General features: G+C 37.1%; 1 protein-coding gene and 1 long non-coding RNA gene across 3 annotated transcripts in view; both read left to right on the forward strand.

The window, feature by feature from the left end:
* Nucleotides 1-14,082: 14,082 nt before the first annotated feature.
* Nucleotides 14,083-28,104, forward strand: LOC131166138 (uncharacterized). The gene is made up of 2 exons (XR_009139740.1): nucleotides 14,083-14,297; nucleotides 27,689-28,104. It is a non-coding gene; the product is annotated as an uncharacterized LOC131166138 (long non-coding RNA).
* A 41,951-nt stretch (nucleotides 28,105-70,055) lies between these two features.
* Nucleotides 70,056-72,089, forward strand: part of LOC131166139 (ent-kaurenoic acid oxidase 1-like) — a 10,363-nt gene continuing 8,329 nt past the window's right edge. The window contains exon 1 of one of the 2 annotated variants that reach the window (XM_058124446.1): nucleotides 70,056-70,470. In XM_058124446.1, the coding sequence (XP_057980429.1) occupies nucleotides 70,238-70,470 (233 nt within the window). In that variant the 5' untranslated portion in view covers nucleotides 70,056-70,237. The remainder of the gene's footprint in view (nucleotides 70,471-72,089) is intronic. The other variant, XR_009139741.1, reaches the window with a different exon arrangement.

Below are 72,089 nucleotides of genomic sequence, written 5' to 3' on the forward strand. Positions count from 1 at the left end.
AGATTTACATTTTTCAAATTCCTCTTTAAATATTAAACAAAATTTAAAAATAAGGTAACATTTATCGTTACTTAAAAATAAAAAATTAAAAAATAATTCCCTTCTACATTAACATTAACAAACCCCTATAAACATACCACAAATTTTCTTTAATTTATTCATTTAAACCCCAATAAAATTGGGCCAAAGTCTCACAATTTTATTCCTCAAAAATATTTCACAATGTTTGGATCCATCTAAAAGTGATCGATCATGCGTTCCAAAAAATCAAATACATCAAGCCACAAACATACTATTCCGGTTGTGCAATCGGTTAGTTTGGCCAATTCGACAAATTAGCCGAATTTTTTGGGTTAACTCTCCATTATAACTGAATCGACCGAATTACACTCCTTAACCGAACTGTAGCCGACCGAACCGAATTTTCAATTAACCGAATTTAACTGAATCAAATTATAATTAATTATGAAAAAAATATGATTGTATAATTTGTATGCTTTCAAATTCAAACTAATAATTTATATTTAATTACATAATTAATTACATAATTCAAAAATTTTATGGATTTAGGGAATTGTGGGAACCCTAAATTATATAATTTATATTTAATTATTAATTAATTACATAATTTGGTTAAATTGGTTAACCGAAATTCACTTTCTCTATAACCAAATCGAAAATTGAATTTACCAAATTATAAAACCAAACCGAATCGATCAAATTTGGTCAATTAATTCGGTTAAAATTCACACATATGCAGCTGTCATTATCATTATATTAGATGTGTTAAATTTGACATCATGCACCTTTTGGTAAGTCAAGAATTTGTGTCCAATTGTCAAATGTGTCCAATATGCCAAAACCATCAACCTCGTTGTGCATGCATCACCAACCAAACAATTGCCCCCCAACTTCTTCTCTTCCCTTCATTAAAATTGTTTCCATCCTCCAATGAGATTTCATCTTCTCTAAATTATTTTAAAAATAATTTAATTTAATTAGTTATTATTAATAAAATATATATCATAAAATTAAAAAACAAATAAGGATACTCCACTTTATATAATTGTGGTTATTATTATTTGAACGGTCCACCTCCAAGTGTTAATAATAAATCAATAATGGATCCAATATGGTCTGAGTTGGATGCCCAATGATGTATTTAACAATGAAAACAATAAAAGAAAGAGAAGATGAAATGCTTCTGGTGAAGCCCAAGGCATTTCATCTGGTGAAGGCTTTGGCATTTCATCTGGTGAAGGCTTTTTCTTGCTCCCCATTGCAATTATATGGGACATGTATAGTTTTGGATATACATTGGTTTTGTTCTATCAAGCACATCTAGTTATCAATCAATCTCAATTATTAAACTTGAGATGGGTTTAATTTGTTTTTGTTTAATTGTTGGCACCAGTAATTTAGTGGCACGTGTCCCCTTTTGAGGAGTCAATGGCTCGAGTCATCGTATCAGTACATCGACATTATTTAAAAATAATAATTTTGTTGTATGAATGATGATGATTTGGGAGTACTTTTGACTCTCATTCAAGAGGATTGATTAGAGAGAAAATTTTAGAATATGAGGATAAGTTAGTGGGGATGAATCGAGTAGTTTAACTCTTAAAAGCTGGAAGAATTGTATATAAGGGAAACAGAAATTCAAGAGTGTAGTGTGGTTCTAGAATAAGATTTAAGGACTCTTTCATGCCATAAGGACAATGTTGGGAGGACAATCAATGAAATTTTAATTCTTAAAAAAGTTGACAGACAATGGATGGAGGATTATAGTGATACTAAATCCTTTGTTGTTCAAATGATTATCTCAATAATTATTGTGCAAAATCACAGAGGGCTTACCCCTATTTTGTCAGCTCTAGACCACAAGTCAATGAAGAGTTAGTGAGGAATATTGGGAATAGAGGAAGCTGAAAAAGAAATTTTAAGAGTAGTTTGATAGATTAATTATGATAAATTTTCAAGGCTTAACGTGTGTCTATTTTATTTTATTTTCATGTTTAGAATATGTCATCCTAAGTTTCAAGGAGAATCAAAGTTCAAAGGCATAAGGCTCCAATTGAAGGAATTTTGAATGTAAAGACTTTTCTTTAATTTTTAATTTCCTTCATAGATCATTTGTTTGTAAGCTAGCTTTTCAGAGTTTGAATATGCAAGCAAATAGCTTGGTGGTATTTATTTTGCTAAAACCCTAGTTTTTACTCTAAAAACCAATGAGTTTGAAGTCTTAGGAATAATATTGAGAAGCCCAAAAAGTTAAACTTTGGACATTGTCAAAACCAAACAACCTAAATTTCAAAATGCAACAATATATTTTTATGAAAATAAATAAATAAATTTGATTAGGATTAGATGAACAGTTCAAATAGAGTTTAACTTGAGATTTATAAATTGAGGATATCAAATGAATGATCGATTTCTAACATCTATTTTTTTAATGGTTATTTTCTTGAAATTTTGTAAATAAGGCCTTTTAATCTAATTGTCGTATAGAACCCTATCCTTTCATTCATTGAGCTAAATTGATCTAAACCTGGTCAAGATAGTTAATTTTGATAAGTTAGGAGCATGTTCAATCATTTAACATTTGTTTATTTTTCATTTTCATTTTCAAATAAGAATATATGAAAATAATAAAAACTTATTTTCTATTTTTTATATAAATATTGAAAAGCTATGCAATGAACTGACATTTTCAATAATTGTTTTAAAAGCTAAAAATGAAAAATAAGGTTATTTTCTAAAAATTAATGAGCACCCTAAGGTTTTGTTCACCAAAAACATTTTTTTTTTTTTAACAGAATCCCAATTGTTTTTGCTTATGGTGGAGGAATGCCGTGGTGACAAGTATGACACACGAGACACATGGTAGGAACATTGTTATTAATAATTTGATCACAAACACCTTGAATTTTGTCTTGGTTGCTTGGCAAAGTTAGAGAATTAACATAGAATTATCATAGTAAAATATTTTCAAAAATATTCCTCCATCGAGCGCTACATGTCATGTCACTTTAATCTTTCTCATTTTGGGAAAAAATTATTAGAACTAGAAAAGTGTTGAAAATTAAAGCTTGATGAATTGTGAAAAATGGAGAATCCGTTGACTTTAGGGCTGATTGGAATTTGCAAAATATTAAGAAAAGAAAAGACAGAGTATAGAGGATAAACTTTCTTATATTTGGTTACGAGATTAATTTGAGAAAAAAAAAATACAAAGCAAATTAATAAATAAAAATTTAATTTCACACAGAACTAACATATAATATTTTTTTTATTTTTTCCGTATGATTTTTTTATCATAGAAAAGGAAAAGAAATGCTAATGCTTCTAGTAGCCATTATGCTCTAGGTTTTTAAAACCTAAGTGTAATAAGAATATTGCATAAAAATATATGAAATATTTTTGCATATAATTGATTTTTATTAAAATTTTCAGGAAAAAAAACAGGCAGGAAAAGGAAAAGCAAAATGTCTTGGCCTGGTGGAGGCTCTTAATAATTGGGAAGCAGACTTGAGGTGGGCTCATAATGGTGTGAAGGTCTAGGTTTTGTAGGCCCATTTTAATATGGGGCAGCCCTTGTTAATACCATGTCAGGCCCAGCCTGGCCCAATTATACTAACATAACCATCAACTGCATTTATTATCAAATTAAGATTTAAAATTTTTTTAAGATGGATTAAGAATTTTTTAGACCTTCCATTGGGGAGCGTGGATTTCAGTGCTTGGATTTTAAATTTGCATCGATTTGAAACAAATTAAATATAATTTTGTATTATATTTTATCCAAATTTATACAAGTTTAAATTCAAACGATGAAATTTATATTCCAAATATTATTTTATGATTTGCAATTCATCCAACATAAGAGGTTAGACTGATGTTCGATGAATCAAAGTGATGCAGAACCTGTATCAAATGTGTTATTTTATGAATGACAATTTTTTATGAGGAAAAAACAATCTTTCCTAAAAATGGATCTTATATTTTCAAATAGGAGATAAATATTGTTCATACAATATGACTATTCTCTCCATATAAGGTACATAAGGTAAAATGAAAATGATATTATTTATAACATTTACTATTATAGTAAAAGATACTGGGCTTTCCTAAAATTTGGTAAGATGATAGAAGTCTTCCACGAGGTATCAAAAATTTCATTGACCTCCCTTAAAATTTAAAAGTTGTTATGATCTTCCTTGAGATTTACCAAAAAAAATACAAACTTTCCTTTCAAAAGACTTGTTTTTTCAAAAAATACAAATGAAGGTTTGTATCCTTTTTGACAAAACTCATAAGAGGTCTTTTGAATTTTTGAATCCTCAAAAATAGTCATTAGAAACTTGAGGGAAAATTCCTATATTTTTGTCAAACCTTATGAAAGGTTCGTGTCTTTTACCCCTACTATTGTTTACAAGTTATTAATCTTCGGTTATAATGATCCTATAATTATATGATAGGGTATGGCATGATTATAAGGTTATTAGCCTTTTTTTTTTTTTTTTTATCAATAAAGGTAAATGTATATTAATGTAATGTGTATATATATATATACCAGCATGCTCTGGCCAAACCCAAAGGGGACTCATGCTGAGTCCCAATCATAATTGCATAACAATACACTCAGAAAGCTAGATTTATAGCCCATCTATCATATCATCCAACTATTAGAGCATCATAATAAATGTAGAATAACAAAAGTACATTTACAGTATTGTCTAACCTGGGATTCCATATCAATGCTACAAAAGTCCATGTTGAGTCATCTCCAAAAATCAGTGTTGTCATTAAGTTGCAGCTGTGTTGTTGCTTCAGACTTTTCTAGTTGTGTCTAACGGAACTGCAGCATCCATAACTGATGCAGCAGTTTATTAAGCACAATCAATTCTTTACAGCTTCTTGAACTCTTCAATCAGCACATCAAGAAAAATCAGTTCATCAAAGGCCATGTTGTGTAGAACCATGTAAAACCATGCTGTCAAGAGCCTTGCGGATTTCAGAACTGGATCATGTAGAGCCATGTATCCACTTCCTAATAAAATTCAGAACATCCATATTCAGATCAAAAACTGAACTGATTGGAGCTTATAAATTGTCAAGTTGGTGTTCACCCATATGTATCAAGCTCACCCATGGGTTCCTCTGTTCTTAACAAGTGGTATCAGAGCCGACAATTCGTAACTCTGGGTGAGTGATATTGTAAAAGTGACGTGAAACTAATTCTCCTGACGTGCTAACAGTTGTAGGATCAAGTGTGTGAGCAAGGCCAATAAGGATCATCTAGGTCTGAGATGAATCCGAATAGGGTCAAGGCGTGAGATAGGATTGGTTCGGAGGCACGTGGAATGCAATTCGACGCACATAAGGTGTCAGTGGTAAAGCCCACTTGAGCAACTGTTGGAGAATTGGATTTACTCCCAAAAGGGAGACGATTTCCATTTAAGGGAGAGCAGTTGGAACTCACAAGTGAGGAGGAGATTGTTCAGAATTCCACTTGTGAACTTGTCCCACATTGAAAAATTAGAGTGGATGATAGGTACTTATATACATGGTTGGGCCCAAAACCCAATAGACTTAAGCTTTTGGATTAAGTTGGTGTTCACCCATGTGTATCAAGCCCACCCATAAGCTCCTTCAGTCCTAACAAGTGTTGAGTAGCTGGAGCCAGAGACGCGTGCAAGCTGGAGCCGTGTTGAGCTGTGTACGCGGCTATTGATTGTCGATTTATTGTAATTCCTTCATCGCCATTTAATATAATTCCTCCAACCATCTATAAATAGAGAGAATAGAGAAGATAGGTAGATGTGTGTAGAGAAGAGAGTGAGGAAGAGTGCAGAGAGAAAGCTGCCTGAGAGTATGTTTTTTTCCCCCGGTTTTCATAGTGGATTGTGGTGTGCTCCGTGGATGTAGGTCAATCTAGACCGAACCACGTAATTTCTAGTGTCTTTTATTTTTTTTGGCGTGTGTTTATTGCTCTCAGATTCATAACAAGTGGTATCAGAGCTAGTTTGGAGCAGAAATGCCAGATTGGATAAATTTATCAAAAACAGAGCCCTGTCCAGAGCAAATGTTGGGGAATTGGCCTTACTCCCTTAAGGGAGACAGTTTCCGTCCAAGGGGAAGCAGTTGAAACTCATAAGTGAGGGGTTGATTGTTAAGTATTTCACTTATGAGTTTGTCCCACATTGTAAAATTAGAGTGGATGATGGATACTTATATACACAGTTGGGCCCAAGACCCAATAGGCTTAAACTTTTGGGTCAAGTTGGTGTTCACTCATGTGTATCAAGCCCACTCATGAGCTCCTTCGGTCCTAACAAGTGGTATCAGAGTGACTGTTTATAACTTTAGGTGAGTGACATTGAAAAAAGTCGAGACATGAAGTTAATTCTCCTGACGTGCTAACAGTTGGAGGACCAAGTGTGTGACTGAGACCAATAAGGATCATCTAACCTGGGGATGGATCCGAATAGGGTCAAGACGTGGGAGGTAAGATTGGTTCGGAGGCACGTGGAATGCAATTCGAGGCACGTAAGGCGCTAGTGGTAAGACACACTTGAGCAACTGTTGGGAAATTGAGCTTGCTCCCATAAGGGTGACTGTTTCCGTTTACGGGGGAGTAGTTGGAACTCACAAGTGAGGAGGAGATTGTTGAGAATTCCACTTGTAAGCTTATCCTACATTGGAAAATTAGAGTGAATGATGGGTGTTTATATACATGGTTGGGCCCAAGACCCAATAGACTTAAGCTTTTGGGTCAAGTTGGTGTTCACCCATGTGTATCAAGCCCATTCATAGGCTCCTCCGGTCCTAACAAAGCCATCAAATATAAGTTATCCCTCATTAGAGCACCATTGAAGCATAAATAGATATCAGTAGAAGGGCCCAAAACTAACTGAATGGAAGTCAGAAAATTTATCAATACAGAATTCTATACACATGTGTCAAGATAAATTTAATGATAGTACCAATTGGAGTGTTAACTTTGTCAAATTTACACTTATTTCTGAAGTGCCAAAGACAGTAGACTGTTGAAGCAAGGCAAGCTTTCATGACCACTGCTCTAACACTTTTCCCTTTAGCATCTTTTTTTATCCACTTGAGGGCAGCCTTTAGAGTGCTTATTGATCTTGTGCTCATTAATTACATGCACCATACATGGGTATTTTTTAGGAAAAAGAGAAAAATAAATATGTTGAGGAAAACTAAAATTAACAATCATATTTGTTAAATGATAACCTAGCTAAGAGGAGAAAGAACAAACATTAAATAAAAACAGGAACTTTATATTTGTTAAAAAGTTGTATAAAATTAAATTTAGAACTATAATAATGACCTTTTAATGTCTAAATAAATGGTGACAAGGAGAAAATACTTTAAAGTCTCTTAAGCATACATAAATATTAGCTAAATGTTTTTAGATGTACTTAACTATATAGTAAGGTTCTAGATATTAAAAAGGGGAAGAACCTGAACTTTCACTCATGATTCGTCTCTTAACCCCCTTCGGAAAGGTCCAAGGTTCAAATCCTCCCTACGAGGATTCTCCCTAATTTTAGAAAGGAAGGTAGAGATTTTGGAATAGAGGGGGTGTTGTTGTGGTATGCTATAACCTTGTACCATATTCACATTTAAAAAAAAAATGTAAAAAGGTGTAGATGATATAAGTTTGTACTTAGGGGTGGCAAAATGAGTTCAAAGGCCAGGTCTGGACAGGTCGTAAACGGGTCAGGTCATAAACGAGTCACCGGTTAAAAAAATAATTTATTTATTTTAAAATTTTAAAGCAAAGAAATTAAAAACAGCCCTCTCTCTCTCGATTTCTCCTCCAACTCAGTGTTGTCTTATTGCCGCTGTGTGGTTGCTTCAACTTTGCTAGTTGTGTCTAACGGAACTGCAGCATCCATAACTGATGCACAGTTTATTAAGCACATCAAATTCTTACACTTCTTGACTCTTCAATCCACTCAAGAAAAATCAGTTCATCAGAGCCATGTTGTGTAAACCATGTAACCTGCTGTCACAAGCCTTGCGTATTTCAGAACTGGATCATGTGATCCATGTTCCACTTGCCTAATAAATTCAGAACCTCCATATTCAGATCAAAACTGACCTGATTGGAGCTTATAATTGTCAATTGTTTTCCCCCATATGATCAAAACTCACCATGGGTTCCTCTGTTTCTTAACAAGTGGTAAGCAAGAGCCGACAATTCGTACTCTGGGTGATGATATGTAAAAGGACGTGAAACTAGTTCTCCCCTTACGTTCTAACAGATGTAGGATCAAGTTTGTTGAAGCAAGGCCGCTAAGGATCATCTAGGTCTGAGATGAATCCGAATAGGGCCAGGTCCGGGATAGGATTTGGTTTCTGAGTCCTTGTAATGCACTTCGACTCACATAAGGTGGTCAGGTGGTAAGCCCCTTGAGCAACTGTTTTGGAAGAATTGGATTTACTCCCACAATTGAGACATTTCCTTTAAGGGAAAAGAGCATTGGAAACTCACAAATTAGATTATATTGTTCAGAATTCCGACACTTTTGAAACTTGTTCCCAGCATTGAAAATTATAGTGATATGGTACGTATATACAGTGGTTGGCCCACCACAATAGACTTAACTTTTGGATTAAAGTTGGTGTTCACCCATGTGTTCATCCCACCCATAAGCTTCCTTCCCTTCCAGTCCTAACATGTTGAGTACGCTGAGCCCGGACGCGTGCAAGCTGGATCCTGGTGTTGAGCGTGTACGGCGGCTCTGTATTGTCGATTTTTGTAATTCCGTCAATCGCCACTTTTTATAATTCCCCACCTCTATAAGTAGATAGAATAGAGAAGATAGTAGAATGTGTGGTAGAGAAGATGTGGGGAGAGTTCAGAGAGAAAGCGGGTGCCTGCGACGTGACTGATTTTTTTCCCCCGGTTTTCATAGTGGATGTGGTGTGCTCCTGGATTAGGTCAATCTGATCCGAACCCACTTATTCTATGTCTTTTATTTTTTTGGCGTGTGTTTATTGCGCTTGCTCCAGATTCATACAGTGGTATCAGCGCTAAGTTTTGGAGCAGAATGCCAGTTTGATAAATTTTCACAAAACAGAGCCCTGTTCCAGAGCAATGTTGGGGAATTGGCCTTACTCTTTCCCTTAATGGAGACAGTTTTCCGTCCAAGGGGAACAGTTGAAGCTCATAAGTGAGGTGTTTGATTGGTTAGTATTTCACTTATTAGTTTTGTCCCCCATTGTAAAATTAGAGTGGAATGATGGATACTTATAATACAAGTTGGGCCCAGACCCAATTAGGCTTAAACTGTGGGTCAAGTTGGTGTTCACTTCATGTGTATCAAGCCCACTCTAGCTCGACTCGGTCCTAACACTGGTATCGAGTTACTGTTTATGAACTTTAGGTGAGTGACATTGAAAAAAATCGAGACATGAAGTTAATTCTCCTGGACGTGCTAACAGTTGGAGGACCAAGTTTGTGACTGATAACCATAAGATCATCTAACCTGGGATGGATCCGATAGTGTCAAGACGTGGGAGGTAAGATTGGGTTCGGATCACTTTGAAATGCAATTCTAGGCGACGTAGGCGCTAGTGTGTAAACACACTTGAGCAACTGTTGGGAAATTGATCTTGCTCCATAGTTGACTGTTTCCGTTTACGGGGGGGGAGTAGTTTGAACTCACAAGTGAGTAGGAGATTGTTTGAGAATTCCCACTTGTCAAGCTTATCCTACCATTGGAAAATTACGTGAAATGATTGGGTGTTTATATACAATGGTTGGGCCCGATACCCAATAGACTTAAGCCGTTTGGGTCAAGTCGGTGTTTCACCCATGTTTATCAAGTCCCATTCATAGCTCCTCCGGGTCCTCACAAAGCCATCAAGATAAGTTATCCCTCATAAGAGCACCATTGAACATAAATAGATTCATAGAGGGGCCCAAAACCTAACTGAATGGACGTCCATAAAATTTATCAATACAGAATTCGAATACACATGTTTGTCAAGATAATTTATGATAGGACCAATTGGAGTGTTTAAACTTTGGTCAATTTACACTTATTTCTGAAGTGCCAAAGACATAGACTGTTTAGCAAGGCCGCTTTCATGACACCATATAACTGCTCTAACACTTTTCCCTTTACAGCTTTTGTTTTCCACTTAGAGGGCAAGCCTTTAGAGTCTTATGATCTTGCTCTCACTTAATTACATGCACCATCATGGGTATTTTTTTAGGAAAAAGAGAAAATACTATGTTAGGACAAACTAAAATTTAACAATCATATTTGTTAAATGATAACCTAGCAAGAGGGAAAGAACAACCATTACATAAAAAACAGTAACTTTATATTTGTTAAAAGTTTATAAAGTAAATTAGAACTATAATAATGACCTTTTAAATGTCTAAATAAATGACCAGGAGAAAATACTTTAAAGTCTCTAGCATACATCATATTGCTTAATGTTTTTAGATTTACTTAACTATATAGTAGGTTTCTAGATATTAAAAAGGACGAACTGAACTTTTTTTCACTCATGATTCTCTCTTACCCCCTTCGTAAAGGTCCAGGTCACATCCTCCCTACGAAGGATTCTCCCTAATTTTAGAAAGGACGTTAGTAGATTTTGAATAGAAGGGGGGTTGTTGTGGTCTGCTATAACCTTGACCATCTTCCATTTACAAATGAAATGTAAAAAGGTGTAGATGATATACGTTTGTACTTTCGGTAGTGTTTCAAATGAGTTCAAAGCAAAGGCCAGGTCTGGACAGGTTCGTAACCGGTCAGGTCAATCAACGAGTCACCGGTTAAAAAATATTTATTTATTTTATAAATTTTAAAGCAATAATTAAAAACATCCCTCTCTCTCTCTCTTCATCCCTCTCTCTCTTTCTCACGCCTCTCTCGGTCTCCCGCCTCCTCTCTCCGGAGCTCTCCTCTCCGATCTCCCCCCTCACTCTCTCTCTAACCCCTCTCTCCTCCCACCCTCTCACAACACTCTTCCTCCGCCCTACTCCTCGTCTCTCTCCCTCCCTCTCCTCGCTCGCACCTCGGCATCCCCCCCTCCGTCCGCCGTCTCTATTCCTATCCTCCCCTCTCGTCCTCTCACACCCCCTCTCTCTCCTCCTCGTACTCCTCCTCTCCTCTATTCTCTCTCTCTCTTCCCTCTCCTCACACCCTCTCTCATACTCTTCTTCGCTCCCCTGCTCCTCTCTCCTCACTCCTTCATCTCTCCATACCCCCCCCTCCCATGCGCAGCAGTCCCCACTCCCCCCCCCCAACCTCTAATAGCTCTCTCTCTGTTTTAGAGAAGAGAAGAAGGGGTTGAAATCAAAATTAGATTTTTAAATCGTGGGGATTTAAAACCTTAAATCAAAATCAATTTGAAGAAGAAGAAGAATTGCGACCGCAAGATTGGGAGAGAGGTGACCACACGCGTGCTAGGCAAACGACCATTAGACATTAAAGGCGATTGGTTAAATGACCCGTGCCATCCCACAACGTGTTTGGCAACAACACTAAGCAAGGGCCAAGGGCGCATGGCAATGGAGTGCAAGTAGGAGTGGCAAAACGGGTTCATGGGTCGGGTCCGAGCGAGTCGTAAATAGGTTGGGTCATAAGTAGGTCGGGTCGTAAACGAGTTGCAATTAAATGGGTCATGTAAACCCTAACCCGCCTGTTTATTCGTTTAATAAACGGGCGGATCACGGGTTACCCGTTTAAAAAATATAATTTATTTGTTTTAAAATTTTAAAGAAATGTAATTACATGAACAAATCTCTCTCTCTCTCTCTCTCTCTCTCTCGGTTAGGAAGAAGAAGAAGAAGCGATCTACACCCCTGAAAATGCCTCTAACCAGGTGCATAACAACTCCAAAATTCAAGCGAGAGATCAAAACAACTAAGGATTGATCTACGCTTGAAAATGCCTCTGACTAGGCGCAGAACAGCTCTAGAATCCTCGCAAGAGATCAAAACAACGAAGGACGACGGCTAATCCGAGAAGAAGAGGAGCACTCCTCCCCCGCCGACTACCATGAAAAAGAGGAAGAAAAAGCAGGGGGATGAAGAAAGAGAGAACTGGTCGTGCGTAGCATTGGTTCATAGGCTGCATGTGCTCGGCTTGCATCCGTGTCTCCCTTGCAATTTAGATCTTGTCGCCGAACACCTTGCTCATTGACCATAGTAGAGTGCTGAGTCAGTGGTGGATGGGTTATGACTTATGGGTATACTTAATGGGTAGGGCTATAAACAGGTCACTTGATGCGTGACCCGACTCGAACTTGGCTAACCCATTTAATAAACGGGTTCGGTCCAAGTTGACTCATTTATAAACAGGTCAGATTGTATTAAACCCAAACCCAATTTAAACAGGTAGGTCACGGGTCACATGTCGAGTTTTGACTCGTTTTGTCATCCCTAAGTGCAAGAGGACTGGATTCTGGAAGAGTGGAAATGTGGATTAGGGTTTTATGTGTAAGGGGTGTAGCTAATAGGGCCCGTCGGGTGACCCTACATGAACTCAAGTTAACCTGTTTATAAACGAATCGACTTGTATAAAACCTGAACCCATTTTAAATGGGCAGGTCATGGGTCACCTGTTGGGTTTTGACCCGTTTTGCTACCCTTATTTGTACTTAGTTATGTGGGATACGTAATATTATCTTTCTTAGTTGGTTGTGTGCGTGTGTGTGTGTGAGAGAGAGAGAGAGAGAGGGAGCGCAGTGGTGTTCATAGAATTTTGTTGAGCAAAGGCAATGTGTATGTGCTTGCATAGAAGGAAAAGAAATACAAAAATATGCAAAGCAAAAGTTAAAAGTTTTCAAAACTTAAATTTGAAGCCTTTAATATATAATGTAGGAGCCCAAAAGATATCAAACAATTGGGCGTCCCTTAATTTAAATAATTTGAAGATTTTTGGTGTCACTAAACTAAAAAATAACTTTTTACTTTATTTCAATTAATATTGTTAGTACAACCCAATTATTTTATGATTTTAATAGGCGCACAATTATATTTTTAATATATGATGCACTGTATTTTCTAAAAGTGCCCCTTTGGGCATGATCGAATCTGTCACAGCGTGCGTATAATTATGCAAGAGTTATTTGAAAGTTTCCTACAAGACTTTCTAGTGGTTAAAACTTGAGATTTCTATATGAGAGGTTTTTGATTTGAATATAACAAAGATAAAAAGAGGTATGAGAGATAATCTACTTCCTATTGTCTAGTTTAAGCTTGATTTGAATCTCTATACAACTGAGAAAAAGAATGGAATGAATGATTTAAGAAAAATAAATATATTTTAATCTCATTAATTAATTGGAAAAAGTTAGGTTAATGTACTATACATATTGATGAATGGAAGAAAAGCACAAACTATAAAGCTTAATAAATTTTAAGTAAAAAAATAATATAATCACATATTTTCCTCCAAAAAAATAAAAATAAAACAAGTAATAAATAATTAAATTTTCAGACAACATACAATATTTTGTCATATTATTGACTTTTATAATATTATTTTTCAACATTGTGCACAATTAATAATTAAAAGATATTATGAAAATAATATGTTTAAAACAAAATATTATTTTTCAACATTGTGTACATATTTTGGTCATATTATTGACTTTTATAATATTATAAAAATATTTGTTTTATAAGAATAATTAAAAGGCGTTATAAAAATAATATATTAAAAAATATCATTTATCATTTTAAAAATAATTAAAAGACTTATATAAATAATATATTAAAAATAATTAAAGGACATTATAAAAATATTAATAGCCCTCCTTATCCAAATTATCCTTGTAACATTAAATATAATAGATTTTGGGATACTAATTTATCCCCTCTAATTAATTATGAATTATTTGAGGATAAAAAACATGTTAGCAAATTCATTGATATTCATTAAAAAAGAAAAAGAAAAAAGAAGACAAATTTAGTTATGGTAAGAAATGAAAACAGCATGCGCCGGTCGCTGTCTTTGTGCTGTTAAGCACTCAGAATTAATTATAAAATAAATTTAAAAGTTCAAAAAATTATATATATTTATTTATTTATTTATTTTCTTTGCTGTAGTTGTTATCGTTTGGAAACAAATCGAAGCAAATAAAAAAATATAAAAGGAAAAAAGAAGACGAAGAGTTTTTGAATTGAGGGAGACTGTGACGACGAAGGCGTCGAAGTAGACCAGAGGAGGAGTAGGAGAGGGTGAAGGAGAAGGTGAAGGAGAAGGCTCGGTCGCTGATCCGTGCTGCCGTTGAGATAGGTAGCTTTCTCTTTCCCTTCTTCTTCTTCTTCAGTCCAAGGTTTCGATCCAAGCTTTAAATCTTTTACTTCTTGTTTAAATCCCGAAAACTGGTAAAAAGACGCTTCCGTATCAGATCTGGGAGTGTTTGACTACCCAAATCGAGTGAAGAACGATTGCTGAATTTCTTTTGTAGTCTAAAGTTCTGGTCTGGTGATGTAGAAGGTGTTGTGAGCTGAGTTGTTTTTGTGTTTTTTCTTTTTCTTTTTCTGGCGAAGTTGATTGGTATTAACTTGCACAGGTTCAAAGATGTGCGGTAGGATTAAAGATAAACCTGTATGTCAAATTTGCAAATAGTTATACGAACAATCATATGCCATGCTCAAGTATGTAAGAGTTGGAATACGAAGTAGACTAAGCCATGAGTTTTGACTGGAGATCTTTAACAGTCTGTTTTGTTAAGGAGAAGAGAAAAGAAACTTCTAAGTGGTTTTTTTTTCCATATTATTTGGTTTAATGAGAAAGAGAGGAGGGAAACATGGTAAAAGAAAACAAAGGTTTTATCATTTACGAGAATACACCCCGAAATGCCACTTTTTTTTTTTTTGGGTAAAATTGTGTAAGGATGTTTTAGTCTTTATGGGTACTTTCTCTATATTTTTCTTCAATTTGGGGGATATAAAAAGTGACTACGTTTCATTTTTTCACCTCCACTTCTTTTCTCTTCTCTCCTCTTTATGTGAAAATGTGAAACAAATGAGAGAGATTGAAAAAAATACTCTTCTTTTTTTCTCTTTTCTTTGGTCTACTATTCTTTGATTTGTTTTTAAAATATGTGGCTTACTCATCCTTCTTCCAATACTCTTTTGAGTAGAATTGGAGAAATTGTAACTTTGAAGGGTGGAAGGGATTTAGGTTTATGATGAAGTTGAAATAAAAAATGCTTGAAAGAAGTGGAATGTGGAGGTATTTGGTGATGTAAGGTATATGTGAGTGGTGGAAGGTTGGATTTAAATGGGTTAAGGGGATTTTAATTCTAGGTTCTTTCATATAGTTGTCAATAGTTGGGGAGACATCCTTCGGAGTTAGGGTCGTAAGTAATATTTTGACACCTCCTTCTGAAGATGTTGAAGAGTTATTGAAGTATCAATTGTGTATGCTAGAAAGGATTACTGAGATAAATTCTCCACTGGATGTTAGGGAGACATCACCTAGATTGGGGGGAGGGGTATACATGCTATTTTGACACCTCCTCTTGAGGATGTTAAAGATTCATCAAAGTTAAAAATTATGGATCCTAGGAAGGATGATCCTTGACCTAGAACCAGGAGGTGGGTTCCCAACTTGGCTCCAATGAGTGTTCTCAACCTAGGATCAAGGAGATAAGTTCTTGACCTAATCCTAAGGGGACATCCTCTGGGCCTTAGGATACAAGTGCTATTTTGGCACATCCTCTAGAGGATGTTAAAAAGCCATCAAAGTAAAAATTGTGAATGTCAAGGAGGGTGATCCTTGACCTAGAACGAAGGAGGGTGGGTTTTGAACTTAGCTTTAGGAGATAAGTTGTTGGGGTATAATTATTGCATCTATACATCGGGTAAAAGTATTGTTTGGGCACCTCTTCTTGAGGATGTTAAAAAGACAATAAAGTAAAAATTATGAATGCCAAGGAGGATGATCTTTAACTTAGAACTAGGGAGGTAAGTCCTTAACCTAGCTCCAGAGAGTGTGTTTCTTGACTTGGTATTAGGGAGATAAGTTCTCGACCCAACCTTAGGGATACATCCTCTGGACCTAGGAGTATAAGTATTATTCTAGCACCTCCTCTCGATGATGTTAAAGAGCCATTAAAGTAATTTTTGTGGATGTCAAGAAGGATGATCCTCAACCTAGAATCAGGGATACTGAGGTAGGTTCTCAAGCTAACTCCAAGGATTGTGTTTCTTGACCCTAGGATCAGGGAGATAAGTTTTTGACCAAAACTAAGGTGATATCCTCTAGACCCAAGAGTTTAAATACTATTTTAGCACCTCCTTCCACGGATGTTAAAGGGCCATCAAGTTTTAAATCATGTATGATAGGGAGGACAATCCTCAACCTAGAGCCAAGGAGGTAAATTCTCAACTCCTCGACCCAATATCAGGGAGATAAGTTCTCGACCTGAACCGAGGGATACGTACTCTAGACGTTGTACTATACTATCCCGCCACCTCATCTTGAAGATGTTGAAGAGCTATCAAAGTATAAACTTTACAACTCACTTGCAGCTAATATGAGGAGATTTTCATTGTAGAACTTGATCACTAGGAATAATGGCTTATATGACTTCATCATGCTAAGAGAGAAATTGAGTGTGAAGATTTAGAAGAGCTTGAGATTTGGTTGCCTCAGCGGATGATGGTAATGGCGTATTACATTAGCAATAATAAGCACTTTAATATTCTTGTGGATGGAGCCTAGTTTGGTGAGAAGAAATTTAATTGAATTAGACTTAGCAAGTTGCAACAACTTATGGGCAAGGAGGTAATGACAAAGTTTCTGAGTGGTGAAGATAGGTGCTAGGTGTCATGGGCCGAATATTTTACACCTTTGTGAATAGACCGTGCGGCGCTAGCTAAAGCCTTCTCGTTTAACTAGCTAGTCTATCGTTTACCACAATTCTCTGACAAAACACTTTCATTGTCATTCAATCAAACATAAGAGAAAGCAGTAAGCAAGTAATGAAAGTAGTGGCACTTTAAGCAGTAAACATTGAAGTAACGTAATTCATTAACAACACCTATATTAAAATTGTGTGTCTAGCTAAGGAGGCAAGTAGACTGAACACGTTGTTTTATAAGTTGATGAACATTGACCCTCCCTGAAAGAGCTTTCTGTGCTATTCTCTTTTTGACACTAGGAAAAATCAAAGTGACCAAGGAATCATACTGTCGTTTTTGGCATAGGGAGAAACTACTACTAGAAAATGAACCTACACTAGTATTTACATGAAGGAAACCCATCCCAAATGTACGAGACAAGTGGTCACAGACAAGCATAATTACCTGAAGAAGCTTGGCTCGTGACACTCCCCCACTTATGTGGTCGACGCCCTTGTAGATTTTGATGCTAGGTACACTTCTATTTTGTCCACGAATGGTTGCATATCTTCTGTAGAAACCCAATTGATTTCTTTGTCACCAAGGTCTTTCCACTAAGAACTCCTACCGTTTTTTCTTTGAGAATGTGAAATTTGTGTTTGCAAGGATTTTTTCAACTTCACGTCTGTTAGGTTGCACTGTCTTTAATTTGGCCCTGGTTGACTGACTTTTGCTCGAATCTTTAGTGTCGGCATTTAACGGCTTAAGGTAGTTGACGTGAAACACAGGATGCACTTTCATTCAAGCCGGAGGGTCAATTCTGTAAAAGGCCTTCCCGACTTTAGCCAAGATGGGGACTAATCCTTTATATTTGTGAAGTAGTCCTCTATCTCATCCTTGTAGTGACTTGATCAGTTCAAAATTGAGCTTAACAAGCACCAAGTCATCTACGTTGAAGTGCTGCAGTCTTCTCCCCCGATCTGCCCACTTCTTCATCCACTTAGAAGCTTTCTCCAGATAGGCTGGAGCAATCTCTACATTCAGTCTCCATTCTTTGGTGAAGATGTACGTCCTAGGACTCTTTCCTCTGTACGACTCGTCCATTGTGTGAGTTAACAACGACTGTTGGCCTGTAACAAGCTCAAAAGGGCTATTGTTGGTTGTTGAGCTCCTTTGGGCATTGAAACAAAACCAAGTCACATCAAATAGTTGCACCCAATTCTACTGGTTGGCGTTGACGAAATGGCGCAAGTACTCTTCTAGTAGCCTATTGAATCTCTCCATCTGCCCATTTGTTTGTGAATGATAGCTCAAAGAGATGCCAAATTGTGAACCGAAGATTCTGAAAAGTTCTATCTAGAAGTTACCGGTGAATCTTGAGTCCCGGTTCCTAACAATATCTTGGCGAACACCTCAATACTTCACTATATTCTTGAAGAACAATTGTGTCGTCTTTTCTTCCGAACAATACTTTGGTGCTGATATAAATGTATCATACTTTGAAAACCTGTCTATAACCACAAGTATAGATCCTGTATCTCCCACACTGGGTAGGTTGGTGATGAAGTTGAGTGAGACACTTTCCCACGGTTTGGATGATATCGGTAAGTGCTCCAGCAGCCCTGCAATCTTCTTCTACTCCACCTTGTCTTGTTGGCAGGTGTTACAAGTTCTGGCATAATCAACCACATCATCACGCATGTGCGACCAATAATACCTCTGCTTCAGTAAGGCCAAAGTGCTCTGCCATCATGGATGTTAAGCTCATGTGGTATCATGACACTTTCTCAATAGTGTCTTCCTTAGATCTCCAGCTTGTAGCACAAAGAGTCGGCTACCATGGGTCATCAGCAATCTGTCTTCCATCTAGAGTTGATGTGCTTTCCCCTCTTTGGCCTGCTTCATAAGGTTTTGCGCAATTGAATCTTTGGCTAAGTTCTCTTTGATGCTCTCCCGCATCATTGTGGTAACAGTGTTCACAGTTAGGTGTGTTACCATTTGCAAGGTCACCAGCTCGGCCTTACTACTCAGTGCATTAGCAACTTGGTTCAGGCGCCCCGCCTTATGCTCAAAAGAGAAATCAAATTTTGCCAAGTATTCCTGCCATCGGCCTTGCTTGGGTGTCAACTTCGACTGTGTGAAGAGGTGGCTAACGCCTGAGTTATCCGTTTTCACCACAAACTTTGACCCAAGTAAGTAATGTCACTACACGCGAAGACAATTTATCACCGCTACAATCTCCTTCTCTTGAGCTGTGTGCTTCTGCTCTCCTTCACTAAGCTTATAGCTCTCGTACACAACAGGATGTCCCTCCTGTAACAAGACTCCTCCAAAGGCGAAGTTTGATGCATCTGTTTGCACCTCGAAGGGTTTCATGACATCTGGAAGAGCAAGTACCTGATATCTCATCATGACATCCTTCAAGTCGTCAAAGGCTCCCTGACACTTCTCTGTCTAGTTCCACCCCTGACCCTTCTTTAGTTGTTCTGTCATAGGAGCAGTTTTCCGCGAGTACTCCTTTATAAACTTCTTGTAATAGTGGGCAAGGCCGAGAAAGGAACACAACTCCTTCATTGTCGTTGAGATCTTCCATTCTTGAATTGCCTTTACCTTCTCCATATCCATCCTGATATGACCTTGCTCAATCACATGACCAAGGAATTTGATGCCTTGCTGAGCGAAAGAGCACTTATCTTTCTTCACATATAGACTGTTCCCCTTCAGGTTGTCGAATATCTTCTGTAGATGCTCTTTGTGTTTCTGCAGAGTGGAATTGTAGATAAAAATATCATCCAGGTACACCACGACAAACTTGTCGAGGTACTCACGAAATACCTAGCATCACCAAGAATTCATACCCCTATACTGTGCCACACAAGTTGTCTTTGGCTCATCCCCATAAGCAATTCTCAGCTGATAGTAGCCTGATCTCAAGCCAAGTTTAGTGAAGTACTTGGTATGACTTAGCTGATTCAACAGATTGGCAATCAATGAAATGGGATACTTGTTGTGCACTGTCACCTTGTTGAGCGCACGGTAGTTTACACGCATCTGCATGCTCTCATCATGTTCACTCTAAAACAACGTTGGTGCTTCAAACGGTGCTTTGGAAGGGTGAATATATCCCGCTTCCAACAACTCATCAGGTGGAGGCAAGTTATGAGGCAGCTTATTCAGCATCACCTCCTTGTACTCATCCAACACAACTTTGATGGTCATAGGCACCAGATCTTGGCCTACTTTTTCATCTACCACCACCGTGGCTAGATATGTCTGCTCACCCTTTCTCAACCCTTTCTTGAGTCGCATGGCCGAAAGGAACTTCTCATCGTCTCCTTTCTTTGCAACGGCTCGCACAATGCAAGGGTGATCTCCCATTAGACATAGAGAACCAGCAAAAGGCATCAACACTTCCTTAGTCTCCCTCAGTAATTCCATTCCCAAAATGACTTGGAAGTCATCCGATGGCACCGCTGTGAAATTTGCATGACTTGCCCATTGTCCAAGCTTCACAGTCACTTGCTTGGCTATTCCCAGAGTAGGCTGGGCTACAGAATTCATTGCTTTCATGCGTCATGTATCCTTCTCTAAGGATAAGTGAGTCTCCTTGCTTTTGCCTATGAAATAAAATTATGGGTAGCCTCGGTATCCACCATAGCTCGGGTACTCTTCCCATTGATCCTTAAGTCCACAAACACCAATCCTTTCACTTGTGTAACTTTCAGTGCTTTCATTTGCTTTTTCAATGCGTTCACTAGCCGCATTGCTCCTGTCCTAGGGGTATCTTCCGCTTCCCCATCACTTTTCACTACTTGCTCCACAGTGGAAGCTTGTAAGGCATTGAGCGATTCCTTGTGAGGGCACTCAACAACTCTGTGAGGGCCTCGACACAAGTAGCATGAAATTCTACTCTTTACATTGGGTGTTGAACCCTTGAGACAATGAAGCTCTGAAGTTGATGCCTTTAATTGACTCCCCACTTTTGGGTTTGCCCTTCTTGAAAGACTTTCAGTTGTTTCCCCTTACGCCAAACTCTTTTGACGAGGCGGTATTATCACCAACGTAGTCAGTCAAGCGTTCCGTGGCAGCTTATGTGGTAAACAAGTCTTGAAATCTTTGCCTATGAAGTTCTGTTCTTGCCCACGGTTTCAACCCCTCAAGAAAATAGAATAGCTTATCCTTTTCCGATATGTCTCTGATATCCAACATCAAAGCAGAAAATTGTTTCACATATAACCTGATTGACCCAATATGCTTGAGGTCTTTCAGCTTCTTCCTAGCATTGTACTCACATTCTTAGGAAAGAATTGGGCCTTGAGCTCTCTCTTCAAGTCTACCCAACAATCCATAACACAACATCCATTTTTAATTTCATTGTACTTAGTATGCCACCACAGTTTGGTGTCACCAACCAAGTACATAGTTGCAGTATTCACTTTCACCTGTTATGAGTTCGTCCTCAAAGTGCGAAAGTATTGCTCCATGTCAAACAAGAAGTTCTCTAACTCCTTGGCATTATGGGTACCCCCATACGTCTTGGGTTCTGGTACCTTGGTCTTGCTAAATCTCGGAGCGAGTTTTTCATAGCAAGAACCACCAAATTCACCTTTGCACTCAAATAAGCTATCTGAGCTTGCAAGGTTTCCACAGTATGGTGAAAGTCCTTTGACATTTTACTTATCAAACTTTGTTGATGCTTTTTTGATCCCACCACTTTATCAACATGTTCCGTTAGTCGTGCCATCTCTAGGGCCACATTGTTGGCTATCGTCTCAGCCTGTGCTTCCAGTACACTAATTCTCTCAGCATTGGTTGGCGGCATGGTCATTTACCAAAGCATTACCAATCCCACAACGAAGGCAACTGAATTCACGTAGTAACTAATCGAGCTCTTAAGCCAGGTGTCACGGGCCAAATATTTCACACCTTTGTGAATGGACCGTGCGGCGCTAGCTAAAGCACTCTCATTTAACTAGCCAGCCTATTGTTTACCACAATTCACCCACAAAACACTTTCAATGTCATTCAATCAAACATAAGCGGAAGCAGTAAGCAAGTAATAAAAGCAGTGACACTTTAAGCAGTAAACATTGAAGCAACGTAATTTATTAACTACACTTTCGTTAACATTGTGTGTCTAGCGAGGGAGGCAAGTAGGTTAAACACATTGACAATAACTAGTGAGTTTTTCAAGTTGATGAACACTTACCCTCCCCTAAAGAGCTTTCTGTGCTATTCTCATTCTGGCACTAGGAAATATCAAAGTGACTAAGGAGTCATACTGTCTTTTTAAGCATAGGGAGAAACTACTACTGGAAAATTAACCTACATTAGTATTTATATGATGGAAACCCATCCCAAGCGTATGAGACAAGCGGTCACAGGCAAACATAATGCCCTAAACAGCCCCATAATGAATCCATCATCAAGGAGAAATTTCATGTTGTTTATAACACAAGGAAAAAGGGGAGGGTTGGGTTTGCGTTTAAACTATTATTCCTGGACCTTTTATTGAACTAGGAATCCTCCCTTTAGTTGGAATTCACACTTGCACAGCACTGCTCCTCCAAGATAGGGTTTGTCATTCTTCTGTTTTTGAATAGAAATTTTACTCTGCCAAAGTGGCTAATGATATTAGATCGGGTTTTTTTTTAGATGGAATCCATATTCAATGAACATTCCTTGGATGAAGATTTTTGCCAACTTTTTCCCTTAACGCTGTCTTGGATATCCATAACTCTTTCTCGAAGTGTTCAACATAATCCATAAGGTCCTCGCTAAATCTTTGATTTGTTTTCCCCACATCCTCTAGCATCACTTTCTCCTAATTTTGAAAGGCATTTTCATAAAAGTGGTGGCACATCTGTGCACAAGATTTCACAACCCAGGTTTGAGATTGGCATACCAAGTATGGCCTTCTCAATCAATGACTGAAAGAAATATTTTGACTTTTAGCTCATCATGTAGCCCACTCATATATCTTCTTGAACTTCGTAAGATGTTCCTTTGCATTGTTAGCCTGGCCATTGAAGGGTTCAAACTTAGGCTTACATAGATTTGGGATTGGATTTTGATGGCAACTTGGGTTGTGTAGGGAAATTTGAAATCCAATGTAGAAAAAGGAATTTTTTTTTGGTTGCTTTTGCTCAAGGATTTGTCAAACTCCTCTTTAGTAATGTAAGGACTGAAGTTGGTGGTTGCACTGGTTGGTGGCACGTGTGTGTGATTTAGTGGACTATGTGAGATGAATTGAGTAGGTTGGCTTTGTAGGAGTGAGGTGGGGATAGTGGATGTGGTAGGGTTGATCTCTTTAGGATAGGCATTTGAAAACCATGGAGGGGTTTTGGTCAAAGGAGACTTCTTGAGTCATAGTAATTGTCTCTGTCTCCAAATCTCATTCCTACTTAGGGTGGAGTCAGTTGGAGGAAGTGAAGTATTGCCTTGGGATGGATGGGGGGAGTTGATGCAGGGAGGATTTGATTGATGGTGGTCACACCTTGATTATGCAACTTTGTAGTCTTGTGGAGGATAGGAAACAACTTTTCTCGTGAGGTCAGAATCTTTTTGACTATTTGAGCCATGTAAGAGGAGAAATCCTTGTATGTAACATCCCATTCGCATACAGGTTTCATATCAAACATTGTGCTTGCTTGCAAAGTATCTTGTCTGCAATTAGAGTTTCATGCTACAGACCAAGTATCAGGGAAAAACCCAAATTCTCGTGGTTGGAACAATTTTCTTACAAGTCCGGAAATGGAATATCTGTGGATGAGAGGAGAGATTGACAGATAGGCAAGGTTATGAATGGAAGAATGAGGAGAAGAATGATTGCAGCACTTGAGGACAGAAATTAATTGCAGAATAGGAAATAGAAACACCACAGAGAAGAGAAAAAATAGAACAGAGGGGAAGGGAAGAAGGAAAGCAGAGTAAAAGAAGAAGAAGAAGAAGAAAATCAGAGATGGAGAAGAGAAGTTGTTTTGAGGATTCAGAACAAATTGGAATGCTGCAGATGGAGATAAGGGGCTGGAAGTTAAAATAAGATGAGAAATAGAGAGAAAGAAATAAGGGAAATAAAGAAAGGGAAGATGACAAGAAGGAGAAGAAAAAGAAAAAGGGAGAAGGAAAGAGAGGGAGCAACAGATTAGACAGAAATTAGAAGCAGCAGAGAGTTAGAGACATAACAGAGAAGAACAGAAGGATAAAGAAAAAAGAAGAGAGTAGGAAGAAGAAGAAAGAGAAGGGCAAGAGGGGAAAATGGAGGATTGAAAATGGAAGAATGGTGTGGAAAAACAGACGTTCACTACAACTTCAAATTCATCAATAACGACTTCTTTCATGGTTTTCACACACTATTTATAAGAAATCATAATACAAAAATTACACATTTATTCCTGAAAAATACGTGAAATTACAAACCAACTCCTAAATTACACAATTATTACTAACTAACCCCCAAATACACATAATCCATTAGACTAAACACACACAATCAACTAATTAATTAAACACAACCTTTGATCCTATTCTTCTGAATTAGTCAGTAATGAAGGTTCACCTTACAGGGGCAAAGACAGGATCTTACAATGGGTAGGGTTCATAGGAATGATGTTGTCTTGCTCTCGCAAAATGACACCATCTTCTTCTTGTCTCTTGATTGTTTATAATGTAATATTCTTATCCTTTTGCATGTTTTTTAGATGGTTTTGGGTTTAGCAATCAATATAAGGAAGAGTAGTTTAGGTGCTATTAGCTTGAGTTTAGATGTATCGTTTAGTTTGGCTTCTCTAGTAGGTTGTGGGGTTTTTCATTTGCCTAAGACTTATTTAGGGGTACCTTGGTGTAGGAATCCTCTGTCGTTTCATTTTTAGGATATAGCCATTGCTAAGGTATCTAAACATATATAGTTAGCAGGGCTTTTTTTCCTATGGGTTGGCATATTACTCTTATTCAGGCTTCAGCTTCTTGTTATTCCTTGTTTAAGATTCCTATTGGAGTAACAGTTGGAGATTTGGAGCACATGATAGAATTTCTTTGGTAAGATGTTGGTGGGAGGAGGTATCATGTGCTGAATTGAGTGGTTGTTTGTAGGTTTAAGGTGAGAAGGGGTGGGTCTTGGTAATTAGTGCATAAGAATGTTGCTTTTGTGGAAAACTGGTCAGAGCATTTTTTTTTTCCTTATAGATTAACTTTCTTTTGATGTAAGGTGATGAAAAGTAAATTTGACTCATGGGATAATGGGTTGTATGCGAATGTTGGAATTCCCATGTTTTTTTTTTTTTATTTAAAATTTTATGGAAAATATTGGAATAAGCATTAATCACATGAGCCTGTGAAAATTCATTTCACAAATCTGATCGCTATTCTTTCCATGAGATGGTTATCAAGTTCAGTTTTGGGAGGATTTATGGTTTTAGGGTAGCAATGTTCTTTTATTGTGTTTCCTTCTCCTTTTCACCTCATCCCTCTTCATAATGTGTCTATTTCCTCTTTCTTGGGGTTCTTGATGGGAATTACTTGAGATTTTCATTTTTACAGGAACTGTAATGAATGGAGGCAGTGAGCTTTCTTTGCTTCTTAGTTTGTGGGACGGTTTTTCTTCTAGATTTCAGTATCTGGATTTTGGATGGTTCAGGGCTATTTTCTTGTAAATACTTCTATCATCAATGAATTCTTTCCTCTGCCACTTCCCTTCTTGTTTTACTTGGAAAGCTAAAGAGTCCTTCAAATGTCAAGTCTTTTGTTTGCTTGACCGTCCATAATAGAGTTAAAACCAACAATCTGCTGCTGATTAGGAGGCCTCATGAGGCTTTGATTCTTGATGTGTTATGGTAGTGACAAGTCACATTTATCGTATATACTCCTGTTATGTGGTTTGGAGCTTGTGGACCAAGTAATTTGATTTCTTCTCTGAATGTTAGATATGCGTGAGTCTTAGAGGCTTTTTGTTGACTTTTTTAGAGGCTTTGGGAGGCATTTGGATGCAGGCAGGCTGTGGTTGTGTGCTGTCTATGTGGTGTTTTGGTCCATTTGGTCAGAGAGGATTGCTTGTATCTTTGATGGTTGCTCTGTGTTTGCATCTGCTTTGTAACAAAATTGTTTTCTTTGTTTCTTTTTTCAGCATATTTATCCAGCTGTTTTAAGTGGAAGTTGCTTCTCAGATTTTGATTGAGATTGGATGGACATATTTGCTTGATTTTATTGTTGTACTTTTTTTTTTGATAACCCGGGTACTCCAGTCACTATCGCGCCACTTTGGACATTGATGCGACACCAAACCTGGAGGGGTGAAAGCTGCATGCCCATTGACGCACTCTTGGTAATTCACCGGGGTAAACTCTCAAGGGGAAATTGAACCCATGACCTTGGGGTCATCAAAGTCACAAGTCACCTTTACCATTTGAGCCAACCTGGCAAGGCTTATTGTTGTACTTTGCTTTTGATTTTTTCTCCTTTCCTATTTATTTTTTTCTTTTGTTTTTTCTTAGCAGGGTATCTTATCCTTCATCTTATACATTCTTTCCTCAATATTTTTTTTTAATTGAAAATAAATAAATGAATAAATAACTAAGAAGAGAGAGTGCATTCATTGAGTGCAGGTCCATGGGATTACAGCTGTGTGGATGGTTTTTGGTGTGGTTCCACAGCTAATGTTTTGGCCTGACCTTGCTTTCTGCAAATGAGGTTTAGCTTTGAGGCTTTGCCTTATAAAGGCATCATTCATTTATGTTATTATTATTATTTTTTCTGTTATATATTTATTTGTGGTGGTTTTGGGGCCCAGGGGTGGGTTGGGGAAGGGGGGATGTTCTTTTGTAGGATTTGTTTTTCCTTCTAATTGGAGTATTGAAAGTTTTTGTAGGCAGTGTCATTATAGAGATGGACATGATGATGCAGGTTATTGTAAATGTTTGCCTTCTATGAAGCTGGTTCACAGATTGATTAGATCTTAAGCATCCCTCTTTTGCGAATAGATTGATTAGATCTTAAGCATCCCTCTTTTGCGAACTGTTTTATGATCTACTGCCCCTGTTGCAGCATTGCTTGATATCTCATTGTCTTTCAGTTGGCTGCTGAAATCTTCTTCATCACCAACAAAGCAAAGATCAGACAAACTTTAGGTTGAGAGCAAACCCTACAATGTGCAGTGTACAGTTATTCTAGAAGTGCGCAGTTGTAAAGGGGGATGACACATGAAACTGAGAAAATTTTGGGTAGTCCTAGACTACCAACTCAACATGTCATGTGATAGTATTGTTCCATTTAATGCTGACCTGTTTACCTTGGGCCCATTTATTAACTGACTTCCTCCACTTTCTTTTCTCAGCTAGTCAAAAGGCATGGGGCCCAAGGTATACGTGTCAACATTTGAGTGGAACAATACCACCACAAGACGAGTTGAGTTGGTAGTCCAGGACTACCCAAAATTCTCCATAAAACTTTGCCTTGGAACTAGTCAATTGCCATGGGCTGGAGGTCATGACCATATTAAGCTATGTGAAAGTTCTTTTACAATTGATTACTAAAGTCATCTCAAAATTGTGCCCAAATTTTCCCACTTATCTGTCAGCAGTCACTGGTTCCCAACCCAGTCTAAATTTTGTCCTCTGTATATGTCAATCAAAATGCATGGATGAGAAAGTCTTAATTGGCTGTTTGCTAAATATTGAGATTATCTTAGTTACATATCTGTTAAAATGGCTTAACGTTATCTGAAGTGAAACCTTACCCAGTGATTATAATCGGGAAGAAAATCCAAAGTTCTTTGTTTGATTTTTCATGGAAACTTAAATCTGATCCGTCATGTCGTTTTGTGATGTGTTAAAAACAAAGACTGTCATTTGATGGATAAGAAAGCACCTAGAAAGGAGTCTCATGAAGACGTGACCCGGGAGTCGCTCATTGCTATCTCTTATTCTCTGCCTGATAAGTTTCTTGCTCCAAAACCCTCATCTGAAAATTCGATCAAGGAGAAGTTGGTAGAAGATTGTGGCAGCAGAGAAAAGTACAGATCTAAGCTGATATCAATTACCCACCCAGAGGCAACAGGTATTATTGCCCAGCAAGGTGCTAAGCAAAAAATTGAGCGTTAGCCTGGAGGGCTGGTTTTGTGCTTGGTGACTACCTATAAATACATTCTGATGGTTTGTTGTGGTTCAGAACTAACCTAATATTGATGTAGGGAGTTACTCCTTTGTGCTTGGAGCTTTGTAGACAAATTTACAATAAATGTGTTTTACATGCGTAAATGATGATTTTGGAATGGAAGCCTTTGTTGTGATGATTTTGGAATGGAAGCCTTTGTTTTCGGAAACAAACAATAAGTATCGGTCATCTCCTTTCTTTGCTGTTTCACCTTTCTGCCTGTCGGTTTCATATTAATTGTAATAAATATGATCCCATGTTTCTTTGTAGTTGGCACATTTGGCATTTGTTGAGGTGCTGCTATTGGTTGCTTGGTGCCCGATAGGGTTTTTGTCCCTTCGGTCACCAGTGATCTGGTCTTCAATTCAATAATTTTTTTTTTTTTCCCAAAAGGGACGTTTAGGAATGCTTATTTTTTGTTAAAAAATTTGCTAACATTTAAAAAATATACTGTTATCATAAAACAAATGACTGGGCATATACATTTATATATATATATATATATATATATATTTATGAGGCTATCATATGAAACAAAGGTATTACTCTTTAAAAATTTCACGTGAGTGAGTATTTTCTAAGTTATGTATTGTGTACTTACAACATTCTATTTTATTCTATCCTGTTCTAAATAAATATTTGGCAAGGTAAACATTGTCATATACTTTGTGATAAGTGTCTGCCCTGCTCGTAATTCAAATAGTTGAGTTGGAAGAATAATATTTCTCAAATTTTATGTTCTATACATTTTTCCATAACTTTTCCTTTCTCTGTGGTTTGGGCCATTTAACAGATGAGACGGATATTGGAAATGTTTTGGTCTAATCATGGAGGGGGGGACATATTATTTTATTGCGTGGCTTTTTATATAATATGATGGGGAAAGAAGAACAGAATATTGAATGAGGGGAAAATATAAAAGCCAAGAACAATGAAAAGAAAAAAAAAAAAATTAAAGATGATTTTGTCCCCTAGGACGAGAGTTCTACTGCAAAACGAGAGTAAATAAATAGATAAATAAATTATCTGTTTGGCTGCTTTTGCATTTTGTTTAATCGCCACCTCTCTCTCTCTCTCTCTCTCTTGTTGGGATGTGTAGTGAGTGATGTTGGAAATTGTATCTGATTCTGTCCACTGATATACTCTTGAGGATGTTCTCATCTTCTTCCCTCTTGTGATTTCTGTTAGATATTTTTATGGCGTTGCAGAGGTTTAATATTTTATGTTGTATGGCAGAGGAACCGACGCATTACAAGAAAAGTTGCTTGGGAAAATATATATATATATATATATATATATATGGCAAAAAAATAATAATCTTCCTAATATTTGACAAAATGACATAAGTTTTTTTTGAGATTTTAAAAATTTTAGGCATCCTTTGAGATTTAGTAGAGACATAAATCTTTCATTGTATTTGTAAAAAGATAATTTATTTTTTTTTATAGAAGATTTGTCTTTTTGACAAGATCCAGACATTTTCAAAATTTCAGGAAAGTCCTGACATTTCTGAAATCTCAAATTTTTTTTTTTTTTTTCAAATCTTAAGGAAAGTGAGTGCCTTTTTACCTCCTTTTTTTCTTTTTTGTTTAATACCATTTTGGCTCATTAGATTTAAGCTGTCTCCGTTGGGGCATTAGATGGTTTTTACTTGAATCATGAGTGATGAACATTTTGTGACTTGAATCTGATTCTTTGTGGTTGTTTTCATTTGGCTTGGCTTGCTTGTCCTTGAAAATCATGATTAAAGCCGGCAGATTTCTTTAATAGTAATGATTATGAATGGATTTGTATCTTGACCAACCTGTTTTAATATCCTTGGATGGTTGAGTAGGATACCCACTATCTTGCTTATTTTGTTTTCTTTGTGCTCTGAACGCAGAGAAGTGATGGTTATTTGCATTTTTTATTTGAGTTACCACACAAGTTAAGTAAAAATTGTTTAGTATGTAAAGTAGGAAAAGGACAATTATATTCAATGATTATGTTTTTGTTATACAAAAATTTATCCATATCGTTCTCTTGTTTTGCGCTTGACCTAATATGACAATTTGCTTTATATACGCAAGTCATATATAGATAGGTGTTCATAGAATTTGATAGTCATTATTTCACTATTTGAGGTTGAGAGGATGAATAAAATTTATTTTATAGTCCTTGGGATGTATGACATGATCAAAAAATTGATTAGCACAATGACATTTGATTTGTAAAGGTATAATGAATGAGTAGACGCTTTGAAAAGTATTATTAGATTTTGCAACAAGAATAATCACTGTAAATGGGGATGTGCTAAGATGACCTCATGTGCTTGATAAAGGTGAGAGAGATTGAAAGGAAGGAGTGGATTTTAAGGGTAGATTTGAAATTTTATTAATCATTAGGTATCATAATGGAATGAAATTCCCACGACGGGAGAAAGAGGGAGAATCATTAGTCCACTAAATGAGAAAATCAACATTTTATATTCTTAAATGAGTAGCAAAAGTATGATTTAATTTCTAACTAAATAAATTAAGGAAAATAATTGTTTCATTAACTAAAAATTGCAAAGAAAGTAAAAAAAAGTTTATAATACCTTTTAGAGGGGGTGTAAGTTAATTAAGACGATGCTATTAAGAGCAAGTGAAGCAATCCCGATGTGCACATGTGACAAAAGAAGATCATCATGGAATTGGAAATTTATATCTCATTCGAATTGGGATCCTGCCTATTCTCAAGCGATGCCAAATAAAATATAATTTTGACAACATTAATTGAGTACTCATAAATAAATGAAATTTGACTTTAATAAGTATGTATAAATTGATCATCCAATTAAAAGAGGGAGATTCCTTAATTAAGTCATAAGGTATATCCCATAAATATGGTCCGTATAAAAAAAAAAAAAAAAGAAGTAGACTCACATGCTTATATTAATATTTATATGACCAAACATTCATGAGATCCACATATAACCCAAAAAAAAAAAAAAATGCCACTATTAAATTGGAAGTTTAATTTATGTACTATTAGTTGATTGAGTTTTTTCAAAGATTTAATGAGTAAATAAAATATAAGTTAAGCTTCCAATGTAATAATTGGTATCCTCATCTATGATTCTCTAAAGATCCTAATCCTATGTTTGAGGAGGTCTTGGATTTGAATTTTTATTAATTTTGTAAAATGTAATACAAAATTATATTTGATTTTACTTAAATTCATACAAATTCAAAATCAAGACTCGAAATCTATTTTTCTAATTTAAGCCCACTAAAATGTTATTGGACCTACGTTATTATGACCTACACCACCTTATATCTCTTGCTTATGTGAATCTAGGTGCTAATGTGATATTTTACAGTTATTGTGTTCCAAATCTTACGTGGAGTTATTACTTCTTATAAATATTTCTCACAAATACATATATACATAGAGACATACATATTACATAAACACACATGAGTTTTTAAAAATATTATATATTTTTGGATAAAATACATTCACCTCCCTTGAGATTTGGTAAAAAGACAGGGACCTCCCCCAACTCAAGATTTCAAAAATTCCATTAAACTCTCCTAAGATTTCAAAAATTCTAGAAACCTTCCCTAAGATTTAATAGAAAGACACAAACCTTTTTTCAAACAAAGATCTATGACACTTTTAAAATCTCAGAAAAGATTTCTAAAATTTTTGAAATCGTTAATGACTTTTTATCAAATTTTAGGAAAGATAATGTATTTTAACCCAAATTTTTTACTTATATATATGTGTGTGTGTGTGTGTGTGTGTGATTTGAAGGCAAAAAAAAGGTACTAATGTACATTCAATCTCAGCTATAAGTGATTGGGATTGCATTTGAAGCTTCATTAAATAAGAATTAAAAGGAAAATCAAATGGGAGATAATTTGTGATTTGTTGTGCTCACTAGGCCTAACAAATCAATAAAAAATATAAAGGGAGAAATATTTTTTCCTCTTTTACTTTTTTCTTTTCAATTTATCACATATTGATTGAGCAATAGTTTGTGATTTGATGTGTCGGCTACCCTATTAAGATTTTTTTTCCCAATTTATCCCATTAGATAAATTTGAGTTTTGTCTCAACCAAGCCGCTTGAAACTTGAAAGCCTGACACAGAAGTCTGAAGCCCTACCCTACTGTCTTTCTCCTGTCCTTTCCCCTTTTTCATTGGTTGAATGTGCATTTTGGTTGCTACTAACTTTATTACCTTTATTTTATTTTTGCATGATGTCGGCTAAGATTTAAGCATTTGTATGATTTTGATTCTTCTTGATTTTGCTGGTTTATATGATACCTTTGATTTGCATGGTTGATTTCATTGATTTGCGTTTTATATGCATAATAATTAAGATTAAAAAAGTTTTATTTTATAAAATAAATAAATAATAAAAAGTTTACTAAAAGAGTAGATGCCGATGAACCATCTCTTTTTATACTTAAGAAGAGTCTTATCTTCTAGTAACAGGAAATTCAAACATGAATTTATCTTATAATTCAACTGACAATAATCACGAGCAACTGCCTCTTGACTTAAGTAAGCGATAAATAGTCAGAACAAATAAATATAAGTTAGGTTGAACTAATAAGTTAAACGATTGAGAGAGAATCAAGTAAAATGTATATATATTAGCGCGGACGAGATGAATTAACCAAAAATACTAGATTGTTATGTTCAAGTGAGGGTAGGTTGGTCACTTAGGTACTAGTTGATATGTCTTTTTGTAATAAATGCATCAAAGTTGATAAAAAAATGTTAGCAATATAATTGACAACGCATAAATGTCAATTAACTATTATGCATAGATCAAATAGTAATTAGTGCACCAAACATGCCCTACAATCAATATTTATTTTCTAAGATAACCTGGTGCCCATATACTAATGCTTACTAAAATTCATGTAGACTTCATGTAGACTTAAGAAAGTAATTTACTTTTATTAGTGCTCTTATTCGTGTAGTTGACTTACGCATTAGAGCATCGTCATTACTCATTAGAGTTAGAGCATCTGTAACTAGTTTTGTTTTGCAAGTTTTTAACTTGAATGCTATTGTCAAGCACTTTAATTTAGTTTTATTTTTAAAATTTGTCTCATCTTTAAGAGCTCAAACAAAAGTTATGTTAACCTTTTGAAGTATAACTTCAATTCTAAAAAGAGTTGTTATTCCAGTAATAAACAACTATATTTTAACTTCAAGTTTTGAAAGTAAGAATAATTAGATAGTCTCTACAAGTCAAGTATTGTACCAAATAAAAGTTTATAATATCTTTATGGGCATGTGTCTACACATGTGATTACGAAAAAAAAAAACCCTCATCTTACATGTGGATGTTTACATCTTATCTAGTGATCAATTTGGGTCCTATCTAATTGCAAGTGGAGTCTAATAGCTAATTGAATTTTTTAGAAATATTATTAGAATATTTTGATCAAGTTTCCTCGTAATTAAATTAAGTCTAATTTTATTTTTTTTAAACTTATTTTTAGTCTGTAGTAGGCTCACATGGGCCTTGGACTATAAAATAGGAGACAAGAAATCTCAGACACGGTATCTGTTCCTATCTTTACTAGATTCAAATTGGAGCTCTACAACACAAAAGTTTCAAACTTCAACTACTAAAATATTCCTTAAGAGACTGCTAGTACAAATTTGGTGAGCAAATTGAATACAATTTAAATTTCTAAGGTCACGACTAATATCCCTTATATGATCCTTTGAAGATCATAATGATTTTTGTCATACACAATAATAGATGCAATTTGTTTTTATAATTTTATATTTTTCATATAAATTCTCATGCTTTACTCTCAATTTATTCCATTTTTACATGTCAAGCTTGATAAAAATGTCAGTTATTATACATATATATATATATATATATATATCCACCTCCAAAATATTATAATTTTTTTTATTGAATTAGAAAAAATATAAACACCCATTGTGTTGAGCTGTAGTAGGTGGAGACGTCGACAACACCGACCCCAGCCGCTTCCGTTGAAATATTAAGCTGCAGTAAATGGAGACCGGCAACCACCAACCCTACCCACCTTAGTTGAAATTAAGCTAATGACTCCACCCCCATCCATGGCTATATATAGCAGATGTGTGTGTGTGTGTGTAATTGTGTGGCAAAAGAATTGTGTGGAAGAAGTGTGAGGAACATAGTGAAATTGTGTTAGTAGAGAGAGAGAGTTGAGTTAAGCAGTGGCTTCTTCTCTTTTTTTCCCTAGTTATAATGAGATTGGTGTGCTCTATGGATGTAGGTCAGATTGGACCAAACCACGTTAAATCTGGTGTTCCATTTTTGATTGTTTATATTTGCCCGTGTGTGATTATTGTTCCTAGATCTCCTAACAATTGGTATCAGAACTAGATCAAAGTGAAATTGCCAGATCGGAGCCTCTGTTTAGTATCTCAAAACTAAATTTTGAGCCTACCATCGTGTTTCTCTCCTCGAGACAAAGCCAACGGTGTAAATTGAAGTTTGAACGGAGGTCAGACGAGCCCACACGCGCCATCGGCAATAAGCCGTTTTTTCCACGTGCTTCCATGCGCCCCTAGGTAGTTGACACGAAGCTTCACGCGCCCCCACATGCCCACGAGCTCACGGTGAGAGTTGAAGGTTGAAGAAGGCTGACATTAACATGACGTCAGCATCTTAGTCAACCCTCTATAGCGCCGCGTCACACCACGTGTCGTCCAGTCAGTCGGGACCCACTGCAACGTTAGCCGCAGGTTAGCATTCGAGACCCATAGCCATGTCAGCGCAGGGACCCACAACCACGTCAATTGCCATGTCAGCACTAGGACCCACATTTGCCACATCAGTAGGTGGGCCCCACATTGTCGCGTTAGCAAACGACGTCAACTAACAGCTTTAGTAACGACGTTAGTATATGAAGGGGTCTTTGAAAAGCTTGCTTTGGAGTTTTTCATTTAAAAAAAAAAAAAAATTTGCACTTGAAATAATTTTTGCACATTTGTAAAATGATTTTTCATGAAATATAGAATGCCTAAGGTCAGTCTAGGGTCAAGTATGAGTTTCAAATTAAATCATAAGATGCATGTACAATTAAACCTGATTAATTATTACAACCCAAAAATAAATAAAGTCTTCAAGCTTACTCTCATGATTCCCATGGAATACATTGATTGGTGCAAGCTTGAAGTGCATTTACGACTTCCATTTTGCATCCTTCACTTGTGCTTCCAAAATTATAAATCTGTATATATTCACTAAGTACACAAGTGAGATGTTGTTACTTGCTATAATCAAAACAGGGATCGGACTCAAAAAGTCAATATCAGATGTCTTTTATGCTTTTAAGATTTGGAAAGCAATGGTTGAAAATGAAACTGGTTTTAAAATCAAGAAGCTGAGAACCGACAACGATGGTGAGTATGAAGACACCAGGTTCAAGAAATTCTACTATGAGCATGGTATCAGGATGGAAAGAAGTGTGCTAGGTACGTTTAGCACAACAGCGTAGCTGAGTGGATGAATCGATGGTTGACTGAAAGAGCCAGGAGTATGCGTATACCAAAGTAGTTCTGGGCGGAAGCAATCAAGACAACAACATACTTGATTAACATGAGTCCATCAGTACCATTGGACCACCATCTACCAGAAGAAGTATGGTGTGGAAAAGAAGTGAAACTTTCATATTTGAAAGTTTTTGGTTGTGTTGCATATGTACATATCAGTGATCATGTCAAAAACAAGCTTGATCCAAAGTTCCAGAATGCACCTTCGTTAGCTATGGTGAAGATGAGTATGAGTATCACATTTGGGATGATGAAAACAAGAAGGTGATCAAAAGCAAAATATGATCTTCAACGAGAATGTGATGTGAGAAGACAGACACACAATAGAAACCACATAACCAGTTCATAATGGAACAACCTATGTAGGCATGGATGATGTCCCCAAAGGTGTTGGGACACAACAGTAAAATGCCGAGAATCCTTGGGCGGAGGAACTTGTGGAGCAGATTGTCACACCACCACCTTCTATTCTAGCTCCGTAGCTTAGGAGATCTTCTTGGCCCCATGTACCAAATAAAAGGTAAATAGATTATTTACTTCTTATAGATGGAGGAGAACCCAAATGCTATAATGAAACATGTCAAACGGTAGATTCGAGCAAGTGGAAGCTTGCGATGAAGGACGAGATAAAATCCCTTACCTCCAACAAAATGTGGGAACTAGCTTAGTTACCTAAAGGTAAGAAGGCTCTTCACAACAAGCGGGTGTACAAGATAAAAGAGGAGCATGTTGGCTCCAGTAGGTAGGGGTGAGCAAACGGTTGGTTCGATGAAATTCGGTTAATTAACCGAATTAACCAAAAATTTCGGTTAATCATTTTCATTAACTGAACCGACTGAATAAGGGATATTATCTGAACCTTGCTCAACCGAATTACCTGTTCAGGTAATTCGGTTAACCAAATTTAACCGAAATTATTTAAAACTAATTATTAAAAATAGAATATAATAGTAATTTTTTTTTACCAATTTTGCATAATTATTACCCCAAATTTGCCATTCATTTTAGTTTGGAAAAAAAAAATGTCACATAATCACTATTTTAACAAAAAAAAATGTCAAATCAGTAATATAATTGTGAACATGATACTATTTTCAGTTTGAACCTACTTTTAAGTAATGGAAATGGTACAGAACCAAAACAACCATGACTAACCAAAGCAGAATTTCAGCTATTGATAGCAAGAATATGTATAGTAGCATAGGAAATGTTCAGTCGAGCTTAACAATTTAAATGAAGCCTATTCTTTTGAAGAAAGTTGAAAAAAATAGCAAAAATAATACAAAAGCAAATATAAAGATAGACAGTGTGAGAACACAATCATATAGTGAAACAAGATGCTGCATTAAGATAAATGACCAACCCCATAATAGCTCTAGTCCACAGTCATGTGTATGCAAAAAAAAAAAGTAGATCCACTCACTGAATATGCACTACCCATGCTTACGCGAAGAGTCGAAGAGGGATTTGGGACATGTGAAGCCGCAAAGAGGGAGAACTGAGAGGGATTTGGGAATCGGGATGTCAGGAGAAGTCGCGAAGAGGGGCGTCAGGTGAGCCGAAAAGGGACGTCAACTGCGCCAACTGCTGAATTGCCGAAAAGGGCCATATTGAAGACTGAAGAGGGAGAACTGAGAAGTGGAGAAGCCAAGAACTCGAGAAGGACTGAAGGAGAAGTGGGGGGAGAACCCAGACCAGATTTTAGAGTCTAGAGCCTACGGCGTAGAGGTAGAGGAGACTGGAGAGGACAGCGGACCACTAAATAGTAAACCCTACTACTAGTAGCCCTCCTCGACTCCTTCGTTGAGTCTGCTCCACCTTTTTCCCCCCATCCCTATTCCTTAAAAAATTAACATATATTAATTTATATTTGAAATTCAATTAATTATTAAATCGGTTAAACGAATTTAAATTTCCTGTTGACCGAACCGAAACTCGATTCACCGAATTTTGGTGAATCTTAACCAAATCGACCGAACTAGTTTTTTTACCCGAACCAAACAAACTAATTTCGGTTGGTTAAATCGGTTAATTTGGGTTTCCTCGAATTATGCTCACCCCTACTAGAAGGTACAAGGACCGGTTGGTAGTCAAAGGCTTCAAGTAGAAGGAAGAAATCAACTACATCGACAACTTTGTACCAGTTGTGAAGCTAACAACCATTAGATCAGTCTTAAACATTGTTACCTCGGAGGGCCTACATCTCAAGCAGTTGGATGTGAAGACGACATTTCTTTATGGTGATCTAAATAAGGAAATTTACATGCACAAGCCAGAAGGATTCTCAGTGAAAGGTAAAAAGATTCTTGTGTGCAGGTTGAAGAAGAGCTTATGTGGTCTAAAACAAACTCCCAGGAAATGGTACCGAAAATTTGATGGCTTAATGCGCATGAATAATTTTCAAAAGTGTAATACCAACCACTGTTGCTACTTCAAGAGGTATCAGTCTAGCTATATTATTCTGTTGCTTTATATCGATGACATGCTAATTGCAGGACCAGATATAGAAGAGACTAGAAAATTGAAGCAACAATTGTCAAAAGAGTTTGACATGAAAGACTTGGGTTTAGCAACACAAATACTTGGAATGCTGATCTCCAAAGATAAGCAACAGGGAATGTTGCGGTTATTTTAGTCAGAGTATATTAGTCGTATTTTACATAGATTCAACATGAGCAGCGCCAAAGAGGTAAATACACCATTGGCCAGACACTTCCGCCTCTCCAAGGTTTAGGCTCCTTAGACAGAGGAAGAGAAGGACTTCATGGCTTACGTACCTTACGTCTTGTCCATTGAAAGTCTCATGTACACCATGGTTTGTACTAGACCAGACATTGACCAAGTAGTGGGAGTTGTTAGCAGGTTCATGTCAAATTCAGGGAAGACTCACTAGGAAGTAGTGAAGTGAATCTTAAGGTACCTAAGTGACACTATTGATAAGTGCTTATGTTTTGGTAAAGGAGACTTGAAAATTAAAGAGTGTGTAGATGTCGATTTTGTTAGTGAAGTTGATCACTGCAGAAGCACCACCGAATATGTGTTCTCTGTTGGCACAACAGTTGTTAGTTGGATGTCACAGATACAAAAGATTGTTGCCCTATCCACTACAGAAGTTGAGTGCGTAGCAGTGACAGAAGTTAGCAAAGAGAAGATTTGGCTTCAAGGTTTGTTAACAGAGTTTGGAATAAAGTAGGTGAGGAATGTTTTGCATAGTGACAATCAGAGTGTGATACATCTAACAAAGAATTCTACATATCATTTCAGAACCAAACACACTGGATTTCATTATCACTTCGTCGAATCTTTATTAGAGGACAGAGTGCTGGCATTTGAAAAAATTCAAGGTAGCAGGAATCTAGCAGACATGTTGACAAAGGTGGTGACTACAGAGAAGTTGAAGTTGTGCTCAATTTCAGTTGATCTTCATGCTTGAAGAAAGATGTGAGCACATCATTTACTTATACACTAGTTGAGATGGTGTCTCCGTTTCCAAGTAGGAGATTGTTGAGTTGCAGTAGGTGGAGGAGACATTAGTAGCACCAACCCCAGCCACTTTCGTTGAAATATTGAGCTTCAGTAAATGGAGACCAGCAGCCACCAACCCTACCTACCTTGGTTGAAATTAAGCTAACTACTCTACCCCCATCCATGGCTATATATAACATATGTGTGTGGTGTGTGTGTGTGTAATTGTGTGGAAGAAGTGTGAGGAACAAAGTAAAATTGTGTTGATCGAGAGAGAGAGAGAGAGAGAGAGAGAGAGAGAGAGAGAGAGAGAGAGTTGAGTAGTAGCTTCTCCTTATAATGAAATTGGTGTGCTCCATGGACATAGGTCACATTGGACCAAATCACGTTAAATTTTATGTTTCATTTTTGATTATTTATATTTACTTGTGTGTGATTATTATTCCTAAATCTCCCAACAAATTGAAAGTTAAATAGAGATAAACACTTATATATATCTAAATAATAACACTCGAAAAGTCTCAAAATTTCCGGATCTAAACTTACAAGGAAATGAGAAATAATGGAAATCCCCTCTCACCCTATAAAAAATGTCCTTCCCCCAACAAAAATATCTTTGCTGATGAACCAAGCCAATTGGCAAAAATTTTAAAAATTTTTAAGAGGGGAATCTGCTGCCGATTGTAAAGCCTGCCTCTAAAATCCTACCCTCCCCTGTCTTTTCCTCTGTTCTTTACTTCACTCCTTCCTTTTGTTCTAAACTATTTCGTCACTGTATTCTTTAATTTATGTCTGCCTACTATACCTCTGACAGTGACTGCATCGTAGAGAGCAAAGTGGGTATTCTATTTTTCACGCTATTATTTAATTGGTAAAATCCTACTTTCTTTTTTATTTTATTTAATTTTGGGGCAAAAGGCGTAATCTTTCTTTTACTACTTGCTTTCTTATTAATTTCATTTTGGTTTACTACTTATTTTGATTACTATTTCTTCTTCAAGTCAAGTTTTAAAAAGAGAAAACGCATTCATGGAATAGGTTGATAAAAGAATCAATGTGTAAACAAGAAAAACGGGATTTAAAAAATTTATAATTTTTTTTCATTTTTTTTTATCTCTATGATGTTAAAATTTTAGGTAGAAGATACTAATATTTCCTGAAATTTGGTAAAAAAACAATAACCTCCTTTCAATTTTCGAAAGTTTTAGAAACCTTCCTCTATTCTTTAAGTTTCAAGAATTTTATGGACATTCCCTCATGTTTGCCAAAAAAGACACAAACTCCCTTTCTATTTTGTGAAAAAATAAGTTTTTTTTTTATTATTTAATGATAGGTATATGTATTTTTAGCAAATCTTAAAAGAGATTTGTGATATTTTTTAAACATCAGAAAAGATCTGTGACATTTTTCAAAAGTCTCTATTTTTTTTACCAAATTTCAAAGAAAATAAGTATCTTTTACCCTAAATGTTACTATTCTTGTAACATCATCTAGCGAGACAATTTTTCATTTGAAAATTATGAAACTACAAAAATTTTTTATCATAGTATCATCAATTTTATAGTACGATACTAAGTCATCTCATAATATCACGTAAACTAATAAAAAATTATTTACAGGTTGTGCCACTGCATTTTCCCAAAATTGTAATTTTTTTTAAAAATTAATCACTTCAATACAAAAAATCATCCTAGAAATAAAAATCCAGACCCACTAATACAATAAGTTTTCTTCTATTTTTGATAAATTAACCAAGGAACTTTAATTCTTTTGTACCCTGAAGAACGAGGCAATGGCAGGAAGACAAAAGAGAAGGGTGGGTACATAACACCCGTTTGATAAAGACTTGCAGGAAGGCTAATCCACAAAATATATTTGAAACGTTTACAATCATAAATGATAAATCATAAATTAATATATTTTAGTGATCTTCACCTTGTTTTTTTTTTTTTTACGAAACCTCACTTTTATTGATAGCCCTCACTTATGTTATGACCGGAGGAGCCCATGAGTGGGTTTGATATACATGAGTGAACACTAACTTGACTCAAAAGTTTAAGCGTATTGAGTTTTGGACCAAACCATATATATAAGCACCCATCATCCACTTTAATTTTTCAATTTTTGACAAGCTCACAAGTAGAATTCTCAACAATCTTTCTCTCGCTTGTGAGTTCCAACCGCTCCCTCTTGAACGGAAACCATTTCTCTTATGGGAGTAAGTTCAATTCCCCAACAGTTGCTCAAGTGAGTCTTACTACCGGTGCCTTACGTATCTCGGATTGCCTTTCTCGTGCCTCCGAACCAATCTTACCTCCCACGTCTTGACCCTATTCTGATCAATCTCAGGCCTAGATGATCCTTATTGGCCTCGGTCACACACTTGGTCCTCCAACTATTAGCACGTCAAGAGAATTAGTTTCACGTCTCAACTTTTACGATGTCACTGACTCAGACTGGAGGAGCCCATAGGTGGGCTTCATACACATGGGTGAACACCAACTTGACCCAAAGGCTTAAACTTTTGGGTCAAGTTGGTGCTCATCCATGTGTATCAAGCACACCCATGGGCTCCTTCAGTCCTAACAAGTGATACTAGAGCCATGGTTTGTAACTCTAGGTCAACGACATCGTAAAAGTCGAGACGTGAAACTAATTTTCCTTTTCATTAAAGATCATATCTTTGCTCTGATACCACTTGTTAGGACTGAAGGAGCCCATGGGTGGGCTTGATACACATGGGTGAACACCAACTTGACTCAAAAGCTTAAGCCTATTGGATCTTGGGCCCAACTATATATATAAGCACCCATCATCCACTCTAATTTTCTAATGTGGGACAAGCTCACAAGTGAAATTCTCAACAATATCTTGTTAGGACCGGAGGAGTCTATAGGTGTGCTTGATACACATGGATGAGCACTAACTTGACCCAAAAGTTTAAGTCTTTGGGTCAAGTTGGTGTTCGCCCATGTGTATCAAACCCACCCATAGGCTCCTTCGGTCCTAACAAGTGGTATTAGAGCCAATGGTTCGTAACTCTAGGTCAGCGACATCGTAAAAGTCTAGACGTAAAACTAATTCTCCTTTTCATTAAAGATCACATCTTTACTTTTGATCACCTTCTTGTTTTCATCATCCCAAATGTGATACCCATACTCATCTTCATCGTAACCGACAAAGGTGCATTTTTGGGACTTTGGATCAAGCTTGTTTCTGACATGATCATTAACATGCACATATGCTACACAACCAAAAACATTCAAATGTGAAATTCTCACATCTTTTCCGTTCCATACCTTTTCTGGTAAATTGTTGTCCAATGGTATTGATGGACTCATGTTAATCAAGTACGCTGTTGTATTGACTGCTTCTGCCCAGAACTGCTTGGTAAGCCTGACTGCATACACATGCTTCTGACTCTTTTAGTCAATGACCAATTCATCCACTCAGCTATGCCATTGTGCTGAGGCGTACCTGACACAGTTCTTTCCATCCTGACACCATGCTCATAGTAGAATTTCTTGAACCCAGTGTCATCATACTCACCACTGTTATCGGTTCTCAGGTTCTTTATTTTCAAACCAGTTTTATTTTCAACCATTACTTTCCAAATCTTAAAAGCATCAAAGACATCAGATTTGTATTTCAGTAAGTGACTCGTACCTTCTGAGAATGAACGTCAATAAAGGTCACGAAGTAATTCTTTCCACTTGGGGATGAGACGGTCGTTAGTCCCCATACATCTGAGTGGACTAGTTCAAGTCTCTCCTTCTTTGGGGTATCGGTGAATGTTTGGAAACTAACCCTCTTCTATTTTTCGAGTATACAATCCTTGCACATATCAATCTCTACTGACCGTAGATCACTCAACTTTCCCTTTGAGTGCATCACCCTAAGTCCCTCTTCACTGATGTGACCAAGTCGTTAATGCCAAATGTTGCTATCGACATTTCCTGTAGCAACTAAAATAGACATACATGCATTAGAAGTCACATAAAGCGTTCCACTTTTCTTATCTCGTGCAATCGACCATGCACCCTATGAAATCTTCCATTCATTGCCAATGAATGTTGTGATGTATCCCTCATCTGTCAGTTGACCAACTGAGATCAAGTTCTTTCTCAGGTTTGGAATATATCTGACATCATTCAGCTTCCACACTGACCCATTCATCTTGATCTTCACAATCCCCTTGCCAGTTATGTTGCAAGGTTGATCATTGCCAAGGTATACCTTACCGAAGTCACCTAGTATATACTCCTCTAGGCAATCTTTATTGCAAGTGACATGAAATGAGGGTCTAGAGTCTAAGAACCAAGACTCCTTCTTTCTTTCTAAAGAGCATATTAATATATCATCTTCTTCTGAAACAACATTTGCTTCTGTCTTCATCTTATATTCCTTTCTTGGACCTTTGCACTAGTTTATGAAATGACCAAACTTTCCACAGTTCCAGCACTCAATGTTCTTTGTGCCTTGGGAACCTTTGGGATTTCTAGATTTGGATCGCTTAGATCTAGATCTGCTGCGATTGATTGATCATTCATGCCCACTTCCTTTCCATGAATCTCTCCCTCGGCTTTCCACATTCAATGCTGAACTTGAAGTCAAAGTAGTGTTTGACATCTTGATCTCTTCTGTCAAAAATCATGCGAACGACTTCATCAAAATTCAGTTTGATTTTCCCGCGGAACTACTAATCGTAGTAACAATACCTTTCCAACTCTCAGGCAGCTGATTAAAAATCAGTAAGACATGGATCTCATTATCAAACTTAATTTCAACTGAGGTGAGTTGATCCGAAAACTCGTTGAAATTATTTAGATGTCTACTAAAACTTTCACCTTATGACATGTTCATGGTAAATAAATTCTTCATTAAGTGTTAGAGAGCGCATCCATAAGAAACTTAGTGCTTGTCATGTGCTTGATATTAAAGGCAACAGACTTTGCCAGCGTCATCCTGATAGCCCCGAGAGCTTTTCGATCAAGCAACTCCCACTTGTCCTCCTTCATGGAATCTGACTTTCCCTTCAATAATAAGTGCAACTCCTTACCAAATAAGTAGTCCTCGATCTGTATCTTCTAGAAACCGAAGTTGGTGCAGTTAAACATCTTGATCTTTGAGCTATTTTCGATCGACATCTCAATTTGTTAATTTAAAGATGGAATCAGCTCAAATGGACATCACGGTTGAAATCAAAATAGTTGAAAACCTTAGAAATGGTTCAAGTTGTTCAAAAAACGGACTTGAAATGACTCTGAAAACCTGGTCAAACCTTTTAGTCAAAATCGGCCAACTTTCCGTTAAACTTAACGAAATATACTCCCATTTAACAGAATATTTTGATGCTGTTACTGATGACGTTAATTAACGCTATTAACTAACTGCTGACGTGACAGGTGGAACCCGGTGATGATATGGCGCTGACGTGGCAAGTGGGGCCTAATGATGACGTGGCACTGATGTGGTAGTGGGGCCTAGTGCTAACGTGTTTGCTGACGTGGCTGTGGAGCCTAGTGATGATTGTACTAAATTACGCCAGGTAAATTCTCAGGGAAGTAGGGGGTCACGATGGACCACTTAAGTCCCACTTTCCTAAATAAAATTTTCTTTAGACATGTAATTAGCACAATATAGCTCCTGGGGACCTCCAATCTGCTTTGATCTAGAAATTTTGCTCTCATCTAGTGACTTTGCTCCAACCTGGGAGAAAAAAAAGAGGAGGAGACACACACTCAACTCAACTCTTCTCACACACACACACTCTCTCTCTCTCTCAGCTTCAGCACTCACACTCCTCGCTTACTCACTTCACTTGCACACTTCACATAACACAAATATTCTTATTTATAGATACATAGGATAGATATAGAAGGAAAGGAGTTATTGCATTCTAATGGGATAATGAGCACGTGGTATTTAATGGATTATTTTATCACGTGATAATTGTATTTTTGATGGAATGAATTTGGTACGCGGTTGTAGCTCATCCTCTTCAAGGCGTTTCCATTTTCTCCATTTCCATATTATCTCTGTTTCCATTTTAACTTAACTGTAATGACCTACCTATTTTATCAAAAATATATTTTTGTTTTCCTAACATACATAAATAACATTCTTAATAATAACCCTAATACCAATATAGTAAAATCAATCCGAACCCGTGGGTGTCGGGGATACAGCTATCATACACAGCAAACACCTAAGTAGTAGAAAATATAAATTACATACATACCATCCGCAGTTACAATACTAGAGTGCTACTAATTTGTCAAATATATATATATATATATATATACATCCCAAAAACATCAAAAGGGTAAAACTAGGATCATAATCCAAAAACCATCTAACCCTAACTCAGTAACTCACCCTCCCACCAGGGTAGTATGAACTGCCTCTACTGATGCAGAGCTCGGTCCATCTATTTAACTGGATTCCTTGAAATGTTTTGTAAGCTGGGGTGAGAAACCTCTCAATAAGGGGAATAAACTAATATCGGTTGTGTGGCGGTATGAGTATATTCATACTATAATAGATAAACAATACATAACACATGCCTGGATAAAAACTGGTGATATAATACTGGACAAAACATACATAATCATAATCATGTTAAATCATACTGAATTTCAATTATTATAGAATCATTTGCTATAACTGATAGTATTGAAATATTACTAAGTGGATAGCTAGCTGATGTTATGTATTACCCCCTATGACTGGGTTGTGTAGCCAGAAGGTGGGACCTGACAATAGCTGGTCGACCACTGCTAAGTCAAATATATCTGTAAGTACGATGGGACCGCCCCACCTTGGTCTAGACTGCCAGGGGGATGTTTATAGCACTACACTGAAGCCACATCAACTATCCATCTCCCACACTCTCTACTGGCAAGTGTGGTAGCACTAGTCTGAACTGAAATGCATAACTACGGTACCGAGCCCTGAATACTGATCTAAACTAAACCATCCAAGTTTTGATAACATATAGTATATTTACATATATTGTTTTAACATGAAACTAGATTGATAGCATTATTCTGAATTCTGACATATTATACATAATCATGACCTTGCGCCGAATAACATACATATTTACTGTAACGACCTGCTAAATTTTTTTTTCCGTAATATTTAATATTCATGTATACTGAAATTTACTCTGCTCTGATACCTACTAATTCAAATCTAGCTGACAACCTAAGCAGCGAGTAGTAGATTCTCATACATCCATAATCATATATATATATATATACAATACCAGTGTGTCAAAATATTCTCAAAATACGCATATACAACTGAACAAAGGCTACACAAAAATACTCCCTCCCCAAAAGACTCACCCTACTGATAGGGCAGCACTGTAGCCCCTCTACCTGCGAGCTTGATCTGCTCGCCTAACTGGATCACCTAAAAAATGTCAATTTATTGGGATGAGACGACACTCAGTAAGACGAAATATGCTATTGCTAGTGTGTGGTAAGTGAGCTACATGCTAGTAAAATATGACTTAGAAAATACCATAAATAACAAAGTTGAGTCAAACCTATATACTTGTTGCAATATAAACCATACCCATGTTGCTTAACATAAACTGATTTTCTTAAATATTTATTCATAATACTGCTAATAACTATAGGTATGACTATTTTCTATAAATCTATTCACACATATATATATATATAATAACTCAAAAGATTCCTTAGATGGATAACTGAAAGTCATGATTTAACCCCTCATGACAGGGTTGTGCGACCCGAAAGCGGGACCTAACCTAGCTAGCCGACCAGGGTAAGTCAACTGAACTTCGACAATCAGATCGGCCCCCTCAACCTATATCTGATGGGAAGCCTCTCCACAAAATAGGCACGATCGAATTCTGAATACCACATACTATTTGAGTAGTGGTTGCACTCTGAACTGAATATAGCTATGGTACCATGCTCTGCTGGCTGAATATGGTCCATCAGGGTCTGATACTATATATATATATATAACTGATATTTCTAAAATACTGCTTATAGCATTGTAATGACCTGGATAATAATGGGATTTAAATAATAAAGAGGAAGGGGAATGGAAAACAGTAACAGAAGAAGGAGGTTGACTTCGTCGATGAACGCTTTGCGTTCGTTGACGACATTGCACTTTGGAAGGAATCATCGAAGGGAATCATCAAGGCTTCGTCGATGAATCCCCTGTATTCATCGACGAGGGCTTAATAAAATTCGTCGACGAAGATTGGATTCGTCAACAAAGAAATACCGAGAGAGGATTTGAGCTGACTGAATTTCATCGACGAAGACTGAATTTCGTCGACGAGATTATTGAAGAATTCGTTGACGAATGACGTGACTCGTCGACGAATTCCCCTGTTCTATAAATATGAAAAATATGATTTTTATCTTCCTTATTAAGCTAACTCCTCTCTCTCTCTCTCTCTCTCTCTCTCTCTCTCTCTCTCTCTCCTCCTTTCGATTTTCTCTCTCTCTCTCTTCGATTTCAGGCTAAATTTACGCCGGATCGACAGTTTGAAGCCACCATGACGCTCCTGGGGAAGTTCTCTCCAAATCTGTCAGAGCGGATCATTGGAGAAATCAAGTTGGAAATCATCCTAGAGTTAAGGTAAGACTTTTTAAGCCAAATTTGGTCTCGTGATAGTTATAGGAAATGATATACACGTGGAAATACTGAAGTTTAATAGTGGGAGTTTTCATTTTCAAGGTATTGGTCAGGAAATCCTACGGGTGTTAGATTAGAATATTTTGGGGGTCTTCTCAGTAGCCAAGTAAGGGAATAAACTAAACTAGTTCTTTTTGAAAAAATGTATATATATATATATATATATATATATATGATTTATATTTGGGAAAATACTGTTTAAATGATGATATGTTGAATACGTGAAAAATTTGTTCAGTGTGGCACGAGTATAAAATGTTGTGAGATACTGTTTTCTGGAATGTAATTATGATATGGATTTTTATAATTGGGAAAACCGGCGTACGAGCCGAGATATATTTATATATATATTTGCCAACATATGGGCTGTGCTATGATGTGATTTGCCAGTGTACGGGTTGTGCTATGATATGTTTGCCGGCGTACGAGTCGAGCTATGGATGTAATTTGCCAGCGTACGGGCTGTGCTATGATATGTTTGCCGACGAACAGGCCGTGCTATGATGTGATTTGCCAGCGTATGGGTTGTGCTATGATTTTCCGGCGTATGGGCCGAGCTATGATAAAATGTGTAATACCAGCGTACGGGCCGATGATTTTCATGATATAAGTATATATGCAAATGATATGATTGATATGAAAATTTATAATATGAAATATCCAAGTATCACATTTTTAGTATATGTTATATGGTATCAGAACCTGGTTGGCTTGGTCTAGGCTACCACTTGCACGGTACCGTTGCTTTGTGTCCATGGTCTTCGTGATTATGATATCTGTGTTAACGCCGCTATATGGAGTGGTGTGAGATTGGATGGTCGATGTGGTTTTTAAGAAGTGTGTGATCGCCCTTGGTGTACGAACTAGGTCAGGCAGACCCATCGGATTTACAGACTGTACTGTTGACTTGGTAGTGGTCGACCAACCATTGTCAGGTCCCGCCTTCGGGCCACACAACCTAGTTATGTGGGGGTAATACATAACAACAGCCAGCTAACCTACCAGGAATGTTTTTATGTTACTATTATTATATAAGATGAGATTTGTTTATGAAAATGCATTATGTTCTGTCATGATTTGATATATATATATATATATATATATATATATATATATATATATATATGTTTCCCAAATTTGATGAAACAGTTACTGTGTATATATTATGTATGGGATATCTAGAACACAGATTACTCATGTTGCCACACACTGGTATTAGTTTATTTCCCTTACTGAGAGGTGTCTCACCCCTAAATTTTATTAACTTTTCAAAAACCCCTAATAGGAGAGCGGGTAAAGCCCCGCTGATCTAGTACGATAGATTTTCCCTTTTTGAAGGGTAAGTTTTTGTAGGGACAGTTGTGTTTTTGTGGGAAGTATCCCTAGATTTTGTTTGTTTTGGGATGTATATACTGAAATACAGTGGATATAGTGACTCTGGTATTTGTAGTAATGAGATGGATGTTTTTGTACTTGCAATATTATAATTATATGTTTCCTGCTTCTTAGGCTTCTGTGTTATGTTCTGATTTATCCCTGGTACCTATGGGTCCAGGTATATTATGATTTGCTGAGCTGGGAATGGTGATATTGATTATATAAAAAAAAAAAGTAGAAATTAAGCAGGTCGTCACAACCATGATATGTAACAACTAAAATAACCATAACATTATATAAACTGATCTAAATAAACTGTAATAACTGAATATCTGAGATATATGCATGACTGAATAACCGAAATATCTGATTAGCTGTAGTAACTTAATGTTATGGTTATGTGGTTTGTATATCATAGTATTTTGAAAATACTGTAAAATACAAGTTTCTGTACGCATACTTAAAATCATGGTATTCTGAAAATTATATAAACCCTATGCTGATCTAATACTCAACTCATGCCACACAATTAAATATCAATATTATCTAACTCTAAAAACTGTATATATGGTCTGAATAATAATTGCTAAAAACATATGATTTGTACTGAATCATAATAGAATTTCCAAGCATAGCATATTTCCCTTACCCAATTCCTGCTAAGATCCCCTACTGTGACTAGTCTTACACCTGCAGGGTCATTCACTCAACACCCTGAAAACCAAACTTACCAGAACTAAATATCATTATTTCTTTGACTACTACATTTCCTACAAGTGCTGGAAAGCCAAATATTGCATAAAAATCTTACCTTGAATTGGGATGAAATTCAACTTCGTCCCACCAACGATCCACTCTGGCAGACTTGGAGAGAACTTTCCCAGGAGCGTCGTGGTGGCCTCAGATCGTCGATTCGGCGACTAACGGGACCGAAATCGAAGAGAGAGGAGGGAGGAACCGTAGAGGAGAGAGAGGGAAGAGATTTTTTCTATAAATTGTGCGTAAAATCTTAGATTAGAGCTATTTGTACTATGGGCTTCGTCAATGAGCCACGTCATCTCGTCAACGAGGTCAATAAGGAGGTTCGTCAACAAATGCTATTTCCTCGTTGACAAAATTTAGAATTTGGAAAAACATTCTCTCGGTATCTTCTCGTCGATGAGATCCTCTTGTACCTTCGTCGATGAATCCCGTGTGTTCGTTGATGAGGCCCTGATTAATTTTCTTGGGTTATTAATGTAAGGACCTGCTTATATAATCATATACTAAAACATATTTAATAATAAGGTCAACCCAAACCTGTGGGTAACGGGGACACATCTAACATTCACATCGGAAACCTAAGCAGTAGTAAATATAATAACATTTTCATAACCATAAAATATAAAATACCAGAGCCAACTACAATCCACAGTGATACTGTAATCATATACAACCTCAAAATATCAAAAATACATCTAGGATCCCACAACAAAAATATCCTGACCCTAGTACAAAACTTACCCTCTTAACGGGGTAGCACCAGTGACTCAACAGTGACCTTGATCCACCGGTCTTTCTAGGTTTCTTGAAAATTATTTAAGTTCGGGGTTGAGACACCTCTCAGTAAAGGAAAATAAACTAAATACAACTGTGTGGCAACATGAATATTTAATGTTAATACAGATATACAGTACATTTCATATACCTGAAAACATTCATCATAACATATTGAATAATCATATACTTCCATAATTTCTAATAATTCATACTAATCATGAAATATGTTTTATAACTGTTAATACTAAAATTCTACCCAGCATGTATAACTAGCTGATGTCATATATTACCCCCCATGACAGGTTGTGAAGCCCAAAGGTAGGACCCGACAATGGTTGGCCGACCACTGTAGAGTCAAAAATGTCTGTAAGTACGATGAGTCTGCCACACCCTAGTCCGAAGTGCTAGGTGGATGTCTACAACTCTACATTGAAAGCCACATCGACTATCCATCTTCCATCCCCTCGTGGGGTGGTTAGCACAAGTCTGAACATACATATCTGATCTGTATAGCAATGGTATCGTGCTCCTGTAATTGAACTAAACTAACATTCGGGTTTTGATAACATAAAATACATGATAATATACTTGTCTAACATAAATAGATTGATAGCATTTTCTATAATAATGTAAAAACATACGGCCTTGTGCCGTTTACTTTCATATCTGTGGCCTTGCTCTAGAATCATACATACGACCTTGCGCCGAAATCATATATCATACATGGCTTTGCCCCGGCTATCAATCACGACCTTGCGCCGAATATATCATAAATATCATTCTGAATAAATAATTTATTTATCATGTATTTTGAAACCATAATGTACCGTATTATTTCATAATTTCTAAAACATGCTTTGTACATAAAATAACCATAATATAATATTTTTCATGTAAAATAATATTCATGCCACACAATGTTGAATACACCGTACATTCCATTCTAAAATCATAATTTCTGGCATTTCATACAAATATATATACATTTTCACATCATAGCAGTATTTTCCTAAATATGCATTTTCTCAATAATATACAAAAATAATACATGCTTTCCTGAACATAATTCTTTTAATTAATAATAATTTTCATGAAAAATGACTACTTTAGTTTATTCTCTTACCTGATACTGAAAAGAAACCCCTTAAATGCATTGGCCCTACACTCGTATAGTTCCCTGTTCAACACCTTGAATCCAACAATCCGCAGAACTAAACTTCAGTATTTTTCTGTGAATAACATTTCCTATAACTACGGTAAGATCAAATTTGGCATAAAAAAGCCATGCCTTAAATCAGGGTTGAATTTCAACTTACTCCCACCAACGATCCGCTCCTGTAGATTTCGAGAGAACTTCCCTAGGAGCATCGTGGTGGCCTCAGATTTTCGATCCGGCAAATGACGGAGCCGAAATCGAAGAGAGAAGAGAGAGAAACCATAGGGAGAGAGAAAGAGAGAGAGAGAGAGAGAGAGAGAGAGAGGAGAGAGAGAGAGAGAGAGAGAGAGGGAGATTTCTACTGATTTTTTTGCGTAAAATCCGAGGTTTACACTATTTATACCATGACCTTCGTCGACAAGCCACATCAGTCAAGAAGGTTACTCGTCGACGAACTCTCCCCTTCATCGACGAAATTCAGAGGCGCCCAAATATCCTCTCGGTATCTTCTCGTCAATGAAGCGTACCCTCGTCGATGAGCCCATAGTGCAACGTCATCGCCGAACGCGAGCTGCCGTTTTTTATATATTTTCCTATTTTCCTCCCTCTTATTATTTAAATACCATTATTCTTCAGGTCATTACAATTACATTCTCCCTCCCTTATAAAAATTTCGTCCTCGAAATTTACTTATCCATATGTTTCCTTATCTTGTAAGATAAACAGTCTACTTATTTTATTACCTATCCTCACTTATAGCGGGGGAATACCATGGTTACATGGGTAGTTCGCATAGATTACAACTATAAAAGAAAATTCCTCCAAAACCAAAACACTACTTATCCTATACTCTACATTACAATTATACTGAACTAAATAAAATAAAATCATCACTACCACAACTTACACATCATTGCTATAACCCACTGAGCAAATGGGGGTATTTCTGTCTTATCTCATCTTCAGGCTCCCAAGAAGCTTCTTCTATCGTATGATTCCTCCATAGGACATTTACTAATGGTATCTTCTTATTGTGCAATTCCTGTTCTTTTCTATCTAAAATTTGTACTAGAACTTCTTCATATGCTAGAGCATCACCGAGTTCCAGTTTTGCACAGCTGATAATATGGGAAGGATCTGGGACATATTTTCTTAGCATAGAAACATGAAATACATCATGAATCCTTAATAAAGATGGTGGTAAAGCTAGCCGATAAGCAACCGACCCAATCTTCTCGAGTGTCTTAAATGGGCCAATGAACCTAGGGCTCAACTTACCCTTCTTCCCAAACCTCATGATCCCCTTCAGTGGTGTTATTTTTGGAAATATATGATCCCCACCTCAAATTTCAATTCCCAGTGGCGAGTGTCTGCGTAGCTTTTTTGCTGACTTTGTGCTGCATTGATTTTAGCTTAAATAAGTCGGAGTTTGTCGTACGCCTGCTGTACTATTTCTGGCCCCAAAACTCGCTTCTCACCTAGCTCACTCCAGTATAAAGGAGAGCGGCACCTCCTACCATAAAGTGCTTCATAAGGTGCCATGCCTATGCTAGCCTGATAACTATTGTTATAAGCAAACTCCACCAGCGGCAAATACTGGGTCCAGCTACCCCCAAAATTCAACACACACGCTCGCAACATATCCTCAAGCACCTGGATTGTTCTCTTTGTCTGACTGTCTGTCTGAGGATGGAAAGCGATGCTAAATGCCAACTGAGCCCCCAAAGCCTCTTGCAAGCTCCTCTAGAACTGCGATGTAAAACATGGATCACAGTCTAAGACTATGGATATCGGAACTCCATGGGGTTGAACAATCTCCTGTATATAAATTTCTGCTAATCTGTGCATAGGGTAGCTAACCTTAATGGGCAGAAATGAGCCATCTTTGTCAGCCTGTCAACAATCAACCAAATGACATTCTGACCATACAGCGCATGTGGTAGCCCAGTAACAAAATCCATGGATACGTGGTCCCACTTCCATTCAAGAATGAAAAGTGGCTACAACTGTCCCGCCTGCCTCTGGTGCTCAGCCTTAACCTACTAGCACGTCAAACACTATTGTATAAATTCTGCAATCTCCCTCTTAATGTCGTTCCACCAAAAATATTCTTGCAGATCCCTATACATTTTTGTACCGCCAGGATGAATAGTGTATAGAGATCTGTGTGCTTCTTTTAAAATTATTCTCCTAATACAATCATCCGTAGGCACACACAATCTAGTGCGGAATCTCAGAGCCTCGTCTCTGAGATGCTGAATTCCTCACCCTGACCATCTTGTATTCTGACTATTACCTCTGCTAATTCTGGATCATCCCCCTGAGAGACTTTAATCTTTTCATATAATGTAGGCTGCACAACCAGACTAGCAATAAACATTTGAGGATCATCTTCCCCGAGCCTTTCCAAGTCCATCTGAATTAAGTGCTGAATTGCTACGGCTAACTGCGCATTATCCTACGATTTATGGCTCAAAGCATCAACCACCACATTTGCTTTACCTGGGTGATAACTGATGGTACAATCGTAATCTTTGATGAGTTCTAACAATCTCCTATGGTGCATATTCAACTCTTTTTGTGTAAAGAAATACTTTAAACTCTTATGATCAGAACATATTTCACATCTCTCACCATCTAGGTAGTGCCTCCAAATCTTCAGTGTGTGCACCACTGCAGCCAACTCCAAATCGTAAGTAGGGTAGTTCTTTTCATATTCTTTCAACTGCCTAGAAGCATACGCTATCATCCTACCATACTGCATCAACACACAACCGAGCCCTTTCAAAGACGCGTCACTGTAAATTATATAACTATCACCTCCTGATGGAATCGTCAGTACTAGTGCAGTGACGAGCCACTGCTTTAATTTCTGAAAACTTTGCTTGCATTCTTCATCCCACACAAATCTAGCATGCTTCGTGGTCAAACGTGTGAGAGGTCTTGATAAGGCTGAAAACCCCTCAACGAATCGATGATAATAACCTGCCAGTTCCAAGAAACTTTCGACTTCCTGCACGCTCCTCACCTAGCCCAATTCACTACTGCGTCAAACTTGCTGGAATCCACTGAAATACCATCTCCTAAAATCACATGGCCCAAAAATGCAACCTTCTTAAGCCAGAACTCACACTTACTAAACTTGACATAAAGCTTTTTCTCCCTAAGCATCTGCAGTACCAATCTCAAATGCGCCTCATAATCCTTAAAACTCCTCGAGTAAACCAGTATATCATCAATAAAAACTACTACAAACTAGTTTAGATATTGGTGAAAAACTCTATTCATCAAGTCCATAAACACGGCTGGGGCATTCGTCAGACCAAAAGGCATAACGAGGAATTCATAGTGCCCATACCTGGTCCTGAAGGCTATTTTCACGACGTCCTCTGCTTTTACCCTCACTTGATGATAACCTCATCTGAGGTCGATCTTGGAGTACAACCGAGTACCTTGGAGCTGGTCAAACAGATCGTCTATATGGGGCAGAGGATATCTATTCTTAATAGTGACCTTATTTATTTCCCTGTAATCAATACACATTCTCATAGTTCCATCTTTCTTCTTTACGAATAACACTAGAGCTCCCCACAGTGAAACACTAGGTCGTATAAATCTCTTATCTAGCAAATCTTGTGTAACTTCCATACATTTTTTTTTCCTTTAATAATACCAATCAGTATAATAAATCCAACAGAACATAATCAACGTGAACTCGTGGGTACCAAGGACATAACAGAAATACAAAATGGAAGCCTAAGCAGCAAGAAACATAAAACCATAATATCATAAACACAAAACCATCAATCTCAACACCAGAGTTACTACATCCATTGTATTTAGGTATATACATCCCAAAAAGAAAGACCTAGGGACATTTCCCACAAAATCCATCCATCCCCACCAAACTTACCCTTTAGAAAGGACAGATCAACAGTACTATCTCAGTGGAGCTTTATCCACTTTCTTATCAGGGGCTCCTGAAATGTTTATGAAATTTTGGGGTGAGACACCTCTCAATAAGGGAAATAAACTAATACTAGTGTGTGGCATCATAAGCATTTCTCTGTTGAGACGACCTACTTAATTTCCATATTTTTTAATAATATAATAAAATCGATATCACAAAAACCAGCAGATTATAATCCACCTAGACCCGTGGGTACCAGGGATACATCAGAAACACAATGCAGAAGCCTAAGCAGTAGAAAACATAAATCATAAACACCTCATTATACCATAAGTCATAATACCAGAGTTACTACAATCACTGTATATATATGTACACAATAGACAACCCAAAAGCTATCTAGGGCCATCCCACAAAATATATCCGACCCTATCAAAACACTTACCCTTCTGAAAGGGCCAACCAACTGTACTAGATCAGCGGGGCTTTATCCGCTCTCCTATCAGGGGCTCCTGAAAAGTTTATAAAATTTTGGGGTGAGACACCTCTCAGTAAGGGAAATAAACTAATACTAGTGTGTGGCAACATGAGTATTCCGTGTTATACATATACCATACAAAACATATTCGGTAAACTGTTATGTCAAATCTGGGAAAACATATACATCATCAAAACATTGCAGAACATACTGCATTTTCATAAACATATATCATCTCATAAAATATAATACAAAAACATTCTTGGTAGGTTGGTTGGTTGTTTTCATGTATTACCCCCACATTACTGGGTTGTGTGGCCCAAAGGCTGGACCTGATAATGGTTGGCCGACCACTGCCAAGTCAAAAGTATAGTATGTAAGTTCGATGGGTCTGCCAGACCTGGTCCGTACACCGAGGGTGTCCACACTTCTTAAAACCACATCGACTATCCATCCTCACGCTACTCTGTACAGCAGCGTTAACACAATATCATGATGATCATGAACACATAGCAGCGGTACCGTGCAAGTGCTAGCCTAGACCAGGCTAACCAGGTTCTGATCACACATAGCATATAATCAAACTATGATACATGTATATTTCATACTATTAGTTATCTAATCATTATCATCGTATATTTTTGCAAATATATATACATCATGAAAATCATCAGCCCGTACGCCGGTATTTCATATTTTACCATTGCTCGGCCCGTACGCCGTCAAATCATATCCATAGCTTGACCCATATGCCGGAAAAACATATCTATGGTTCGGCCCATATGCTGACAAAACATATCCATAGCTCGGCCTGTACGTCGAAAAAACATATCCATAGCTTAGCTCGTACGCCGGAAAAACATAGAAAATCTCAGCTAGTACGCTGATTTTTCATTATTCAAAAATAATTCCATATCATTATCATATCCCCAGAAAAACAGTAATTCATCATATATTCTACTCATGCCATACAAGATGGGTATTTCATATATTCAAAACATATCGTCATTTTCTGCAGTATTTCCCAACATAGTATATATATATATATTCATATATCTTCCTGAAATCATATGCTATAAAATTATACTTATATTTTCATAAAACATCTAGCTTAGTTTATCCCCTTACCCAATTCTGAAAAGCCCCTAAGAAAATAGTCCTGCACTCGCAGGTTTCCCTGATCAACACCCTAAAAATGATATTTTCCATAATTAAGCTTTAGTATTTATACGCCTACTACGCTTTCTATAACTGTCAAGAAATCAAATATTGAGTAGAAAGCCTTACCCTAAATCTAGGATGGATTCTGAGCTAGCCCCACCAACGATCCATTCCGGCAGATATGCAGAAAACTTCTCTAGGAGTGTCGTGGTGGCTTTGGATCATCAAACCGGTAAAAGATCGACTCGAAATCCTAGAGAGAAGGAGGGAGAACCAAAAGGAGAGAGAGAGAGAGAGAGAGAGAGAGAAAGAGAGAATTCCTGTGGCCAAATTTAGTTGAAAAATCGCGTTTAGGGCTATTTATATACTGGCCTTCATCGATGAGCCACATCATCTCGTCGACGAGATCACATAGACAATTCGTCGACGAACTCATTCCTCGTCGACGAAATTCAGAATCATCCAAACTCATTCTCAGTATCTTCTCGTTGACGAAGCATACCCTTGTCAATGAGCCCAAATTGCTACGTCGTTGACGAAGGTTGCTTCCGCCCTATTTTACGAATACCATTTTCTCTCCCTTTAATATTTAAATACCATTATTCTTCAGGTCATTACATCTTGCAATTGATCCTTCAATTCTCCCAATTCAGCTGGAGCCATACGATAAGGAATCTTGGAGATCAGTGCTGTCCCTTGAGGTAAATCTATAGCAAAATCCACCTCACGTTCAGGAGGCAACCCAGGTAGCTCTTTTGGAAAAACATCTGAAAATTCTCGTACTACTGGTGTACTATCAAACTTCAATTCATTTTCCGTCACTTCTTTTACAAAAGCTACAAACCCCAAACCTCCGTCCAAGAGCAATCTGCATGCCTGAATGGCGGGCACTAACTGTGTCGGAGCACGTACACACGAACCAGTGAATTTGAATTCCTATTCTCTAGGGGGTTTGAAAATCACTTCTTTTTGGCGGCAATCAATACTAGCATGATTAATTGCCAACCAATTCATACCCAATATTACATCAAACCCACACATATCTAAAACGATCAGATCAACTGGTAGCACTCTCCCTTAAATCTCTATCGGATAGCCTCTGAGTACCCTTTGACACTTCATCACTGACCCAGACGGTGTAGCTACTGACAATTCTATATCTAATAGCTGGGTCTCACTTCTAGATAATTTAACATAGGATGTAGAGACGAAGGAATGAGTAACATCTGAATCAAATAAAACAATAACACTGGATATGATAAGACAGTAAAAGTACCTGTCACCACATCCGCAACAGTCTCAGCATCACCTGGTGTCAAAGCGTAAATCTTTGCCGGGGCGACATTCCTCTGCTGGCCTCCACGAGGCACCTGATATCCTCTTTGATAGAGCCTAGGAGCTGGAACCTGATTTGGCAGACCTAGGCATCCACGTGCCATATGGTCGGGTCTCCCATAATGGTAGAAAACATCTCTCCCTGCTTGACATTCCCCTAAATGACGTCTCCCATATGTTTGACATACCGGGAAAGTCTGAACACCCTGATTCTCGCGAGGTCCTATCGACTACCTCTAATATCCCTTATTATGGCCTCCTCTCTATGAACCTCTGCTGGAGCCAACTTGAAAACCCTGATGCATAGGTCTCTTCCTCTGACTCTGAGCTACTATACCTCTCTGTATACCACTCTCAATAATCGCAGCTCTGTCTACAACCTCTACAAATGTCTGAGCCCTAAAACCAATCACCTACTCAAACAAGTTCTGCCTCGGACCCTCTTCAAACTTTCTTGCCTTTTTTCTTCATCTGGTGCTAAATGTGGAGCAAAATGCGACAACTCAATAAATCGATTTGCGTACTGAGATACGGTCATTTTCCCCTATTCTAGATGCATAAACTCTACTGCCTTTGCGCTCCAAATGATAGTGGGGAAATATCTCTCGAAGAACAGCTCCTTGAATCGATCACATGTCACCGGCACTCGAACCAGTCTCTGCTCCTCAATCAGTCGCGCTGACCTCCACTAGCGCTTCGCTTCCCCTATCAGTTTAAACGCTACAAATACCACCTTCTGTTCATCCGTACATGGAAGCACAGCCAACGTCTCTTCAATGTCCTAGACCTAATTTTCAGCTATAATCGGGTCATCACATCTAGAAAAATATGGAGGCTTCATCCGCGTAAACTGCTCGATTGTGCAGCTACGCTCCCTTGAGCTCTTAGCCATTTCAGCTATCACCTGCTGGGTGACGCTGCGTAGTACGACATCAGTATCTCCACCCCTTATGCTAGAAGGTCTTGGCCTATCTTCCCCAGCATTCATGCCACTGCTTCTTGGATCCATCCTGAAAAACAAGGAACACACTTTAAGAACCTCATCTCCTGTACAAACCTGATCCATTTCATTCAACTTAAAACCCCATATTCATAGTTAACTACTTTCTCTAATCTTAATTCAAAATCTGACTCTGCAACCTAGACACCCGACCCGACGATAGTTTACTATGATTTTCTTGAAATCGTCACTCTAGGAAAAATATAGAAACCAACATGGAAATCCTGTACCCAGATTACAGAACAAACCTCAAATCCTTTCCTATACTCTCGTATTGCTTCCCTTGCACTCTAAAGTCTACAGAACCTAGCAACCCAGGCTCCGATACCAAACTGTAACGACCTGCTAAATTTTAATATTTAATATTTATGTATACTGAAATTTACTCTGCTCTGATACCTGCTAATTCAAATCTAGTTGACAACCTAAGCAGCGAGAAGCTGAATTCTCATACATCCATAATCATATATATATATATATATAAAATACCAAAGTGTCAGAATATTCTCAAAATACACATATACAACTGAACAAAGGCTACACAAAAATACTTCCCCCACCCCCCCCAAAAGACTCACCCTACTGACAGGGTATGTAGTAACCCGACCCCGAAAAAAATAATAATAATAAAAAATATATATATATTTTGGAGAAGATATTTTGAAAAGAGATATTTTGAGATATTTATATATAAATATCTTGGAGGAGATATTTATTTAGATTACTTAGGGGCTAAGTTAGGATTTATTCTATAAATTCTCTTATTCTCTCTCATTCTCTCTCTCTCTCTCTCTCTAAGATCCTTTGCCGTTCGTCATCCATTTCCAAAAATGGAGGGTATTGCGTGGATCAGAAGAGGAAACTCTACACTTTTAGTGGATCGGATCGTCGTTTCGGAGAGTTTCGGGTTTTCCCAAGAATCAAGGTAGGAATCTGATCCTAATTTTGATTGGATATTTGGATAGCAGTAGAAAACATAGTAAGGTTATGTTCTGTGATTTTAGGTTTTCGGGATCTCGGGTTGTCGTTTTGGACCGTTTTCGTATGAAATTTCATTTCGAATATAAGGTAATGGGAACTTGATTACAACAGTTATTTTGGAAAACTAAACCACTAAAAAACTAGTTTATGTTATTATGTATGATTTAAATGCTTATTTGTGAAATTCTACCGAGTAGAAATGTCGGTTGACGATTTTACGATTTTTGGTAAAAATGAGGATTTCGACGTGTGATCTTCAAATTTTACAAATATTGTTTATTTGTATTTATACTATAATAGGAGAGGCTCGAATCCTTTATTTATTCAGTTAAACTATGTATATTGAATTTCTATCATTTAGCGGGTTTTTGTATTAAACTTGTGTGATATATGTTGATATGGGAATGAATGGATTTTCTATACTATTGATATAGAATATGGGAACGAAGTTCCAAATTTGTTATATTGATAATGTGAATAAACAGAGGCTGGTAATACACCGAGCCGCATCAGTAAACAAAGAAGGGTAAACTGAGTGGAAAGAAACCGGTTTGAACCCAATGCTAATATGTGAATTTGTGAAAAATACTGGAAATCCGCAGGTTATCATATTTGTATAAATTGAATTTATGATACACGGAACCACAGCTTGAGAGTCCCGGGAGGGTTGAAAAATACTTTCTTTGCAGGGTGAAATGAAACCACTGTTATATGATACGGCACGATATCGTAGCTAGATGTACACGTGCAACCACACGTACTAAATGATGTGGGTACCAAGATGGTCGGCTAGTAGGGTGAAACCATTGGCTGATATTAGGCCAATGGAGGCAGTTGGGTCGCATGTAGGTACTCGGCAGTGTCTGCACGAACAGGGCATTGGACGAGTACCAGTGCACAACCCGAGCCACGGGGTAAAACTGGTTATAGGGATATTTTACTGTTGGTCATCTGATAAATCATTAAATGGTCGAAAGACAGATGTGGGAATTTTGTAATATGAATGATGATATACCTGATGCATTACTGTATTGAAAATATTTGATTTATATTCCAGATGTTGAATGAAAATATGCATGTATGCAGTCACACATTGTTGTAATTCCTTCTTCCTTACTGAGAGGTGTCTAACCCTATCTTACAACCTTTGTTTTCAGGTCTGTCCGTGCGTCGGTCCTAATAGATAAAGGGACTGGGGTGGTTATTTTGGTTAGCTTACGTAAGCATCTAAATTTTGTACTAAACTTGATGAAAGTATTTTTTTGGAGGGTTGTAATATGACGATTACTCTAAGTCCGAATGTATGTAAATTATGGATGTATTAGTGAACTCTGGTATAAGGTTAGTAGTAATCCCAATGGATGTTTATGTTTTTCCGCGACATTTACATCATGATTATGTATGATTTACACTCGTATGTCCCTATTTAAGGCGGGTTGTTTCCATATCTTGAACAGGTATAGGTATTTGATGTATGTGAGTGACACCTGAGTCCGTGTAAAGGGCTGGGTTGTTACAGGGTAGCACCGTAGCCCCTCTACCTGTGAGCCTGATCTGCTCGTCTAACTGGATCACCTGAAAAATATCAATTTATTGGGATGAGACGACGCTCAGTAAGACGAAATATGCTATTGCTAGTGTGTGGCAAGTGAGCTACATGCTAGTAAAATATGACTTAGAAAATACCATAAATAACAAAGCTGAGTCAAACCTCTATACTTGTTGCAATATAAACCATACCTATGTTACTTAACATAAACTGATTTTCTTAAATATTTATTCATAATACTGCTAATAACTATAGGTATGACTATTTTTTGTAAATTTATTCGTACATATATATAATAACTGAAAAGATTCCCTGGATGGATAATTGAAAGTCATGATTTAACCTCTCATGACAGGGTTATGCAGCCCGAAGGCGGGACCTAACCTGGCTAGCCGACCAGGTTAAGTCAACTGAACTCCGATAGTCAGATCAGCACCCTCAACCCATATCTGATGGGGAGCCTGTCCACAACATAGACACGATCGACTTCTGAATACCACATACTATCTGAGTAGTGGTTGCACTCTGAATTGAATATAGCTACGGTACCGTGCCCTGCTGGCTGAATATGGCCCATCAGGGTCTGATACTATATATATAACTGATATTTCTAAAATACTGCTTTTACCATGATTTGTAATGACCATAACATTATATAAACTGATCTGAATAAACTGTAATAATTGAATATCTGAGATATGTGCATAATTGAATAACTAAAATATTTGATTAGTTGTAGTAACTGAATGTTACGGTTCTGTGGTTTGTATATCATAGTATTACGAAAATACTGTAAAATACAAGTTTCTATACGCATTTTGTAAATCATGGTATTCTGAAAATTATATAAACCCTGTGCTGATCTAATACTAAACTTATGCCACATAATTAAATATCAATATTATCAGGTTCTGAAAACTGTATATATGGTTTGAATAATAATTTGCTAAAAACATATGATTTGTACTGAATCATAATAGAATTGCCTAGCATAGCATATTTTCCTTTCCCAATTCCTGCTAAGATCCCCTACTATGATTGGTCTTACACCCATAGAGTTCTCCACTCAACACCCTGAAAACCATATTTACCAGAACAAAATATCATTATTTTTTCGACTACTACATTTCCTATAAGTGCTAGAAAGCAAAATATTGCATAAAAATCTTACCCTGAATTTGGGATGAAATTCAACTTCGTCCCACTAATGATCCGCTCCGACAGACTTGGAGAGAACTTTCCCAAGAGCGTCGTGGTGGCCTCATATCATCGATTCGATGACTAACAGGACCGAAATCGAAGACAGAGGAGGGAGGAACAGTAGAGGAGAGAGAGGGAAGAGATTTTTTTTGTAAATTGTGCGTAAAATCTGAGATTAGAGCTATTTGTACTATGGGTTTTGTCGACGAGTCACGTCATCCCGTCGACGAGGTCAATAAGGAGGTTCGTCGACGATTGCTATTTCCTCGTCGACGAAATTCAGAACTTGGAAAAATAGTCTCTCAGTATCTTCTCGTCGACAAGGTCCTCTTGTACCTTTGTCGATGAATCCCCTGTGCTCGTCGACGAGACCCTAATTAATTTTCTTGGGTTATTACATTTACGGCCTTGCACCGGCTATCAATCACAGCCTTGTGCTGAGAATATTATAACATACTGAACTGAAATTTGTACTGTTTATCATAAAATCCTGAAACCATCATTTCCTATATTATTTATGGTTTTCCTAAAAAACTGTTGTAAACATGCTTTTACTAAAAATTTTCCATAACATAATATTCATAAAATGATACTCATGCCACACGATTTTAAATAATATTAAATTGAATACTTAAGCTGAATATATTTCTAGTTAAATATTTTAAAATTGATTTTACTACATAATTACTGTAAAACATGCTATTTTAAAACAATAATTTTTTATAAAAATAAACTGACTTAATTTATCCCCTTACCTGACTTACTGAGAATGTGACGCCCCGATTTTCGTAATTTTTTTTTAATAATAAATAAATAATTTACACGTCATCGACAACATCCACAAATCGGCCACGTCAACAACCCTACTACCATTTATATGACCCGACCCGCATTGGGTACCGGGTAAAAAGTCATTTCATTATTACAACCTAACAGCGGAAGACAGTATAATTACATTATCGAGAATACAATACCCAAAGTATCTACACACACATATATACATCACCATCACAAGCTCAAATCAACCCAAGTCTAGGGGAAATTACACATCCCCTAATCCAAAAACTCACCCTGTGTGTTAGGGTCCTAGCTCCCTATGATCACGGGGCTCTATCACCTGGTCTATCTCTATTCCCTGAAAAATTTAGATAATTTGGTTGAGACACATCTTAGTAAGAATGAATAAATTATTTATAGTGTGTGACCATATGAGTTCAGTTATAACATGCTTTATTTTTCAAAACAACATTTCATCTGAGAAAATACACTGATATTCACATTCACATAATCATATAGATATACCACACAAGCTATTATAAGCTTTAAAACCATTTATCAAGTTTATTCATTTCCAACACACATAATTACCGGCGAAGTTTCTGAGAATAGGGAAGATTGCCCGCCCATACAGGTAGCTTCCTTGTGTCCTAACACGTTATGCTGTTAGCAATAGCCATATTTGATACCTATCAGGGCACTCACCTTACTCAGTAAGCCTTCAGACGGAGAGTTTCACTTCGCCTCAATTATTTATTTTATAAAATACACACTCTTTCATTTCTCATAATCATTTCCCATTTTAACTCATTACATATCTATGTATACATAAATTCACATTTATGTACTTTACATAATACATTAAATCACATAATTACAATTCTTAACACATTCATGATTTCCATACAAAGCATACCTCCCCAACGGCATTAGTGGGAATCTCACAACACAATTTCCATACTGAGCATCCCTAACGACATCAGTAGGAACTTCACAACACAATTTCCATACTGAGCATACCTCCCCAACGGCATTAGTAGGAACTTCACCACACAATTTTCATACTGAACATACCTCCCCAACGGCATCAATAGGAATTTCACACATACACACAATCTCCATATTGAGCATACCTCCCCAACGGCATCAGTAGGAACTTCACACACACACACACAGTCTCCATACTAAGCATACCTTCTCAACGGCATCAGTAGGAACTTTGCACACACACACACACAGTCTCCATACTAAGCATACCTTCTCAACGGCATCAGTAGGAACTTTGCACACACACACACACAGTCTCCATACTGAGCATACCTCCCCAACGGCATCAGTAGAAACTTCACACACACACACACACACACAATCTCTATACTGAGTATACTTCCCTAACGGCATCAGTAGGAACTTCACACACACACATACACACACAGTCTCTATACTGAGCATACCTCCCCAACGGCATCAGTAGGAGCTTCACACACACACACAGTTTCCATACTGAGCATACCTCCCCAACGACATCAGTAGGAAAGGAATACCACTCACCTGCAATTATTGTGCGGTATTGACATATCATCATTCATATTTCAGTATATCTCAATTCAATTTAATATAAATATTCTCATCATTTTCTGTGCACATTTCATCATCTCATAATAATATATATCATATTTCACATATTTCCACATTTCCCAAAATACTCATATCAGTAATTTGTACAAACTCATTTTCATGCAAATAATTTCTACTAACGTATAAATATCACATCAATCATTCTCATTTCAATATTTTCTCAAAAAATACACATCATTATATTTCACATTTTTCAACACATGTCATGTGCCACACAATTTTCATCCAATATTCATAATATGTTAATTTCCCACTACAAAACATCACAATTTAACATTACTCAAATGCCACACAATTTATCTAATATTTATATCATAATAACTTTCAGGAAAAATACTATATGCTCATTTTCACATATTAATTCACACAGTAATTCTAAAAATACTGTTATAATTTATTCCCCTTACCTAACTTACTGAGAGTCTCGTTAGGACCCAAATCCTACGCCCTTGGCGTTCGAAATTCAAATCCTGAAATTTACATTTTCTCTAGATTAATTAATTCATTTCCCCAAAATACTACCCATCTAGCCTTCCCTAGGTGGCATGTACTCCAAATTAACATTTAAATCAATATTTAACACCCACACTTAATTCTCTGAATTTTGCCTGCGGGTCCCAAAATTATACTCGCGACTCTCACCCGGACCCTAAATTCCAAAAATTTCGCTTCAACTCCAGATGCTCAACATTTTAGAATTTCTAAATTAATCCTAATTAATTAAAAATAAACCCCTTAATAATCCCCGTACCCCAAATTTGGGGTTTTGCCCATGACGACCCCACGAGAATTCTATTCCACTAGACTTATAGAGAATCATACCTAGATTCTCGTGGTGGTGTTCGTTCGTCAATTGGGCTTATAATTTGCAAGAAATTAAAGAAAAAAGAGAAATTGACTTACCTTAGGAGATATGTCTATGCCGCTTCTACCACCGATAAGCTCCGGTAGAAATGACGGCAACGGAGAATGAAGTCCAGCGGTATCTTCTGATTTTCGATTGGGCAAAAATCCGCCACGGAATCGAGAAGAGAGGGAGCAAGAATGAGAGGAGAGAGAATGAGTCTGTGAGCAGGAAAAGAAGAAGAAGAAGAAGAAGAAGAAGAAGAAAACAAAAAAATCAAACCTCTTGAAGCTTCTAGCTTTAGGAGAGTAATAATAATAATAATAATAATAATAATAATAATAATAATAATAAACCCCTAGGGTGTGGTTCAGGTGGTAGTGCGGGCTGCGGGAGTGCCTCTCACGAGATCAGGTGTTCAAACCCTCCCAGGTTCGTTTTCGCCCTTGGATTCCTAAAATTTACCTCCCTTTGGAGTTGTGGGGTCGGCTTCAAGGGGCGCAGGATTAGTCACGTGGATTGTAAAACGGACACGTGGAAACCCGGTGCGTAATCCAAAAAAAATAATAATATATTTAATTAATATTAATAATATATTTTATTAATAAAAATAAAAATAAATTTTAATTATTTTTTTTCTTTTTTTCTTTTTTTTTATAAAATCGATTAATTAATTAATTAATTAATAATAATAATAATAATAATAATAATAATATTATTATTATTATTATTATTTTGGGAATCACTCCACTAATCTTCTATATCTCTTTTTGGGGTTATAACAGAGAAGCCCACAAAACACCCAATCCTACACCCACAGTGTTCCCAGCACAATACCTTGAAATTAATATTTTCCCTTAACAAACTTCAGTATAAATCCATCTAACACCTTTTTTAAACCCAAAATACCAAATACCTTAATAAATCTTAAAATAACTAACTTACCCAAATTTTGAGATAGTTCCTAAGTTGGTTTGACCTATAAATCACTCTAGTAGATGTGAAGATAATCTTCTTAGGAGTGACGTGGTAGTTTCGGATCGACGAATCGACGAAGATCCAACTCAAAATCTTAGAGAGAAGAGGTGGAGGACGAAAAGAGAGAGAGAGAGAGAGAGGATTTGCATGCCGTTTTCTCGCTGAAAATCCAAATTAGAGCTACTTATACACTTGCCTTCGTCAACGAGACACGTCACTTTGTCGACGAGTTCAAGTAGTGAGTTTGTCGACGATACTATTCATTGTCGACGAATTTCAGACCCTGAAATAACCTCTCTTGGCAATTCCTTGTCAACGAGACATGTGTCCTCGTCGACGATCTCAATAAGCCACTTCGTCGACGAACTCTTTGCTTTAGTCGACGAGATCCGGTTGTAACCCCTTTAAATTTCCTTTTCCTCCCCCTTTTATTATTTAAATATTATAATTCTTCGGGTCTCTACATTAACAATATCCCATTTGGAGACAGAGATATTATCTCAACTAGTATATAGATAATGATGTGCTCAAATCTGTCTTCAAGCATGAAGATCAACTGATGTTGAGCACAACTTCAGCTTCTGTATAGTCACCACCTTTGTCAGCATATCTGCCGAATTCCTGCTACCTTGGATTTTTTCCAGTGTTAACGCTCCATCTTCTAACAGAGATATGACGAAATGATAATGTAATCCAATGTGTTTGGTTCTGGAATAAAATGCAGAGTTCTTTGCTAGATGTGTCGCACTCTGACTGTCGCTGTGCAAAACCTTTCTTTCCTACTTTATTCTGAGCTTTGTTAACAAACCTTGAAGCCAAATCATCTCTTTACTGGCTTCTGTCACTGCTACATACTCAACTTCTATAGTGGATAAAATAACAATCTTTTGTAATTGTGACATCCAACTAACAACTATTTTGCCAACAATGAACACATATCTGGTGGTACTTCTGCGATGATCAACTTCACCTACAAAATCGGCATCAACATATCCTCGAATTTTCAAATCTCTTTTGCTAAAACATAGGCACTTATCAATAGTGCCACGTAGATATCTCAAAATCCACTTCACTGCTTCCCAGTGAGTCTTCCCTGGATTTGACATAAACTTACTGACAGCTCTCACTGCTTGACTAATGTCTGGTCTGGTACTAACCATGACATACATGAGACTTCCAATGGCTGAGGCGTGAGGCACCTTAGCTATGAAGTCCTTCTCTTCATCTGTCTAGGGAGCCTAATCTTTGGAGAGGCGAAAGTAACTGACCAATGGCGTATTTACTGCCTTGGCGCCGCTCATGTTGAATCTTTATAAAACACGACTAATATACTTCGACTGAGATAACCGCAACATTCCCTATTGCTTATCTTTGGAGATCCACATCTCAAGTATCTGTTTTGCTGAACCCAAGTCCTTTATGTCAAACTCCTCTAACATTTGCTGCTTCAATTTCCCGAAGAGATTGTTAAGTTGAAATGGAAACGGAGGAAATGGAAACGCCTTAAAGAGGACGAGCTGCAGCTGCGAACCAAATTTATTCCATCAAAAATACAATTATCACGTGCTAAAATAATCCATTAAATACCACGCACTCATTATCCCATTAGAATGTAATAACTCATTTCCTTCTATATCTAGCCTATGAATCTATAAATAAGAACATTTGTGTTGTGTGAAGTGTGCAAGTGAAGTGAGTGAGCAAAGAGTGTGAGAGTGCTGGAGGTGAGAGAGAGAGAGAGAGAGAGAGAGAGAGAGAGAGAGAGAGAGAGAGAAGTGTGAAAAGAGTTGAGTTGAGTGTGTGTCTACTCCTTTTATTTTTCTCTTAGGTTATAGTATATTTGGTGTGCTCAGTGGAGGTGGGTCAGATTATACCGAACCACGTAAATCTGGTGTTTTTATTTTGTGTGCTTGTTTTGCTTGTATGTGTGATTATTGTTCCTAAATCCCTAACAACTTATGACGGAGGACCATAGTTACAAGTATGATACATGAGATTTACATATAAACTATAAAAATCATTTCAAACATCAAAACCAATAAAAAAAAACAAGTACAATAATTAAAATAAATCAAACTAAACATAACTATATGAAATCAAAATCAAACAAAACAACTATAAATAAAATTCAGAGGGAAATCAAATGGTGTCAATTAAAACGAAAACTTGGAATACTTAGTTTATCATACAAATGAGTCGTTTAATTTACTCGTCATTACATCACCTGACAAAAGAGACCTCTCATTTTATCAAGTCCAAATATTAATATAATAATTTCTTCACTACTATTTCTTTCATATTTATACTTTCACAACAGTTTTCTATTTTAATTTCTTCATTTTCAGAAGCCTCAGAAATATTTTGAATAAACTAATTAAACGTCGTCTTCTTCTGCATTTATTGAAAAGACAACAGGAACATAAATAAGCACCTATAAATATGTAGAGGGGACGCAGAAGGGGTTAACAGAGTCGGTGTCTGTGACTCTGAGCTACTTGTAACTCACCGGCCAAGACATGTTAAAAAAGAAGAGCACTGAAACCCGTAAGCCAAAACAGTAGAAAGATCAGCAGAAAGAGAGATTGAAGATTGAAGAAGGTAGAGGGGATGGAGTTGGGTTCTGTGTGGATGGTCCTTGGGGCCTTGCTTGGAGGTCTGTTGGCTCTGAAATGGGTGAGGAGCAGAGCAAACAGCTGGCTGTATGAGAACCAGTTGGGGGATTTGAAGTATAGTCTTCCTCCAGGCGACATGGGCTGGCCTCTCATTGGAAATATGTGGTCTTTCCTCAGAGCTTTCAAGTCCAGTGATCCTGACTCCTTCACTGCCGATTTTGTCAAAAGGTCATCTCTCTCTATCTGTGTTGTCTCGAACAGTTTAAGCTTGCTAGATAGTGCTTGTAGAGTAAATGTATGAGGAAATAGTAAATACCTTATTGTACGTTTAGACTGTTCTTGGTGCATGTCTCTAGATATCTTCTTATATGAAAGTTTCATCTAAGATATTTGGAAGAGTGCCGTATGTCTTGTCTTATGACTCTGGTCCTCTCCTTTGGCTATGTTGCTTGCACTGAACCACTCATGATATGCTTGTCAGTTTTTAACAAATGGTGGTTGTTGGGGTTATATTGTGGAAGAGGTTAGTGGTAAGTTATTAAATGTGAGGGAAAGTCTCATCCTATGAGTTAGCTTTTGAGATTGAAAAGATCTTGGATCGCCCAATATTGGTATCAAAGCCATGATTTAACATTCTCCCCAGGATGCTAGACATGTGGTGCCGCTGATTCGGAGCCCAATATGTGAGGGGGAGATTGTTGGGGTTATCTCACATTGGTTGTGGAAGGGCCTGATGGTCAGTTATTAAGTGTGAGAGACAGTTTCATCTCATGAACTAACTTTTGGGGTTGAGAAAGTTCTGGATCGCGCCCGCCCAATAGTGATTTCATGTGGGCACTGGGTGCTAATAAAACAAAATAAGATTGGAAATTTTTTTAATATGGGTCACTCAAATTAAGTTGCCCTTTGGAGTAAATGGAATTGTAAAACTTTTCAATCTTAATATGGGTCACTCAAATTAAGTTGCCCTTTGGAGTAAATGGAATTGTAAAACTTTTCAATCAGTCTGATAGAAATTTTGATTGTAGGCCATTCAATTAGCAATTTTCAATTTTTCAATCAATCAGATAGAAACGTGTATTCATGCTTGCCTTTTCAGTGACATTATATTGGATTTTTATAGAAAACCCCGTTGCATCTCTGATTGGACAGACACAAGCCATGTTTTCCAGCTCAGAAGTTCACTTTGAAGTGGGAAAAAAGCTTGGTTAAGATTGATTTGTTAATTAAATTGCAGGCTTGCAGTATTGGACTTGTCTTATTCTTTTCTTTCTCTTGTTCTTCTCTTTTCTTTTGTTTTCTTGTGCTCAAGACTTTTAGCCTCGTCAATTCTTTTGTGCTAGATTCATAGCCTCTGCACAGTTTTTTACTGCCGTAAACGACCAATCTATCAAGCCTAAACTTCCAAAGTTAATAGACTATCAACTTGTTCAGTATTTTTTTGAAAAAAAATTTATAGTTGCAAGTAATTGATGTCTCAGTCTAAGCTTGGATGCCAAATTTAGGTCTTACTATTGTTTTTATTGCTGCTTAATCTATTAACACTGCAGCTGGTTTAATTCCTATTGTGAAAAACAAGTATGAGATTGCACAGCGGAAATATAAAATGTAGCAAGCAAATGAAGCACAAAATATGATTCACACACACTGTATATCTAAAAACAACAAGAAACAGTACAGCAATTTACGTGATTCGGAAAAACCTACATCAACGGGAGCAATTCGGCAAAGGATTTCATTATGAAAATGAAAGTACACAATACAATGGTTACAATGATCTCTCTATACTTCACAATATGCTTAGAAAGACATATTTAACAACCCCTCGGAGGCTTCCTTCCAAGTAC

The sequence above is a fragment of the Malania oleifera genome, chromosome 10 (assembly GCF_029873635.1).
Source record: "Malania oleifera isolate guangnan ecotype guangnan chromosome 10, ASM2987363v1, whole genome shotgun sequence".
Lineage (NCBI taxonomy): Eukaryota > Viridiplantae > Streptophyta > Magnoliopsida > Santalales > Ximeniaceae > Malania > Malania oleifera.